Raw genomic sequence first — 72,089 nt, 5'->3', positions numbered from 1 at the left:
GAATGATTTAATATTTGAGCTGATTCGATTTTAAAAAGAGTTTTATTGTTAGAATTGGTTGATTTGAAAATAATTTGACATTGGAACTGGTTCAATTCTGGAAAACGTTTGAGATTTGGAAATGGTTGAGAAAAGGTTTGAGAAATGTTTGGATGGGGCCCGAAAAGGGTGGCAGTGTCCGAGTTTTAGAGGAGATGCTGCCGAAATTTTATAAAATTGAAAGTTTTATTTAAAGTAATTAATTAAAAAGATTTATTTTTAAGCATTATACGTTTTAAGATTGATTTGTCTATCAAAGAAAGAATTTTGTTTTGGAATTGAGATTGTTAATGGACAGAATGAAAAAGGGGATGATGAGGATTTTATTTGAAATATGGCTTTGAAATGAACTTGGAAATGAGATTTGGATTGATGAATAATTATAATGTTGAGAATGTTGAGATGTGAACTTTGAATTATTCACATGGCTTATGAATTTGAAATATCTGAGATACGAGGTTCCCTGGATTAAGTGCCGTGGCTTGCCACCACGTGTACCAGGTTGAAAACTCGATACTCTGTTGACCCTATGACGTAAGTGTGTGACCGGGCACTATATAAATTCCCGGGAATGTTACCCCCATTGAGTAATATTGATTATTTGAGAAAAAGCTATGCATAGACTCTTGGGGATGCACGTCGAGGGACAGTCTAATTACAATTCAAACTTGTCGGGTTGGCTGGATAACCGACAGATGAGCCTCATCAGCCATAGGACATGCATGCATCATATGCATTTGTATGCTTTGCTTGAGTTTGAACTTGTTTTGGTTTGCCTAATTGCTAAACTGTTCGTAACTGATACTTGAACTATTTGCTGTAACTGCTGCCTACTTGTGCTTTCCTTGTCTGCCTTGCCTGTGTTTGTCCTGGCATGCTACATTTGAGATTGAACTTTGGTGCTGAATTAATGACTATGTTGTTTGATTGCGTGGTTGGTTTTTTATTGAGATTTTCTTATAAGAAAGGAAAGGTTTCAGACTTCTGAAAGATTAAACATTGTTTCTTTGAAAAAGTTTCGAACGATTTCTTATTAGTTTTAAAAGATTCATAAGGCAATGATAATCACTGAGCTTGAAAATAGTTTTCTTATTAAATATCTTCTTATGACAACTTTGAAACTCCGTGGTGAGACCGTGTGTTTAGGTTCTCACCTTCTACAGCTTTACCTTTTCAGGAACCGGACGAAGAAGCATTAAGAAGAGTTATATTGCGTTTGGTTTATATGCTGTTGTATTAATTAGATTATTTTCTTCCCTCGTCTTTGTTATTACAAGTTTGTAAGAGGGACAGGAATTGTATGATTTATATGTATAATATATTGAATTATTATGTAAGGAGTCTTGTATATGAATCTATTCCTGTTTTGTATTTTTCTTAAGATAAAGTATTTATCTCTGGTTTTCAAAGAAATCAGTGATATAGTGTCGAATCACAGGCTCCTATTTTATTATTTAGTATGTAAAGTAGTCGTAATACTTCTTCCTATCAGAGTAGCGCAGCCGGAAGCGTGACTTCTGATAGTGAGGGTGTTACACTTGAGCGTTTTTCTGAAGTAAAGTTCTAACCCCTTCTTTATTGATCTTTCTTCTATTTATAAGAATTTTTGACTAATCAGATTCAAAAGTAACTCCCACGCATGCTAGTTTTCGAGTAACTGTTTCTGGTCCTTTTGCCTAACATGAGTAACCGCTAAAAATAACCTTCCAAAAACTTTAATTCTTAGACTAAGCACACCGAACAGCTCCTCGACTAAATACGTCAAATAGCTTCCGCTTCACATTCCTGACAAAATCGTTCTCGATACAAACTTTATTCTTTGAAATACAAACTCTTAAGATCTTGAATGTAGTATTTCTCGAAATTCAATACTTTCGATCAACAATTATTTTGTAAATTAATGCTATTAAAAAAATAACATAAAAATTCATTATACGTACAATCATGCATAAACAGGAGTTCTAATATGGTACACCACAAATATGCGCTAATACATGTTTCATCAATATATTTATGACACCTGGATTAATGAAAGAATTAATTTTAAGAGTAATACTCTAAATAGGTCCCCAAAGATTTGGCAATCCGACAGATTTGTCCCTCAAAAAAATTAACTAGGTCTTGAGTCCCCAAGATTATTAGATATATGCCATATAGGTTCCCAAGCCAGGTTGAACTGGTTAACACGACACTCTCTCTCCTACGTGGAGGTTGTAGGTGTGACGTGTTAGGTAAAGCAACGCACATGATGCTCAGGACACATTAGTCCCTGGACACATGGCTAAAACGACGTCGTTTTGGGACAACACCAAACGACGTCGTTTTGAGTGGACAGATACATCCCCACCTTTATTCTCTGATTCTCCAAACTTCGACGTTTTAAAGTAAAATAGGTTCCTTAAAAATTTTGTTATAAGTCAAAAAGGTCCCTGAATTTAAGTAAGTACCTTGTATTAAAAAAAAACTCCTCCTCTCTCTCTTTCTCTTTATAAAATTACAAGTATCACAAACCCTCACCTAGGTTTTACAAGCTAACCCTTCATATTCTTCACCCTCGTTAATGTTTATCCAATGAGATCTATTAGTCTTCCTCCAATGAAGACCATTATATATATTGATTTTTTCGGATTATTAATGTTCTTTTTAATAATCCTATAACTAAGAACAATTTAGATTAAATTATGAAAGATTCATCTCTCAATATTATAATCACTATCACAATGATAAATCTCTAAATTTAATCAAGGGATAAGTATGATTTCGGTCTCTAACGTAGAGGTCAAAAATCGATTTCGTCCCCAACCTTTTTTTCGCTCCAAAATGGTCCCCCAAGATTTCAATTTGTTTTAAAATCGTCCTTTGGACGAAATACCCTTCTCCCTTCACCCCAAAATCAACCAAAATCAACCACCACCACTACCACCACCAGAACAGAATCCACCACCACCACCAGTATCATCATGGTCATCATCATCATCAGAACTTTCTCCAAAATCAACCAAAAAGCCCAAGTTGAACAAGAAACCCACCACCACCACCACCACCACCACCATCATCATCATCATGAGAAGAACAACAAAACTCAAAACAGAACCCACCACCACCCCCACCATCATCATCAACACCAGAACCCTCCACCACCCCCACCTCAGAAAATTAGAACTCAAAAAATCAGACCAATCAAAACTCAGAACCATCAACAAAATTCAAAACTAAAATTCTTCTTCTTTTATTCTTGCTCTGCTTCTTCATCTTCTTTTAAAAAAATTCAAGCAACATGCACTTTCAACAATAATCAACAAATTTAGTAACAACAATATTCCAAATTCAAGCTAAATTCAGTAGCAACAATATTTCATAAAAAATTCAGAAATTCTACAAAAAATCCAGTTCACAAGAGAAGAAGAAGAAGCGGTGGGCGGTGAGGGCGAGGAGGAAGAGCAGTGGCGAAGAAGAAGAAGAAGAAGAAGAAGAAGAAGAAGAAGAAGAAGAAGCGGCCGGTGAGGGTGAGGAGGAGGAGTAGTGGTGGATCACAGGCGACAGGGCGGCGGTGCGACGGTGCGATGGTACGGCGATATGGCGGTGTGGAGAAGAAGAAGCGGCGGCCAGTGAGGGTGAGGAGGAGGAGCAGTGGCGGATCACAGGCGGCAGGGCGGCGGTGCAACGGTGCGATGGTGCGGCGGTATGACGGTGCGGCTTCCCTTCCCTCCCCCTCCCCCACCCCCACCACCCCTTTCTCGCGCCCAACCCCCCTCCCCTTTCTTTCTCTATATCCCTTTCTTTGCTTTCTTTTTTATTTTTTTTATATTTGTTTTATTTTATAATTTTTTTAATGAGGGGTAGTTTGGTAATAAAAAAAATAAAATTAGTAAAATGGACGATTTTAAAACAAACTGAAATCTTAGGGACCATTTTGTAGCGAAAAAAGGCCGGAGACGAAATCAATTTTTGGTCTCTACGTTGGGGACCAAAATCATACTTATCCCTTTAATCAAGGACTTTATTATATTAATATTTTAATATGATAACAATAACAAATTATTTGACACATGATTAATTGAATTGTGGTCATACTACTTATTCCCAACACATGTGATGTTAGGGTAGATCAAAGATAGTATGTTGTAGGTGTAGTTTAAGTGAGAGTTGTAAATTGGTTACGGATACGTATTTGATAATAACAAAAACAATATAAGTGTTTGAAATTTTTATTCTGTTGTGATGTTGTATTGTGTTTGTTGCTTGGTGACTTTTATTTCATTGACCTATAAAAAATTTTTTTGGACTTGGGTTACCATGACCAGTTGACCACAAGGCAACGTATTAGTATGATCTCACTTTTGCTAACTTGAAATTTGGTTTTCACTAAATTTATGGAGATAAAGAGATTAAAGTTTTGCAAAAGAACAAGATGCTAAATGAGGATACTAACGAATTCTAATTATTTGATTGTAATTGTACTTAAGATTTATCATTTCATGTGCTTGGAACTGCTTATTTTGACATACTTTGGGTAATTTTATCATGATTTCATTTTAATTCTAGTTCTAGTTGCTTAATTCGAGGAGACCAATTTGATATTTATACACTATAAATTCAGGGACCTTTTTGACTTGTAACAAAAATTTTAGGGGACCTATTTGACTTTAAAACGTCGAAGTTTGGAGAATCAGAAAACAAAGGTGGAAACGTATCTGTCCCCTTAAAACGACGTCGTTTGGTGTTATTCCAAAACGACGTCGTTTTAGCCATGTGCCCAAGGACTAAGGTGTCCTGAGCGCCACGCGTGTTACTTTACTTAACACGTCACACCTACAACCTCCACGTAGGAGAGAGAGTATTGTGTTAACCGGTTCAACCTGGTTTGGAGACCTATATGGCATATATCTAGTAATTTTGGGAATCCGAAACTTAGTTAATTTTTTTAAGGGACAAATCTGTTGGACCGCCAAATATTTAAAAATCTATTTGGGGTATTACTCTAATTTTAATTTGTCTAGCATGCACATGTTCAGAGCATAGTGAATTAAGCAAGAACGGAATCAACAAAAATCCTTTTAACTTAGTATCAGGATTGCCTTATTTACAGTACGTGAGTCTTGACATTGTCATTTTTGAAAATTGTGATACTACTTGTCTGTGGAATGCTATAAGTTGACGGGATTCGGCGTGTAACGAAGTAGAACAACCTTAGCTATGGCTCAGTGTTCCTAATTTGGTATGACCAAGTTATTTAGATTGGTTGAATTAACAAACAGATCTTCAATTCGAAATGGTTATGAATTTTGTGATATGCATACTGAATCATCGTTATATGCAGAGTTAGACACACACTATTCCATGCTACTTAACTGCTATGGGAGAATAAAAGACTGAGATATTCTAATCAGGCACTGCTTAACAGTAAGATTTTCTTATTTAATACCTTTAGGTACATTATTAATAAAGAATTTTCGTCAGTATTTTAATTTCAATTTGTTTGCATCCTTATGATTTAAGAGTCTTTTTATTGCGCGTTGCTTTAAACCTCATTTAGTATTGTCTTATTGATATCTATAGGTGGGTATTTAGCTTTCTGTTCTGGTATATTGACTCTGGTGCTTCATCCAATGAAGTATCGACAACATTTTGAGCCCCATAATTAGCACTAAGAAGTAAGAATTATTGTTAGTATTGGTTTTAGTTATTAAAGCACACAGAGTGCAAATGGGGCCTTCATGGGAAGCCTGCTCTGAAATACTTAATCAAAAAGCAAGTAGGACGGGACACCATTTTCTGCTTGACTGCTTCCTTCTCACCGGCTAATAATTGAGGATTAAATTGATTAAAATATAGTGTTATGTATGGGACTGTTGTCCGGGTAAATTTATGGGATTAATCTATTTTATCTATTTAAACGAGGAAGTTTTTGTCTATAAAATTAAATTTGTTTAAATTTCGGATTAGACCACAAAAATGGATAGTCCATTTAATATTTTTATATTTTTCAAAAAAAGAAAGTACTTCATCAATTAAAAATGATGTTTGTTTAAGTTTTTGAAGAAAAATAATTTTTTTATTAAAATATTTTTTAAAAAATAAAAAATATAAACAGATAGTCCGTTTAATCCATCAAACTAAATATAAACAGTTAAGACTAAAAAATTATGATTCATAAATAAAATAAATTTAAATGGGTCAACAAATTTAATCAATAAATTAGATTGAACCCGTCTGATCATCCTAACCAATATCTTTCTTTAAATTTTTTTAAAATTTATTTTTATGTATAATAAAACAGAAAACATATATGAAGTTTTGAGAAAATGAAATATATATTCCACTGAACTTTTCTTCTTTTTTCTTATTATGCTACACTCAAACTTGTTGCAATATATTTAGAGGGGATTATATTGAAAATCTGACATAAATTTTATTAACAATATTTTTATCACACACAAAAAAAAGATTATATATGACTTCAGTTTTTGTATAGAAATAGGACAATAGACACTAGCGGCTAGCCGTTGGCCCGTTGCACGGAATGAAAAGAAAAAAAAAAAATTGGGGTGGGGGCTCAATTTCAGTTCAGTCAATAAGCCGATTTAAAGGCAATTGCATGCATCAATACTATTGATCATATTGAATTACTCCTCCAATAAGAGAGATATTCTTATTAGGTGTTCTGAATTTTTATTTTCTTCGAATAATATTAATCAATTAGACAAGAATAATCTATATATTTACTACTTAATAAATAATAGAACAAATAAGATTCTTTGCAAATTAATATGGAATATTGAGTGTTTAGTTTTTCTGTTTTGTATGCAAATTCCAAGAGTGCGAATAAAGTAAAACTCGAGCATTCCAATAAAGAGAGACAATAATGAACCTTCACAGAGATTATTGGGTGATCCTAAAAATAATAATTTAAAAAATGTTTTGATAAATACTACTAGTGTTAGTGTGTGATTATATGCTGTTCTAGCTAGTTATTATTGGTTTAGTATGGTTTAATAGCTATTAGTATATTGTAGGGGATTGTCTTTTTCTTCAACCTAATGACTTTATGATACTGAAATCCATTGGATGCGATTTGAAAGATCGGGTTGGCTCCAACATGCTCCTGGCCGAAAGCTATTTAAATATAAAAAAGAATATAATGCTTGTAATAATACAACACCTAAGAGCAAATGTATAGAAAATTAAATAAACCTAACTATAACTTAATACTGTTTTCGATACTTTATTCGATATTATTTTATACAATTCTAAAACTTATATTATCTTTGTACTATTAAATTTTCTCACAAAATACCCGTTCTGTAAAAGAAATTGTACATGCTCACATATACTCTAATGATTCTGCACACTTTTTTTTTTCCTTTTGTTTTATCTCTATGCCTTTCAATTCGAGTGAACTATCAATCCAGCCCGCTGTTTATTTTTAAGAATGACCCTTCAAATAAAATTGATCTACTTCGGTTTATATTTTTTGATTTCGTCACATAACATGATTTTTATGGGTATTTTTCTGTCAATTCTGAACGAAAAATACTGACGTGTCAGATTCAAAAATAGACAAAGATCTAATTATTTTTAAATTTAAATTGGTTAGGAGTTTATTTGTCCTTATATTTTTTTAAACAATATTTTTTTAAATTATTTTTTATTCATTATATTAATATTCTTTTTTCAATAAATTATTAAATATATAGTATAATAATTACAAACTAATTAATAAATTATTCAAATTTAAAATATTATTTATTATGAAACTAAATAAATAATTCTCAAATATAATTTTTAAATATATAAATAATAAACATTAAAATTCAGTTAATACATTAATAATAATAACCCTATGATATACTATTAGTATTATGATCTAGATAATTTTTCACAATAAAGTAAAAACTAATGAACATATTATTTAATATATAGTAAAATATTTTTGAGTAATAACAAATTTAATTTTTTTATCTCTTTAAACTAAATTAATAATTCTTAGTAGCTATACTCATAGTGTATTTTAGTATAAAGATATCAAATAGAATTATTAATTTAGCTTAAAGAGATAAAAAATTAAATTTGTTATTACTCAAAAATATTTTATTATATATCAAATAATGTGTTCATTAGTTTTCACTTTATTGTGAAAATTATCTAGATCATAATACTAATAGTATATCATAGGGTTATTGTTATTAATGTATTAACCAAATTTTAATGTTTATATTTATATATTTAAAAATTATATTTGAAAATTATTTATTTAGTTTTATAATAAATAATATTTTAAATTTGAATAATTTATTAATTAATTTGTACTTATTATACTATATATATATTTAATAATTTATTGAAAAAAAATATAATGAATAAAAAAATAATTTAAAAAAATATTGTTTAAAGAATTATAAAGACAAATAAACTCCTAACTAATTTAAATTTAGAAACAATTAGACCTATGTTCATTTCTGAACTTGATACGTCAGTATTTTTTGTTCAGAGTTGACGAAAAAATATCCACAGAGACCACATTGTATGACAGAATCAGGAGATAAAGACCAAAGTGGATCAATTTTATTTTAAAGAATCACATTATCATTCCTAAAAATAGATAGAGATCAAATTGGTAGTTCACTCTTTCAATTCAAAACTAGTACTATTCTTCTTTCTACGTAATTATATTGTCTAAACTTCAATTTTGTTTTCTCTACAGAATTTTATTGTACATACATATATATTTAAATTAGTTACATACATATATATTTATTGTAGATACATACATATATATATCTTTTCAATGCAATATATATTCCAATATAAACCTACAATTCCATATCATCAACAAGAAGTTCGACTTAAATTTTCTTAATTAAAAAAATTAATTCATCCTCTTATAATATTATTGAAAGTCTCAATACTTGCTCTACGCTGTTTTTTTTTTTTTACTTCTTTATTTTTGTATTGCTTATTTGAGTTATCAGTAAAAGTATATTGTCATCAAAAGTTCATTACTCTTAATCTCTTTCCTAATCTTTTATTACTTAATTATTTTACACAACACCTAATTAAATCATTTGTCCTAGATGTATTATTGGTTAAGAAAGTATATTTTTTTATTAAAAAAAAAAGCATTACAGTAAATATACTTGAAGCTTAACATTTTATTCTTAGTTAATATCTTATAAAAAATGTTACTAGAAAAACTAAAAATAAAAAAAAGTAAATATTTTAGACCTTAAAATATCAAAGAGCTTCTTTTTTTTTTAATAAAAATTTCTTAATATTTTATTTAACTTTTTCTTTATTATATATGCATATCATGTTGTCAAACCTTTTTAATTGAAAACAGTTTAATTTATTTATTAAGAGATAATAATGAATACATTATAAATATTTAATATACTAAGAGTGAACACCCAATCTGGTCCCTGTCTTTTTTCTCGATAGACATCACGGCCTTTGTCCAAAAAAAAAAGGGACATATCGGTCCCTGTCCCATACTTTTGTGAGACTTCCAAGTCCTTTCGTCATCTCCCCTGACCAAAATAGACAAAACTTGCCTACGTGTCAGTTAAGGTTGCTGAGTTGAAGGTTAATAGTCTGTTAAGTTCCACGTGGCCATTAGAAAATGGACAAGGGTCGATTTGTCCCCCTTTGGTGACCTAAAACTACGTCGTTTTAGTGGTCTGAGACGTTACGTTTTGATTGAATAAGGGAACGTGATGTTGGGGTTTCCATATAAGCCCACTGTGTTGCTTTGATAATTACCAGAAAACCCTAGTAGAGCAAGAGTCTCTCCCTTGTAGTGATCGTTGACCTTCTTGAAGTTGGAGCGATGTGCTGACGGTGTTGAACCATAGTTGAGTATAGAGGAAGACCCATACTAACAATGATAGACGATCTGAGGTGTTATGTCATGAGGAAGATGGCCCTACACAAGAAGAAATAAAAAAATCATACTGAAAAACTAGCCCCAATTTAGCACAAGAGGTTGGAAGAATTGATCAAGCTTAAAGCAAGTAAGTGGAGAGCTATTTGGGCATGTGATAGTGATAGAGTCCTCTTTGAGGTTCATAGGTAAGGACACAAGGTTGGGGTTAATCCTACTCATGGCCAACTTCAAGAAGGTCAACGATCACTACAAGGGGGAGACTCTTGCTCTACTAGGATTTTCTGGTAATTATCAGAGCAACACAGTGGGCTTATATGGAAACCCCAACATCACGTTCCCTTATTCAATCAAAACGCAACGTCTCAGACCACTAAAACGACGTAGTTTTAGGTCATCAAAGGGGGACAAATCGACCCCTGTCTATTTTCTAATGGCCACGTGGAACTTAACAGACTATTAACCTCCAACTCAGCAACGTTAACTGACACGTAGGCAAGTTTCATCTGTTTTGGTCAGGGGAAATGACGGAAGGACTGGGAAGTCTCACAAAAGTATGGGACAGGGACCGATATGTCCCTTTTTTTTGGACAATGGCCGTGATGTCCATCGAGGAAAAGGACAGGGACCGGGTTGGGTGTTCACCCATATACTAAAATTGGATTTTTTTTTCTAACTAATGAAAGTGAGGTGTCAATTCCTTATGAGTTCATTTTTCCTCCAAAATAAAAATATTATTCTCTTTTCTAAATTTATTTTAGAAAAATATCTTTATTATAATTATATTACAATTAGTATTTAATGAATAATGTATGATTAAACTAATTTAAAAAATATTTTTATTATAATTATATAAAATCAATATTTAAAGCATTATCAACTAATGAAAGTGAGGTGTCAATTTCTCATGAATTCATTTTTTCTCCAAAATAAAAGCACTATTCTCTCTTCTAAATTTATTTTAGAAAAATATCGTTATTATAATTAGCATTTAATGAATAATGCATGATTATACTAATTTAGAAAATATTTTTATTATAATTATATAAAATTAATATCTAATATTAATGCATTATTAAAATAATTACCAATCAAAAATATTTTTAATCATTTTAATTATATTAATACAATTCTAATTCTCATTCATTATGCAATAATTTTATCAATAACAAATTGTTACGTTAATGGTGACTTATTTATAATAATAATAATAATAATAATAATAATAATAATAATAATAATAATAATAGATATCAATAATTAAATACTTAAATAATTGTCAAACATTATCTACCTAACTTCAACTAGTTAACAAATTTAATTTTATTAGTTGCTATATTTTATTTTCTACATAATTATGTTAATTGTCAATCATTATACAACAAATTAGCATTTAATACATAATTATGTTAATTGTCAATAATTTTTTTATAATTATACATCAAATAAGCATTTAATACATAATTATGTTAATTGTCAATAATTTTAATTTTCAATCATTATAATATAATTTTAAATTAATCGTAATTTTTGACAAGTTGATATTGATGTCTACCTTAAAAAATTAAAACAAAAAATCTATGATTCTAATAGTGATAAAAATGTATATAATATGATAATGGCTTATTCAATCACGGCAAATATATAATGTATAACGTAAATAATAAAAAATTAATTTAATAATAACTAATTTATATAATTATTTTTGTTCTAATAAAGGCTATATATATATATATATATATATATATATATATATATATATATATATATATATATTTTTTTTTTTTTTGTGGTTCGTGAGACTCGATCTGAGAGTCTACTCTTTTTTTTAATTTATTATTTTTCCTTGACTACTTTATAGAATAAGAATACATTCTTCGTTTTTCATCGAAATTGATCATTTTAAGGTACAATTTATAATTTTTTATAGTCTTTTTTATATACTCATTCTATTATATTATTTTTTTGATAATTTAATGATTATTCTTACTCCAACTTATTTTTTCGTCTAATGTTCCAGTGTGATTGTCTTTTGCTGCAATCGTTTACAATGCACTGCATCTATCAAATACAATCTCAAGTTGTATTCACTGATTCGAGTTCTAATTATATGGATGTAAGCGTCCAACGAAAAGGCAGTAAACTCTATTTTACCGAAGGATGGTTGGATCTACTTGTAACACTCTAACTTTTAGCACCTCATGACTGTACTAAAATTGATTCCGTACGAGGTAAGGGGTTTCATTTTAAAATTAATAGTTTTTAATTTAAGAATGTCTAAAAATTTATTGAGTAATTGCAAATAATTTATACGTATTTTGTATGCCTAATTGATGAGAATTGGTTGTGTTGTGATTGTAAATGTTGATAAATTTGACATTGCTTGTTAAATTGAAATATGAATTGAGATTGAATTAAGATTGTGATTGATGCTGGAATTTATAGTTGTGGAAGTGAATAATAATTGATTCTGGTGTTGGTATGATGGTGATTAAGGGTGATGAAAGGTTGATAAACTGCCGAGAAACTATAAAAGTGAGAGAATCCGTAAGGATGGTGAAATCAAATTTTAAGGGGAGGTTCTGTCCGTATTTTTGGCAAAACAAACGAAAAAGAGATTTTGTTTTGAAAACCTGATATATATATATATATATATATATATATATATATATATATATATATATATATATATTAAGAAATGATCTTGTATTGGAAATCCGATTTATAAACTTATTATGTTCGAAAAAGATTTGGTTTACATATTTACTCATATTGAGAATTACTCATATTGAGAAAAGGATTTTTGTATTAAGAATTTGATTTATTGGAAGTAATATTTGAGAATTGAAAATGGTTTAGTAGGGATCTTTGAAGGGTGACAAAGTCCGGACTTTAGAGAAAATGCTGTAAAATTTTTTATAAAACTCCGAGACTTGTTTAAAGCGTTATTTAAAAAGAAAATTTAATTTAAGAATAATAATATTCGATTTTTGATTTATCAAAAAAAGTATTATGTTTTAAGTTTAATCCATTGAAAAAGATTTTTATTAAGTTAGGAATTGAGTTCGGTTTATTAAGAAAGTGACTTTTATATTGATTGAAAGTTAAAGAAGTTTGGGTATTTGGAAATTAAAGGTTTTGATGCTAAAATTGAAAGTATATTTATGAGGTGATGTGGAGGTAAGAGTGATTAATTATTTGATGATGCATAGGTATGTGTAATTAAGCGGTGATGTGGAGGTACGTTTAATAATATAGGTGATGTGGAGGTGTGTGTGTATGTATTTGGTGTAGTCCTGAATTTTTCTCTCGCTATTTATTGTCTTTGAATTTCAAAGGGGTAGGACTTGTATTTGAGAATCTTGAAATAAGTCTCTCTCTCTCTCTCTCTCTCTCTCTCTCTCTCTCTCTCTCTCTCTCTCTCTCTCTCTCTCTCTCTCTCTCTCTCTCTCTCTCTCTCTCTCTCTCTCTCTCTCTCTCTCTCTCTCTCTCTCTATATATATATATATATATATATATATATATATATATTGTCATGTAAATAAACATATTTTGTGATTAAGAGGTTTCAAGTAAAAGACCTTTCATTTTCTTGATTAAAATTTCAGCTCGTATTTGTGAAGGCTCAATATTAAATAGAATTAGTATAAAATAAAAAGGTTTAGAGTTGAGTAGTGCTCGGACAAAAGTAATATCAATGCGTAAAGGAGAAGGATACAAATATATTTATCATATTAGATTTTTTATTAGAGTTACGAATTTTAAAAAATCAAACTTGAAAGCTTAGAGGTGCCATGGAATCACGTTATTCTCTCTCGGGTTCTCTCTCTTTTATTTTCTTTTAAAGCTCAACTTGGTAATGAATGAAAAGAAAAGAAAGATTAATTAGGAATTGATAGTGTTAAACAAAAATTTGTGGTGGTTAAAATTACATTAGGTGTCAAGGTTATATATATAGGCTCATTTTTTTTTTTTTAATTATTGGAGGCATGTATGTGATGTGCTGTCTTATGAGGGCATAGTGGTGCTAGACCAATTTGTGAGGCAGCTTTTTTTGACTTGTGCTATAGACAAATCGGACCATAGAGTTATGTTTAAAAGAAAATATCATGGATAAATCAGATGGTCCGATTTGGAAGAAAATTTGCAGGAGGAAAATTTTGAAATTTGGAAGAAGCAAATCGGATCGTCCGTGTTGTATGAAACTTTTTTTAATAAAACAAAAATCAAATTGGATGGTTCGAATTGATTATTATATATTTTTTTTGAAATCGGACCGTCCGATTTGTCTGAGAGCACTCACACCGTTCGATTAGTAGCTCTCTAATACCATGTACCTGTAAAGCACGCTGCCTCTCTATATCGCTGTCTTACACCATTACCTTATTCATAATAAAATTAAAAAACGTATATATATACCTATGTGTATTAAAGTCGCGTTTCCATTTTCTTTTCCCTTATATATATATATATATATATGCTTATAAACGTGTTTCAATTTCATAGATATATGTACATGTATATATAAGCCACGTTGTGGCTTTTCTTTTTTTTTTTAGTTTTCGAAAAAAATAAATAATAATATAATAAGAATAATATAGTAATAATAATGATAATAATAATAATATAATAACTATAATAACAATAATAATAATAATAATAATTTATATATATATATATATATATTTTAAATATCTTATTATAATAAAAATTATTTAAAAATTTTAATAAATTTTAAATTTATAAAATATTATAAAATTTAATTTAATTATTTTTAGAAAAAATAATTTTTTTTAAATAAAATAATAGATCATAATTAACTCATTATTTAATTTTCAAAAATTTAGAGTATTATACTATTCACATATTATGACCAACCTAATGGAATATGGGTAGAGTTAGTTTGATTGGAAGGAGCTATATTTTTTATTGAGGAATTGTTTCTACGGAGTTTTGTAGATCAAGTTCAAGTTCCATCCCCTTCATGCTTTCTACGTCTGCTTGGAAATATTCGAAGTAGAGCATATAATGAGATTGAATTTTCTCAATTTAAGTTCAGTTTTGGTAAATTCGTGTCAAATTCGGATATGCAATTTTAACGATTGATAATATATTCAAATTTTCTTATTTTATACTTTTTGTAATTAAAATAATTTTATAACATATTGTGATTTTTTTTCAGAAATTACCGGCCTTCTTTTGCATCAATGCAATGTCATTGAGGGAAATAAAGACCAGTTTAATTTTTCGATGTGGCAATTCTATACCTTGTCGCATTACATAGATAGCGGATGATGAAGCTTATTTAACAAGGGATGGTCTGAATTTGCACGAATTCTAAATGTTCAAACTTATGATGTTGTTTCAATTGGTTATCGTTACGAAAATGACTCTAATCTATACATGTCTAAAAATTAGAATAGATTAAATATTATTTAAATAATTTAGTTCTAATATTGGTATTTAATTAAATTAGTTTTAGATTAATTTAAATTTAAATTGTTGTCTCAATTTATATATTATAACTATTCTTCTTTAATATGTTATTTTTAAATTTTTGTATATGAAGTTTCTTTCTTTTTTCAATTTTTAAGTTATTTTTATTTTTATTTTTATTTTTATTTGCTCTCAGTATAACTAAGAAAAAAAAAGTTAAGTTAAAAAAATGGTAAATAATAAATATTATTTTTTATATGACAATTATTTTAATGAACTATGTAAAATTATTGTAAACAAATAATAAAATAATTAATAATTGGGGTTACGTATAAATCAACACTAATATTTATTAAAAATTTTACACGTCTAATAATATTTTTAGTTGTGTTTAAATTTTGATAATAAGTTTAACTTACTTATTTTATATAATGAATATATTGGAGATTATATCATTTTTTATAGAATACTAAATTTTTAAACTATATTATTTGACAATTATTTATTTATTTTGTATTATATTTTTTTCTCTTCTTTAACTATTTAAATAATATATATACTGAGAAAGTATTTTCATTAAAAATATTGCCTAATTATATATATATACTAAGTAATAGTAATGTTTTACAATTATTTATCATTTAGAGGATTCATAATTTAAACATATATAGTTCTTCTTTTGTTTAATTTTTCATATCTAATAGCTACTAGTTACAATTCTATCAATAGTATTAACTATGATAGATTATGTGATGAAAAAGTTTGGAAAATAAAGGCAAGAATTATAAGGTTATGAAAAGTTCCGTCTAAATTTGACAAGAGTAAGACGGCTTACATAAAAATGGTTCTAATGAATAATAAGGTTAATTGTTGATTATTTTTCATGATTCTTTTCAAGTAATGTTATGTCCAATTTATAAATATTTATAATAGCTTTATAAGTGCTAATAGCTTTTATATTTAATTTGTTTTACAATGTGAATAAATTCATTGTTCAATCAAGAGTTATTTGGCAAAGATGTTTGAGAATAAACTGATCGAGAGGAGGATCTATGTCTTCTCAAATTTTGTGATTGAGGAATCAACCGAAATTTATCTTCCATCTGCACATGTGTGTAGAATAACTTTTAAGAAGGAGTCACGTATAATAAATACGGTCGATGATCATAAATAAAATTTCTAACAATCATTTCAATTTTTCTGCTCATGCTGATATATTAAAACAAACAAATGAACAATCTAACTTATTAAGCACGTAGTTAATTTGTATCAATCTACACAAAATTATTATTTTTATTTTAAATTTTGCCAAGAAATTATATAATAGTATTATTTTACCGATAACATAAATTTTAACATATAATTTATGCAAATATTTGAAATTGTATTTTTTTAAAGTATATCCTTTTATTAATATATTATTAGTTTTATCATTTAATATAAAATAAATTGATAAAATTTTTTTAATATATAAGTAATTTATTATATTATTCATTTATTTGTCTTTAATTTGATACTTTTAATTTATTTTTTTTAATTAGATGTTATTATTGGACTCTTGATCGAAAAAAGAGAGGTTATATCATGGTCAAAAAAGGGAGAAGTGGCCATTACATTGTAGTTGATCTTCATGATTTGCAGTATGTGAAATTTTAATATTTCATAACGAGATTTTGTTTTGTAACAATTATTTATTCATATACAAATTTTTTTATCTTTTTTCATGATATATTACTATTTATTTCTCTTAATTTTTGCTTTTATTTAGAAATAAGGAAAAATAAGGTGCACAATATGGGATCAATTTGTAACCCAATTACTCAATTATCTACGAGATCACCAAACAACCGAATACATATTTATTCTCCAATTTGTAAAATTTAACAAATGCATTGGTAAGCATGTTGGTTTAACTTTTTATTTAATATATTTATTTATGTTATATCTATAATTATATTATATCTATTTTTACGTATATATCTTTTTAAAAAATACTCTTAATATTAACATATGGTATATTAAATAAATATTTTAAAATTAACTGTAACATATGATAAAAATAAAAATTAAACTAAATAGATATTACAAACACAAACACAGGCACAACCCATTTAACCCAATTCTAAACACAATCACAATAAAGAACTCCCTAACCCACCCATTTAACTGCCTCACCTACTTTCATAAATCTACCTAACAATTTCTCTCTTTTTTTGACCAGGATCATGAAACTTATCATAATTGGGGATCTAACTGTTACCTGTTACAATCAAACCCACAAACAACCCTAAACCCAAATAAGTAAACAAATCTAGCAGCCACTCAACGACATAAAGAACAAATCCGTCGCGCCATCATGTGCTCGCCATTGCCACCCATCCATCACGCTGTCACGTGCTCTCCATTAGAGTAGATTAATAAAAACGATTAATAACCACATTAGAGTTGATACACTTAACACCAGATTAAGAAAAAACGAACAACGCATGACATGTTACTTTTTTATTAATCAAATGATTATAATTCAAATTAATTTTAACAAACAACTTAAAATTATAATTTTAATTTTATCACGTGCATGACACGGATTATTACACTTGTATGTTAGATTATCAAGTGGAGAAATAGATAAATATGAGTAGTGGTGGCAAAACGGGCCGAACCATCGGAACAAGATTTTGAACCTGCTAATTTTTGAAAATCTGCCAAATTCGCACCGTCAAACTGGTGGGGCGGGTTGTAATTTTTCTTTAAAGGATGTTTTGGACTTTTGTTCACTCATAAATATTACATTATAGGATTAGGGTTTCTCTTTACACTCTTTCACACGGACAACACACGTAGAGCCAGAGCCAGAGCTAGAGCCTCCCTCCTCTTGCCCTCTTCAGTCTTTACGTTGACGAGTCGGCGACCTTCCCTTCTCCCCCCGGTGCTCTCTCTCTCTCTCTCTCTCTCTCTCTCTCTCTCTCTGAGTTAGCAACGCAGCGCCGTAGAGCCGCAGTAGCTCAGAGCACTGGTGGCACACTTGGCAACCCCCTCTCTCTCTTGGATCAAAGTCGCCCGGAGCCCAAAAAACACTAAAATTACCGCGGCAATGATGACTCGACTCTTTGTCTCGTAGCCTACTAGTGTCCTTGCATTTTTCTCTGTCACGGCCTCGCCTCTCTCTCCCCCTCACAAGTCACAGTCGCGAAGGCGAAGGCTCTTTCTCTCTCAGTCTAGCAAGTACCAATGGCGGCGATCCCCTCCGTCCAGTTGTCTCTCTCCTCTGCCGTCAACATGCAGTAGCAACCTTTATGTCTCAGTTCAGCCATTAATCATGGCCTAGCCGCAACAACGCTCTCCCAGCCGGCCAACTCCTCACTTAAGCAGTTTTTCTAGGCTCATCTGGTTGAAGCTTTTTTTTTTTTTTATCTTTTATTGTTAAAATGTTACCAAACTAGTTTTGTTGTGGAACGTTTGATTCCATTATAAATGCTAATTTGTCTTTATTTTTTATTTATCCTTAATTCTTTTAATTTCATTCTAGTTCATTTTTTATTTTGTTGTTCTCTGAATTACTGTTTTAATTTTAGATATTGGACTGTATTATATTTAATATAAATTATTTAAAAAAAAAAGAGAAGGCGGGCCAGCCAATCAACCTGCCACTCCATTCTTTAGCAGGGCGGGGTAGAAAGTTTAGCTGATATCACTTTGGCAGGCAGACCAGTCCATTCTATTTTTATAGCGGACTTTAATATGGTCGGGACAGACTTATTCACTTTACCATCCCTATAAAAAATATATAAATAAAATTTTCGATTAATCTGATATTAATAATAAAATAGATATATAAATAAAAAACAATTCTTTAAATATATAAATATTTTTTTATCAAACAAGTCAAGTCAACCCATAGCTTATCATCCGAGCTATTTACACCTTAGTGTATAATAAATAGATGAACTTGTTTCACTAAATCCAATTATAGTTGGTCAAGTGTGTTTAAGCTTTAAACATCTAAATCTTAGTTTTAATTAATCTAAATTATTAACAAGAATATGAAAGGGAAAGGGGGTGTTGTGAGTCCCTATTATATAAGTGTCCCCCACCATTAGTCTCTCCCCTTCAACCTCCATTGAAGGGACACCTCACCCACTCCCTCCATCCTTAGCTTCTTCAACCCCGTTCCTGTTCCCGTTCCCGTTCCGTTCTTCTCTCCACCACCTTCTTCTTTTTTTTCCGTTTTCTTTCGCCCTTTTTCCAATCCAATATAAATTAAATAAATTTCCCCAAATTTCCCTTTTCCTTTAAATAGAAATCTCAAAAACATAGAAGCTTTAACTTCCTCTCTTTCACAAGCACAAACCATGAAACTCAATTCAGAGATGGGTTCATCATCTCTGATCCCAACAGCACTCACCTCTACCCCATCACGTGACTCGCACGTGCACAACCACAACAAGAAGAAAAAGCCTCATTCCAAGAACCACAAACAGAAGAACAACCGCCAAGTCAACAAATGGAAATCCCAAACACAACAAAACCTCTACTCCACCAAACTCCGGCAAGCCCTCGCCGGATCCACCCTCTCGGGCAGCGGTAAGTCCATCCGCGAAACCGCCGACAGAGTTCTTGCCAGCGCCGCAAGAGGTAGAAGCCGGTGGAGCCGCGCCATACTCACGAACCGGCTCAAGCTGAGCTTCATGAAGAACAAGATAAAGAAGAAGAAGAAAAGAGTGGGACCGGTGGTCAGGTCGAGAAGAACAAGAACCCGGTTGAACGTGGTTCGATTGAAGGTAAAGACAGTTCCGGCGGTTCAGAAGAAAGTGAGGTTGTTGGGAAGGTTGGTTCCTGGTTGCAGGAAGGAACCTCTTCCGGTGATTCTAGAAGAAGCCATTGATTATATACCTGCTCTTGAGATGCAGGTTCGCGCCATGACTGCTCTCGCTAACTTGTTGTTAGCAAATTCTTCTTCTCCTTCTTCTTCTTCTTCTCCTTCTTCTTCTTCTTCTTCTTCCTCCGGTCATGCTCCTCCCACCTGAGATTCTCATGATCATCACACCCTCCCCCTTTCAGTTTGTAATTTTTTTTATTTAAAAAATTATTGGTTTCTGTGTCGTGTCGTGTGCGTGTGTGTTAATAACATGTATGTATGTATGTATGTATATGTCTTTTTTTTCTTAAAAAAAATGAAGTAAATGATTAATCTGATAATACTATTTGGCTTGAAATTAAACATGCTTATAAGAATGTTAAATGGGTGACATGAGGTGAGTTAACAACAATTAAAAAATTTGATATATTTAATTAAATTATTATCAGTTTTAATTATTATTTAAAAAAAGAACAACTTTTGCGAGTATTTATTACCATGTTATATGTGATCGTCTTTTCTCAACTTCCTAAACAAGGTGCATGGTAATTACTTTTTGGTTAATTACATAGGTATACATACAAGCTTTTCTGCAATAATAATATATCAATTTAAAAAAAAAAATTATTGAGGTGGGTATGTGTTGAATCTTGGTTATCGATATATCTTGTTATTATTTTGATCTTATTAATTTGTCCCCGTAAAATCTTGTTTTGGTTTTCAATCGCTTGCATCCCATTATTGATTTAGTCAAACACAAATTAAAATCCACTAAGGTGTATTATATTATCTTTTAATGTGATGATGAAGGAAATAAGCTGAGGATTAGTATCTACTAACTTAAATGCATGCTTATCAATTTTTTCCTTAAGCAAAATCAGTTGAAAATGCATGGGTGATGGTGTAAATAACAGTAGGGTTTCTGCTTCAAAATGGGTGCACGGCATCTTCTTAATTTCATGATTGGTCTGATCCTTTGTCGTATGATATATGGTCATAAATTCAATTAATGAGTTTCTGGAACTGAAACTCAAACTGAACAAAACACAAACTACACGCACATGCATGTGATGCGCTTTCTTAGGGAATGAGTGGATTCAATTCTAGCCATTATCATCATGGTACTTATTGGTCATTTTATTACCTCCACTAAATTGCATTCTAGTGTGGCACTGTAGAGGAAGCAAATAAATAGTGTGTGTCACCATAAAAAGATTTCATCATAAGAATGAAAAATACCTAACTCAACGATCTAGATGGAGTTTAATTTCCCATTAAAATTTTAAATTAAGTAAAATATGTCTTTTTTTTTTAATATTTATAATTTAAAAAAAATATTTTTAATATTTTAGACTCGATCAATATTTTGTTTCTAACATTTTTAATGTGTCAAAATTATTTATGTATTTTTTAATTTTGTCTTTAAATAATTTTGATACAAATCCAAAACGTTAGAGATAAATTTAAATAAAAAACGCTAAAAGTATTTTTTACAAAAACTACAAATATTAAAAATAAAAAGCATATTTTATCCTTTAAATTTTATGGATAATTCTTTAAACACCCTTACTAATTATTAATCATTCTTCTAATTCTTCAGTAATGATGCATTCACCGTGATTAGATGTTATAATAATTCTTTCATTCTAAAATTCATCCTCGCTCCTAATTCTTTAAATAAATAAAATTGAGATTTATCATATTTTTAAGACGTGAATTATTTTTTAAAAAAAATAAGAGAAAAATGATGAAATTCCACTAACGTTCTGCCGAAAGTGCCACAAACATCCTTATTGGACAAAATTCAATGGACCCATGTGGGTTTGTCGTCCCCCACCTTAGTTTTTGACCTACTCACTTTTAAGTTTTAACAATTAACATTATTCTATCTATCGGACATGACACTCGCATCTTTAATTTGAAGAGAAATACTGGATATATTAAATAACTAATTTTAACAAGTATACATAATAATTTATCAAAAATAAAATAGATAAATCTATCTTTTTTAAACTTATTGTATGTGATTTATAATATATATTTTTCTTACTTTTATATATATATATATATATATACTTTTTTGAACAATACTTATACAAAGCATTTTAATTTAATTTTAGGGTAAAGTATTAAATTGGTCCTCTACGTTTTGGACGTAATTCTTTTTTTATTCTTAAGGTTTAAAATGTTCTATTTAAATCAAAAATAGTTTTATTTAGCTTTATTGTAGTCCCACCGTGAGATGAAAGTTAAATAATTAACGAAATGTCCTACATGACAGCAGTACAAAAATAAAGTCGATAATTTAGAAAACAAGTACAAGATCCAGAGACACAAAATCAACCATGGATGCATCAATACATTTATTTATCATTTTTCTTACAATTTGAATGAAATATTTTTTGTAGAACTAAAGAGAATGATAAATAAATGTATTGATACATCTACAATTAATTTTGTACCTCTGGAGATTGTATTTATTCTCCAAATTATCGATCTTGTTCTTGCACTGCTGTTATATATGTAAGACATTTCATTAATTATTTAACTTTGACTTCATGGTGCGACTATATTGAAGCTAAATGAAATTTTTTTGGATTCAAATAAAACATTTTAAACCCTAAAGATCAAAACAGAATTACACCTAAACATAAGAACCAATTTAATACTTTACCCTTAATTTTAAGATCTCTTAACATTAAACACTCTCTTTTTTTTTTCTCGATATTTTATACACGCTTGACTCTAAAAGAGACAAACAAAGTTACACCATATGCACATATTACATTCTACAGACTTAAAACAGCAAAAACTAAACTAATTACTAAGACTTAAAATTAAAACTAACACTTAGAGAATATAAAAATAAATAAAAAAAGAAAACAATGAAATGCTCTATAGATTAAAACCGCCACAATAGACCATGAATATTTGTATTTGCCAAAGCCTCAATTACTCCATCATCATCCACTACCAGAAATACGGACATTACCAACGGGAAGATACCTACGAACTAAAAAGAGCGGCAAATTTATATGATCGTGGTAATCACTTGCAACGTCTTGTATTTCCGTGGCCAAATTTTGTAAAATTTTTCGACGATTTTGTTTGTTCGTGGCTAATTTGAGATGAGTTCTCTCAATGACCACAGACTCAATGATTACCGTCGCAAAATCGAACGATTTTCACTTTTAAATTCCGCGTTTAATTTGGTTTTGTCCTCCATCCCTCTCAAAATCTTTTTATGCAGTTTTTTCTTTTTCAAAATTTAAACCGTAACTTAAAGGTAAATTCGATTTATCATGTGCAGGCTTTTTCAATTCTTCAATTGTTGAATTCTTCTCCCTCCTTTTGAGTGCTGCCATGAAAAATTAATAAAGTATGCTAATGGTTTGATTTTAGATGTTGTTGATGATGTACAATTTTCTCACTTCGTATGATCCTTGAATTTGGCCATATCTCTGAATCATGTATTTTTTTACTTAGTATTAGCTATGCGTTGATTTGATTAATTTTTTCTTTTTGATTTAACTGTAGTTTTTTAACGTGGTTGTATTATTCATTACTTGTTACTAAATCAGATTGTAATGTAACAAAAAAGACTAAATTATATACATACAATTTCAATATTTATATTTTAGTTGTTACATTTTTTGTGCGTGTTCTTTTTGGTCAAATGCAGTTTTAGTGTCCAATTTTACCGTATGCATTATTTAGAGACTTTGGTGATAGAATAAAATGATTCAATTAAAAATAAATGTTAAAATTATAAAAAAGAGTACTTATAAAAAGAGTACATATTTATTTTTGATAAAATAGTTCTAACTAATTTTAGAAAGTAAAAGATACTAACTATGATTTTATTAAAATAATAACTAATTTAATTATTCATTATTTAATTACTCACTCTTAATTTATCGCAACATTAATAAACAGAATTTTAACTTTTAAAATTTAGAATATTAGTTTTATAACTATATTTTATTAATTTAATTTAAAAAATAAATTAAAATTATTTTTATGGGAGTTCATTTTTTAATTATGTACAAAAATTTTTTTTCTTCAATTTAAAGGTATCAAATTCTTAAGTTTTAAGTTTATTTATTTTAATTTTTACTGATGCCATTTTTTTTAAATTCAACGAGTAAAAATTTTAAATTCTAATTAATATGTGAAATTTTTGAATATAATTTAAAGTTGTAAATTTTACAATTTGATTTTTTTATTAAAATTAAATTTTACTCTAAATTAAAAAGTTATAGTTAGTTCACTAAACAAAATTCAAATTAACATCTATAATAAGATGAATGAAATTTTGAGCGGCAATGTTAAGCGCAACTTTTATTAAGTAGCCCACTCACCCAGTCTTAACAATAACTTCCTTTCACTATTTCCAAAATCCCTATTTGTTAGCTCCTGCAATTGATTCAAGTTTGATAACATGCAGCCAACCCTTTCGTTAATAACATTTTCTCTCGATCGTAATTTCTTAACTCCTGCACTCAGATCAATTCAGCTAACCTTCAAAGCAATTCGCTCAAGACATTCCTGTTTAGATTCCAGGTACGATCACACCGGACGTTCTGTGAAAGAGCAGGGACCATGATTTGCAGTTCGAGTACCGTCAGTTTGAGTCGCCGAAGAAGCAAGCAAAATCGGTGGAATCAGAATTCTATATGTAAACCCGAATCGCGAAGAAGATTTTCATGATATCATTTTGTTTTTTATATTTCTTTTAGTCAACAATGAAAGTTAATTTTAGACTTTTTTTTTTTTTTTTATTCCAACATGCATTCTTTCTTTTGTTACTGGTTGTAGATAGATTCTAAATCACCAATTGGCATTTTGAAAGATGTTATGCAACTGACAATTGAAGGCCGCAAAGCAGCTGCAAATTACATACTAAAAGTAAGTATTGTACCTTAATTTTTTATCATCTTCGAAGGAGTCAAATCATGACCTATTAATTTTTTAGCTTAATTCTTGATCTCTATTTTGCTTAACAGATTTTATTGGAGTACACAAAGCAACTGGAGTATCGACAGGGTGTATAATTCAGTGGTGTATAATTTAGTGGCAGAAGTTATGTGTATTTTTTACTATTTATCTGGAAATATTTTTACATGTGGATTGTCTGTGTAACAAGAAATGGAGAGCTTGATAAATTCATTATTTTGATACTTTCAAGATTTGTATCATTTTAGCAAAGTTTGATATTTATTTTGTAATAGTTTTATTTGAATATTTTTTTAACATTAAATCCATTAATCTAGGATATTTGCTTTTCAATACTAAGTATTTGTTAATTTTATATTTTTATACTATGGATAATACGTATAGGAATGTGATTAATTTTTTTAATATTATATGATGTAATTTTATATTAAAGAGCATTTTTATTATGATATTTTTTTTTAATTTAACTTCTATCATTAGCCATGGAAAAAAGTATGGCAAAAAAGCCCGGCCTGGTCAATTTTGTCACAGGTAAATGTTTTATTTTGCCACGGAAAAAAGTGTGTCTAAACGTGCTAAAGTTGTGGCTAACCAAATGTCTCAACGGGTGTTAAAGCCGTGGCTATTGGAGTAAAAAGCGTGGCTAACTAAAAACGCGTCTTCCTCCCTAGCCACGGATGTTCATTTGTTGCAAAAGCATAATTACCACAGTTTTTTTGGAGTTTAGCCACGGATTTTTCCATGGCTAAACCCCTTCTTTTTGGTAGTGATCGTTGGAAATACCAAGATCCCATGTTCTTTTAGTCCCACCCCCTTAGAGCCAAAATTGAGTTGTGAGAATTGGTGATGTCGTGATCAACTATACTATCATTGTTGTTAACTGTTAAGAGCTACATTGGAACTATAATATTTTCTTTTTCATTATTACTATTATCTAAATAGTTTTTAAAAAACCTCTTAAAATGATCATATCCTCTTTTTCTTTGTCTTAATTAAGTTCTTAACTAACACTCCTTTCATTCCCACCACATCTCACACCACATACACCATCCCTCAAACCTTCACTTCTATATGTTGATAAGGATGATAAAGAGAGATCTTAGTTATGAGTAATGATGAGCAATGATAATGATCGTATAAAAAAATATATATATTAAAAATAATATATATAGTTATAAGAGCAAAAATACTTTCAAAAACTTTAAAGGGGGTAGGTCATGTAATTTCATGTTCTGTCTCTTCCTTCTCTTTACAGCCCCATCATTTATAGTTTTATACTATATATTCTACATCTCTTCCAGAACTTGTTTGAAAAGATATACATTGCTTTAGGTTTATTCGCCAAAATTTAGGTATTAGTGGGAATAAAAGTGACGTATATGAAAGTAGTAAAGTTTAATCATATGATAGAACATAGAAGTATACGTATAATGATAAAGTGAAGTTCGTATAAAACTTTTTAAATTTCTTTCTTTGAAGGCCATCTCTCTTTATTATTATTTTAGTGAGAAAAAGATTAAAAAAAAAAAAAAATAGGTTCGTTCTTTTAATTAGTATTTTCTCCAAAAGTAAAACCTTAAGTTTTTTTTTTTTAAATATTAGAAGGTTATTAAGATTTATTATTTTTGGTCAATAATTAGTTTTTAATGTTTAAAAGTGTGGACTAAAATTATATTATTAGATCACTAGACTAAAAGAATTAAATTAATGACTAAAAGTGATGATAAAAAATAATAAATTTTGATAACTCTTTTTCTTTTTATTTAGAGAACTATAATGTGTTTTTATCCTATACTACATAGAAGAAGTATTTTTATTTGATATAAAAATTAAAATAATACTTTCATCTTTAATGACTATAATTTTTTAAAATATCTTTTACAATATAATTTTTTTATTACCTAATAATGTGTATATATATTGGTTTCATTATTTAATTAATTAATTTGTCTATATATATATCCTCTTTTTTTTTTCTTCCGATTAGATAGGCCACAAGAAGCCGGTATTAGAAAAGACAGACCATATAAATATAGAGTTTGATTAAAGAGAAAGAAAATGAAAGAATATGACATAATTAAAATTGAAAACTGAAATATTTGAATAGTTTTTAAAAGCTTAATATATATGCGGTTGATTTTATATAATTTATATTACGCTTTTTATTTTTAGTGTTGGGGTTGTAGCGATGTTTTTTAATAATGTAAAAATTTAGTGTTTTCTTTTATGAATACTATAAATTTAAGGATCAAATTTATGATCGTTAATTTTTTTTTTTTGGATACACAACTTAGATTTGTGGTTTTTATTTATTTATTTATTTTTAAAAAATATAAATCTGAGAATCAGATTTGTATTGTAATGTTAAAATTTTTTTAAAACATATAAATTAGATTTTTCGATTTGCTGGATAATAAAAGAAATGATCTCACCATAAATTAGACATTTCGATTTGTGCATTATAAAAATTACTTTCCAATTTTTTAAATTTGAGAATCTAATTTATTATTTAAAATAAAAAATTTTAAATGTATATAAAAAAATACACTAATTAGCCAACTCCAAATCAGCCAAAAATGAAACAACTTAATTAATTATAAATATAGTAATTTAATTTTATTTATTTATGATTTAAAATATTGGTTATTAAATGTTTCACCACATTTAAATTAGGAGGAGATACGTTCGGTGTCATTGCAACGTGAATCACGGAAACTGATTCAATTAGCTTCTGTCTCTTCACTCTCTTTCTCTCTCCAAATGTCTAAAACATGATAAATAAGAAAATAGATTCAGAACCATCCAATTTACAAAGAAAAGAAATATCCTAATGCCTAGTATAAACACCATCCACGTAAAACTTTTAGATTCACCCAGAGACATTTGGCTGGTTTTTTGCTGGAACCATGGTAGCATTATTGTTAACTATAATACTGAATTACACATAATTTTCTTTTATTTTTAAAAAAATTAGGTGGCCCTTTGAGGTAGGGCAATGGATCCTCTAATTGGATGGTAGGGTACACACTTTTATGTCCTCTCTGTTTTGGGACTGAGTCTTAGACAAGAAACAACCTCTCTCACTTTCGGTAGGCAGTACTGAGTTATACACACACGAGTGCCTCAGTTTCATCGCTTTCAATAGTAGTAACCTCTAAACTACTAACCCTCATTCCCAATCCCCATATATATTATGATCAAAAACTATATATATAATATGGCAACAATGTATATAATAGTTAAGGACTTAAGGGTATTGGGCTGCTAATTCAATTCACTAGCAAAAAAGCAATTCAATGATTGAAGTATAGGACTAGGACCACACATATATTTATATATAACGTTTGTACATTTGCCATATGTTATGTATGTATATGCTGCCTTTAAAGTTTTTCACATGGGATGGTGCTAGCATTAAACATTTATTTCAATTTTTTCAATGCATCTAGTGACCTGTTAAATATATAATTATTTATTAAATTTTTAGAAGAGATAATTTATGATATAATGTTAAAACTACTTTTATAAAATTATGATAAAAAAATCTAAAATTTGATCATTATTTTTATAAATTGTTGTATTATTCATAATTCAAATCAACAGAAATTTTGTGAAGAAATGTTTAGGATTTTATTTATAACTATTTAGTATTTATGTATTTCCATATCATTATTTAAATTTTGAGAAATTCTTCACATACAAGCGTTTTTTTATACAAGTCTTTATAAGTGTCCCTTCTTCTTCTTCTTGCGCACGTTCTTCTTCCTCTTCCTCTTCTTCTTCTTCTTTTCTTTCGTTTCTTGCTTCTCTTTCTCCTTCTTCAACCATTACTGCATGTTTTCACTGCATCTTCTTCTTCTTCTTGCTGCACGTTCTTCTTCCTCTTCCTCCTCTTCTTCTTCTTCTTTTCTTTCGTTTCTTGTCTTCTGATCTCTTTCTCCTTCTTCAACCGTTACTGCATGTTTTCACTGCACCTTCTTCTTCTTCTTGCTGCACATTCTCCTTCCTCTTTTCTTTCATTTCTTGCCTTCTCTTTCTCCTTCTTCATTTACGTGCTTTTCTCTTTGTTTTCTTTCTTCGTTATTCTCGATTTTCATTGTTTTTTGACATCAAGCTTTGAAATCGTTTTTGAAGAAGAAGAAGCAGCAGAAGATGAGGAGGAGAAAGAGAAAGAGTTCTAAATTATGCATAAGGTGTACTTCAACGAATTTTGGGTGTATTTCTTAAATTCTTTGGGTGTAGTTTTTGTAATCCTTTGGGTGTATTTCTGTAATCCTTTGGGTGTATTTCTATAATCGTTTGGGTGAATTCCTGTAATCGTTTGAGTGTATTTCTGTAATCCTTTGGGTGTATTTCTGAAATTCTATTATCTTCAAATTTGGCAAGAAACTCGTTTTCATGGAGGAAGAAGAAGAAGAGTCGTTTATAATGCATGGTGAGTAGCGCGCTTTGGAAACAGAAAGTGGTTGAATAACGTGCATTTATTTACTCTTGAATGTGGGAGTGTAATGCGTGTTTTTTGTTGGGCTTGTGCCAACTTGTAAGACTTATAAGCCAAAAAGACTTGTATGTGTAACAAGCCTCGTAAATTTTTAGAAGAGAGAATTTTATATATAGCAATTTCAATATACTCCTTGATATATCTCCTATCAGTTTACATTTATCGTATATAGGAACTAGGAGATAATTTTGATCAAATTAGAAATTTCTATGTTACTTATTATGGTAGGACGACTAATTCATTTAGCAAAAAGTCTCTTTTTATTAAAAAAAATCAAGCTGGTTATTTTATTTAGAAAGAATAAGAGCATAGACCACTTGATTTAATCCAATTAGATCTATGTGGAAATTGAGTTTCTCTTTAAATTTTTTAAGAAAAAATATCATGAAAGATGACCCAATTTGAGGATTATATATGCCAAACTCTAAAATACATACAAAAGAAGGAGGATCAAATGGGATTTTGATAAAGACTTAATAATTAAATAACTAAAATAGGTGGTCTTGGTTGTATTGGATCTGTCCATATATCACATATTACTATATATATAAGTATATTAAAATTAAAGAAGGACCATTTTCAAAATAAAAATTAAAAAAGACAATGGTCAATTTGGCCTTTAGCCTAATGAATGTGGTGTATCCAGCTCCGAACACAAATGTTACTATCACAGCAAAATCAGATTCATGAAAGGGAAAAGTGAATAAGAAATTAACAAAAAAAAAAAATAGTAATAATAAAAATATTATTATTCCCCCTTAATTTGTGTTTGTCCTCTAGTTTGTTGGTTCATGCGCTTCTCCCTAAAATGTTTGTTCTGACAAAGATAGATACTCTCGACTAGTTATCTAAGAATGGACCAATGGTAAATTCCCCATTGTCTTTCTGAGGCTATGTGTTATTCTCTTTTGGGGTTTCATAAATTGCTTTTCCATGATATTTCTAATTACACTGCTGTAAAGGAAAAGGACATTTCAGGGCTCTTGCCGTGTTGCAACTTGCAATACTGCTGATAAAGAAATTTTATTCCTATTTCGTTCATGCTAAAATAATATAATATGTTTGATTAACAAGAAAGAAACCTCACAAATTAGCAAACATCCTTTCAAGTATCAAAATAATGGCTTTCATAGTTTCATTTATACCAATTATTCGATCATCGTTTTACAAACTTATTATCAAATTATCCGTCTTTTCATCAAATTATTTATTTACAGATATACTACACGCCAAGCATTTTATTACCAAGTTTAATCAAATTTTATTATAAGCATCATCATCTTAGAAATTATTGAGTACAAAATCTTTGGAGCACAATACAAGAAGAGGAGTGTTAGGGCCAGTAATTTTTGTGTTTTGTAATTATCAATTGGCCATTAATAATGTTTTTAATGGTATGAGATTACATCCAATGGTGGAAAATCACTCACTTTTCTTTTGATGGTTAAATGTTGATCACAAAATACAAAAATTGCTGGCTCCCTAGACTTTCTCATACAAAAATTGTGATAATCAGCACAAATTTTTAAAAGATCACGTACTTAAAACATTAACTCATTCAAAAAAAAGAAAAAAGCAGAGAAATTAAAAAAAAAATCGTAGAAAAAAAAACCGTCAAAAGATAGTTACATATAGTAGTCTATTTAGTGGCACGTAAATGTCAATTAGATTATACCAACTTAGTTAAGTAATTAACTTGATTGTAGAGCATTATTATAAAATAATATATGATTCATGATTTGTAAATATGATATTTGTAAAAGGGTAGACTCATGCATACTTTATAAGTGGGTGGAAAGTCAGGTGAAGTTGATACCTAAGAGCCGTTAGATGATTTGACTAATTTGACTAAATTTTCATCCAACAGCTGTCAGATATCAACTTCACTTCACGTAAAGTCGACTTCACTCGAGTTTTCACTTTTCACCTTACAAGGGTGAAATCAAATCTCACTGCCTATGCAAGGCTCGTTGATAATGTATATTACTACTACTATATATTAAATGATTATCCACACCAATGTACTGTGTATATACTACTACTAACTAATCCGAAATTAACAGAAATTAATCTGGAAATTAAAGTGGTTGATCATTAAGCAAAGTGTCAAAGCAAACTGAAAGCACCAACTACTCTTGGAAACGTAATGATAATCAAGTAGGAATATACCGCACCACAAACCAAAGCATCAAATTATTATTATTGGTGTATGCTTATTGCTTATGGCATACAACGGTGTCTCAAAGCAATTGCATAGTAGTTAAATGAAATAAGTACCTTAGTTTTTCGCTTTATGACTGCGCTACTACACTAAGTCACTAACTACATTATAAAATAAAGGTGAGTGATGATAGCTTTAAGTAGAACATATCTATAGATTAAAGAATAGATTGCGTAACCATTTTGTTTTATCTTATAATTGTGTTTGTAAATTTAGGTATAAGTAAGGGTGGTGGTGATGAAGATGAGAAATCTTTGTCTCAGGTAACTGAAACATTAAGGTTCTTCATTGCTTTATATTGATGGTTATCTTTTACTTCTTTTCTTTTTATATATGTAGTATATATCTATAGGTAAGTTGTAAAAGTGCACATGAAAAGAAAAGAAGGATATAGAAAAATAGAAAGTGAAAGCTATTTTTTACCCTTAAAAAGGTTGTGTGAGAAACAAAAAAGAAATTTAAATGGAGAAAAAAGTGAATCCCTTTGATTCTCCATTCTAAAGTGGAGTATTACGTGAGAATGAGATCCAAAGAAAATCTACTATAAAAGAACTGAAAATCTGATGAAAGTGTAATTAATAAACATGAAGTTTTAGCAGAAATTATTTTTAATATGGAAATAGAAATGGTATTTTGGTTTAATATTGATATTTAAAGTGTATTACAGTATTGTGGAATTCATTCAACACGCTCCCACATGTTGGCTAATATGTTGCCACGTGTCTAACACGCCTCCACGTGTTGGCCAGGATGCTGCCACGTGTCCAACACGTCCCCCGTGGTGCAACACGTCCCCTGCGTGTTACCCTTCTACCTGACACCTCCATCCATACATAAATACACTAGGTTCACCCATTCCCAGTCAATACACTACCCTAAACCCCATAACTAAATTTTTGAGCCAAGTTTTAGGTCTATTTTACTAAAAATAATTTACTTTTGTTAATAAGTATTTCAAAGATAATCTACTATTACTGTAAGAATAATTAACCTTATTAATATTCTTTTCTAGAGGTTTATATTAGCTTGACTCGAATAATTTAATCTTAATTAATATAGTTATGAATGATATATGTGCAAAGAGTACTATTTAATTATTTCCCCTATTTGGCGGAGTAATCTAACAGGGAATGGGAATAATCCAATATATATACATTATACATACATACACACTTTAAATTCCATGTATGTAAAAAATACTCATCAATAATTACCATTATCTTTTGTTTTTCTCAAGTTTCATGGACCTGCTAGCTAATATCTTTGCAAGATTGTATTAGAATGATGAAAATACTCCTATTGCTGTTATAAAATGAAAGATACAAAAGAAAAAAGACAGGTCAGTCACAAATATTATAAAGTCGTATTTGCATGTGCTATGTTAAAGAGCAGAAGAGACATGACAAACAAAGTGGTAAAACCGGTCGAAGTTCATCGAATGACTCATTTAATTCGTCAAACAAAATTAGACATAAAAATTAAGATAGCCAAAAAAACCTGTCTTACTCGCACTTTTATTTACAAAAGAATAGTAATATTATATGATAAATAAATATTATTATTTTTTTTCAGTACTTAATTAATAATAATTTATATTTATATTTATAGATATTTTATACATAAAAAATATATAATTTATATTTATATTTTTAAAAATTTTGTATATATAAATTAATATTTTTTAAAATTTATACTCATAAATTAATAAAATTTATTTATTAAAAATAATTTAGTATTTATACTAATTAAATAATGACAAAAAATTACTACAAATTATTGATTCCCAAAAGTTTTTTTTATAAAATTCACCAGAGAAAATACTCAGTTTGGTTTCTGAAGTTATACTCAAATTTTAATTTAGTCTTTAAAATTTTAATTGTTTCAATTTAGTCTCTGAACTTTTCAAATTTTAATCATGTTAGTCCCTACAATAGCTTTCGTCAAAGAGTCAATTGAAAAGTTTAAAAATTAAATGGAGGCAATTGAAACTTTAAAGATTAAATTAAGGCTTGAGTGTAACTTTAGAAATCCAACTGAATATTTTCTCATTTTACAAAAAGAAAAAATCCAGACTAAGCTTGATTCAATCTATTCTCACTCACTTAATAATATATGGGATTTATTAGGTAGACAATGACTTTTGTGAACAATGTGAACAATGAGCTTTAAAATTGACCAAATAAAATAAAAAAATACTCCACTTTTAAATTACCTCATAAATTCTAACATTAGAATAACCATTCGAACACCTAGTAAATTGAACATCCGACGTATCCATTGTTTACATTATATTTCTCACTATTTCTTTGCTTCAATATCTAATCTCTCACGCTTTATCTCAGTCCTCAAATTTTCAAAGCTTTGTCTAATTTTAACACAACAAAATATAACAAATAATAAAAAAAATATAATAGAAAATAAAAAAAAAACAAAAAATAAAACAAATTATAACAGAAAAAAAATAAAAAATAAAAAATAAAATAACCCTAATTTATACAAAAGTTGCGACGATGAAGGTGCATAATGGCGGTGGAAGGCGATGGCAACAACAGAGTGGAAGGGAGGAGAGGATGAGAATGAGGGAAGAGAGGGGGTTTTGCGAACCTGGCCGAAAGGGGGGAAGAGAGGAAGGAGGATTTGGGCGGTTTGTGAGGAGTGAAGTGTTCTACGAATAGAAAGGAGAGGGTGGAGGCGGTAGGGGTGTGCATGGGCCAGGTAAAATGGGTTTGATGTGACCCAAATTCGACTCGAAATATATACCGGGCCTATTTGTTAGACCCGAATCCAACCCTAGACCTGATGAAACCTATACACTTTCGGGCCACGATTATACCGGGTAAAAACTGGGTGAAAACCGGGCCGTTAACATTATATTACCTTGATACCTTCTTGTAAGTTAGCATGTAAAAATATCCAAATTTTCAAGACTCCAACCATTATTTAACATGGTAAAATTCACTTAGAAAAATATAATAAGAACTAACTCTTCTCTAAAATTAAAGTATAACCATAATCAATACTAATATTGCCTAATAACACCAAATATTTAAATCAATACAAATAACACAAGATTATGCATTAGTCTAAAATCTTATGCATTTCAAACATAAAACATTAACTTATAGTCTTATATATAATGACTAATAACATAAAATATTAATTGTGTATGATGACCGGGTCACCGAACCGATTTTGGGTGACCCGAGCTATGGCTCGGACCCGACCCGAAATAATGACCGAGTCTACTTTTGAGACCCATACCTGGTCATAGACCCGATGAAATCACATCAAATTAGTCTCTAAAGTATTCGAGATCAGACCGGATCTTCGAGCCGGACCGGACCATACACACCCCTAGGAGGCGGTATTAGATTTGAGTTCTTGTTGGATTTGGTGTTCTATTAATCTAAATACTAAATGAAACACAACGTTTTTGCATTATCGTAGATATGATAAATGTTTATCATTTTTGTCAAAATAAATTTTCATTTATCGTCAAATTTGTCCACGGTAATTTTACCACCATTTTAAAAGTCTTTGTGGCACTATATTTAGTCAAATTTAGTAATGGATTTTTAAATTTAACGATAATGGACACCAAATTTGATTAAATTTCTATTAAATTTGATGGTAGTATCGATAGATAAATTTGATGATAAATACGATAATTTAAAATGTCACTACAAAAAAAACATTGAATCCTGTTAAATTTATCGTTAGATTTAATATCAAATTTACTAGCAGATTTGACAATAAATTTGTTGGATAAAAGTTATCGATAGATTCTATTTTTTGACAATAAATTTTTCTGTAATACTTAAAAAAAAGAGATAAATTGGCACGATCATTACCGTCAGAATTATCAGCGTATTTTATCCGCCAACAAAGTCTAATTAATGGAACGCTGTGTTTTGGTCACGCGCAATACATTACCGTCAGATTTATCTGCCGGTAAATCCAACTATAATTTTACCCTAAATTGGAATCGCGTCTCTCCCTTCATTTTGAAAGACCCACACTCTCTAGACATATCCCCCCCTCTCTCCCCCTCTCTGCATCTCTCTTTAGTCACACTCTCCACAACGCCAAAACACCCCCATTCCCACTCTCCCAGCGTCCGAATCTCTTTTCACTCTCTCAGCCTTTCATAGCGATGAAACTCCTCCCTCTTCTCCACTGTCGACGCCACCCTAGAGCACCCTGACTTGCACACCGCAACAAAGCGACAGTTTCCTCTTCCTCCCCCTTCTTTGAAGCGCTTCTCTCTCCGTCCTCCTCCATGACGCCATGCACCAGCAGCCATCGTCGTCCTTCACGCACCAACAGCCGTTATCGTTTTCTATATGCAGTCGCATAAGCTAGACGATATTCAATTTAGGATTTTTTAATTTTGTTTTGATTTAGGATTTTTTTTATTCTGTTTTGATTTAGATTTTTTTTATTTTGTTTTAATTTAGGATTTTTTTAGTTCTAGTTTGATTTAGGATTTTTTTTAAATTCTATTTTGATGATTTTGTGTTTGAAATTTTGTTTATGATTCTAATTTTAAGTTCTGTTTTGATGATTTTGTGTTTAAATTTTATGTTTATTATTCTGATTTTTAATTCTATTTTTAAGATTTTGTTTCAATAATTCTGTTTTGATTTAGGTTTTTTTTAATTCTCTTTTGCTTTAGGATTTTTTAATTCTGTTTTGATTTAAGTTTTTCTTTTAATTCTGTTTTGATGATTCTATGTTTAAAATTTTATTTATGATTCTAATTTTGAATTCTGTTTTGATGATTTTCTGTTTCAAATTTTGTGTTTATTATTTTGATTTTTAACTCTATTTTTATGATTTTGTTTCAATTATGTGATAATTATGCAGTTTGATATCAGTTTAAGTGAGAACATTGGCGATACAGAAGGAGCAATAAGACCTGGTATAGCTCATCGAATGAAACTACAAGTGTAAGATCCCTATTTAAATTGTTTTGATTTCTGTTTTGGTGTTGTTTGAGTTAATTATTTTTTGAGTTAATTAGTTGATTGTTGTTAATTATCTGAGTTAATATTAACTTATTTATTTTTTGAGTTAATTATTGACTTATTGTTTGTTGTTGTTAATTTTTTAAATTTATTTATCTGAGTTAATTATTTTTTGAGTGAACTAATGTTGTATTTTTTTACTTATTAGTTTAAAAATGATTGAATTTAAATATTTAAAATTATATATTAATTTTTTAAAAAATGTTAAAAATTTAAAATATAAGTTTATTGTTGAATTTATCATCGATTAAAACTACTAGTAGTTATTAATTTAATTATTAACTAATAATGTATTATCGTCGAATTTATCAAAAGAAGAAAAATCTAACGGTAAAAATTATAAGCAAAAATTTTTTAATAATAATTAATGACAAACAAAAATTCTGTCGATAAATAATTATCGACAAAATTTATTCGATGATAAATATATTACCGATAAATTTTTTAATATATTTGCTGATAAATTTATCGGTATTCCATAAATTTCTTATAGTGCATATTTTCGCGTGGAATATAACTTATCACTTTGATGTCATAATTTATGTGGTAGGTTGTAACTAACTACTAATCTTATCTTCATTGCCCTAGTCTTATTAGGTAATGAATTAGTTTGTATCTTTTATTATTAAAAATGATAATTTATATCTAATTCATACACAATAAGAATAGTTGATTTTATTTAGTGATAACATAAAAGTGAAAGTATGAGGAGTTAATGGAATATTTATACAATGTGTATAATGGAGGTTTAGGAAGTATTAGAGATATAATCATTAGTGTTACTTTTTTTCATCAGCTGAAGTTTTTGGGATGAGTGATATCATGACATAGTATTAGAACGCTAGATCCGAAAGGTCAAGAGTTCGATTTTTGGTGTCGATTCTTGGTGAACCCAAAATTAGTTTAAGCTTTTGGGAAGATGTTTATTATCGCTAGTACTCGGATGGTTATTCTAAATAGTATGGGAGATGTTCATTTTGTAACTCAATAACCCATTGTACACATTGTACAAATAGTCTATTGTCTCCCTAGGGAAATCCATACATAAAATATTGGTTCAGTGTTTATTATGTAACACAAATTATAGAAAACATTATATTTAATTTCTCTAGCTTCGCCATATAAGCAAATAAAACCAACCCTCCTACTTATTCTCCCCTCGCTCCTTTTTTTGAGTGTAAATCTTGCCTTTCATATGGTCTGCGCCATGTGAGTACAACAAAAGCTAAGGTAGAGAAAGCGACAGCCATTTGAAAATTCTATATAATTTATTTAAAGCATTATCTAAACCACATGGAGGGGTCCTTCTGCCTTGTTCATTAAACTCCAAGAAAAAGCAATAATAATAAACAATAATTAATAATAAGTGGGAAGCAAAAAATATAAAGAAAAAGGAAAAAAAAAAAAAAAAGGTTGTATAGATAGCAACCCCGTTATAGCGGAGATGGGGAGGGGAGGGGATGGGATGAGAGGAATATAATTAGTTTTCAAGTATAATCAATAATCCCTCGGTTCCTATTCTCCCTTAGCTTGCCGACAAAAAATTTGAAAAAAGTTTAGAAGAAATTAAATAAATAATATATTAGGGTTACGTTATTTATTTAGCTAGAAAGAAGAAGTAATAACCAAGAAATGTTCTAGAAAAATTTGTCTTCAATGGAATCCCATGAATGAGCACTTACACATTGGAAAGTTTAATAGCAAAATTATAAGTCTCAAAATTAACACTGAAATAGTAAATAAAGTTCTAACTAATAAATATGGTAACATATAAATTAATTATTAGATCAAATATATTTTTTCTCTTTAATATTTATAATTTAAAAAAATTAATGTTTAATTTTATTTAATTTTATTTTTAATATTTTTTATTTATATCAAAATTATCTACAAACTTTAATTTTATTACGGCCCAGCCCAGCTAGGCGTGGAGACCGACCCGGCCTGAAGACCTACCGACCTGGTTGGGCGGGTCATCACACCCGCCTGTCTACCGACCTGGCCACGCACCCTCTTTGCCAGCTGCATAACAACTGAAGAGAAGGAAACTTTCTGGAAGGAGGCCTTCTCTTATGGGGCCCACTTTTCTGACAAGGTATATAAGGGGAGGGTCCTACCCATCCCCCAAGGTACGTCACCTTACACCAAATTCTCACATCACTTATACACTCTATTGACTTGGGCGTCGGAGTGTCATTGCAGGTGACACCCCCTCTCCACACCAATATCTCGGGAAGTCGGCTACTCCAGCTCCAACCCCGCAACCCGGAACTAGGCGATACCCCACCTCACCAACCGAAGGATCTCCCCGAATCGTCTGGTACCCGAGCAACCGTACATTGGCGCCGTCTGTGGGGACTCGCCTAAATGGACGTCGTACTGGGTCCTGGAGAACCAGGCCGCGGGGCCGAGCCTAAAGGGGAAGCCTCCGTGGCTTCCTCCCGAGAGCGCACGAGGTCCCCTCCACGACGACCCGAGCCATCTTCGCGATCTCAAGAGAGACGCCCCTTTGGGGGAACAGGCAACAATAGCGCCAGAATAATGCAGAAATTGCATCACAGGATGCAGAACCTAGAACGCCAGTTGGCAGATCAGGAACATCATCAACGAACTCCCGAACCAAGCTATTCCCGTTCTCCTCCGAGAAGTCACTCCCGGCGAACACCTAGCCCACGATCTGAATCTGAAAGCGTCTGGGAGGAAGAAGGACGTCCAAGAAGACGTCGTGACCCCGTGATATACACCCGGCCTGAAAGGAGACGCGCCACAGAGCGGGACCGGGAAGACGGCGGAGAAAGGCCGAGAAGAACGCGGCGACCCGTGATAATGGGCGCAACCCCGTTTCATCGTTCCATCCTCGAGGTCCGGCTACCAAAGTACTTTGATAAGCCGATGGACATGAGGTACGACGGAACCCAAGACCCACAGGAGCATCTCACGACCTTCGAGGCCAGAATGAACCTGGAAGGAGTGGGAGACGAAGTGAGGTGCCGCGCTTTCCCGGTCACTCTGGCGGGACCTGCAATACGGTGGTTTAACAGCCTCCCACGGGGCTCGGTGGCCGGATTTTCGGACATTAGCCGCGCTTTCCTGGCCCAATTCACTACCAGAATCGCGAAGGCGAAACACCCGATCAACTTACTCAGGGTAACACAAAGGCCCGGCGAGCCGACCAGAAAATACTTGGACCGGTTCAACGATGAATGTTTGGAGATCGACGGGCTGACTGATTCGGTGGCCAGTCTGTGTTTGACGAATGGACTTCTGAACGAGAATTTCAGAAAGTATCTCACCACGAAGCCGGTATGGACAATGCAAGAGATCCAAAGCGTAGCCAGGGAATATATCAACGATGAAGAAGTCAGTCAAGTCGTGGCAGCTAACAAATGGCAGCCCGCCTACAATCAACATCGGCAGCACGGCGGCGGGGAAAGGCCGAAGGAGCACGCCAGAGATGTCGGGCCGAGCAAGACATCCAGGCCGTTTCCCCGAGTTGGAAAATTCACCAACTATACCCCCCTCACCGTTCCCATCGTAGAAGTTTATCAGCAGATAGCAGAGAAAGGAATTCTATCGAAGCCCCGACCTTTCAAGGACAGAACCGGGGGGAACAAGAGCCTCTATTGTGATTATCATAAGGGCTATGGACACAAGACACAAGACTGTTTCGACCTGAAGGATGCGCTAGAACAAGCAACCCGGGACGGAAAGCTGGCTGAATTTTCCCACCTCATCAAGGAGCCGAGGAGACGAGATCGCGACCGCGAGGGAGAGGACAAGACACGTGCAGTGAAGCGACGTCAGGAGCCAGAGGACACGAGCACGGCCTTACCATAGTAAACGTGGTAACAACAATAGACATGGCTCCAAGGTCGAAGTCGGTACACAAGAAGGACGCCAAAGTCCTGGCAGTCTCCTCCTCTTCCCCGCGAAGCTCCAAGAGGGTTCCACCCATCTCGTTCGGTCCGGAGGACCAATGGTTCGACGAGGTCACGGAAAACCCTCCTATGGTCATCATGGCCAGAGTAGGGACCGGCCTCGTCAAGCGGATCCTCGTGGACACCGGGGTTGACTCGAATATCATGTTCCATAATGTGTTCGATGCCTTGGGCCTCCGGGATGTCGACTTAAGGACTCACCAACACGGTGTAGTAGGCTTGGGCGACCACTTCATCAAGCCCGACGGGATAATCTCCCTGCCAGTATCCGTTGGACTAGGACAGGGAAGGAGATCGGTAATGGCTGAGTTCGTGGTTCTGCGAGACTCTACGGCCTACAATGTCATCCTAGGAAGAAAGACTATCAACGACCTCGGGGCAGTGATCAGCACAAAGATGTTGGTAATGAAGTTCATCGCTGACGACGGATCCGTCGGATCCATAAAGGGAGACTTGGAAACGGCAGTCGCTTGTGACAATGCCAGTCTCTCGTTAAGGAAGAAATCGAAAGAAGCATCGGAAGTATTCCTCGTCGACCTGGACGCTAGAGTCGGCGACAAACCCAGACCCGAACCGGAAGGGAACTTAGAAAGGTTCAGGGTCGGCGACATAGAGGAAAAGTTCACTTTTGTGAACAGGAATCTCCCACATGACCTGAAGGAACCTTTAATGGAAATGATCAGGGCTAACGGTGACCTATTTGCCTGGACGCCAGCCGACATGCCGGGGATAGACCCCCAGCTCATATCGCATCGATTGGCCGTCAGTGCGGAGGCCAAGGCGGTCGCTCATAGGAGAAGGAAAATGTCACAAGAAAGGGCAGAGGAGGTGGCCAGGCAGACGGCCAGCCTTCTCGAAGCGGGATTTATCCGAGAACTCGATTATTTGACTTTGCTGTCGAACATAGTTCTGGTTAGAAAGCACAATGGAAAATGGAGGATGTGCGTAGATTACTCTGATCCTAACAAAGCATGTCCCAAATACTCCTACCCCCTCCCCAATATAGACGCGCTCGTCGACGTGACGGCGGGATATCGGTATCTGAGCTTCATGGATGCTTATTCTGGTTACAATCAGATACCGATGCACCGACCAGACGAGGAGAAGACGGCGTTCATAACGCCAAGAGGAACATATTACTACAAGGTGATGCCGTTCGGGCTAAAGAATGCAGGGGCCACCTCCCAAAGGTTGATGAATAAGATATTCAACGACCTTATAGGAAAAACGGTGGAAGTATATGTAGACGATATCTTAGTAAAGACCACCCGACCTGATGATCTCGTAGGTGATCTGGAAAACGTATTTGCCTGCCTCTGACAACACGGCATGTGACTCAACCCACTTAACTGTGTCTTCGCCATGGAAGCAGGGAAATTCTTGGGGTTTATGATAACCCAGAGAGGGGTAGAGGCCAACCCGGAAAAGTGTGAAGCAGTACTCCAGATGAAGAGTCCGGGGTGCATCAAAGACGTTCAAAGGTTGACAGGGAGGCTCACCGCGCTATCACGGTTCCTTGGGGCGTCGGCTGCTGATGAGCGGATATTTTATACGCTTTTTTAGGTTAATTTCATGTAGTTTTTAGGATGTTTTAGTTAAGTTTTTAGTATATTTTCATTAGTTTTTAGGCAAAATTCATATTTATGGACTTTACTATGGGTTTGTGTATTTTTCTGTAATTTCAGGTATTTTCTGGCTGAAATTGAGGGAGCTGAGCAAAAATCTGATTCGGGCTGAAAAAGGACTGCTGATGCTGTTGGATTCTGACCTCTCTGCACTCGGAATGGATTTTCTGGAGCTACAGGAGCCAATTGGCGCGCTTCCAATTGCGCTGGAAAGTATACATCCAGGGCTTTCCAGCAATATATAATAGTCTATACTTTTCTCAAGGATAGACGACGTAAACTGGCGTTCAACGCCAGTTCCATGTTGCAGTTTGGCGTCCAGCGCCAGAAACAGGTTACAAGTTGGAGTTCAACACCAGAAACAGGTTACAACCTGGCGTTGAATGCCCAAAACAGCCCAAGCACGTGAGAAGCTTAAGTCTCAGCCCCAGCACACACCAAGTGGGCCCCAGAAGTGGATTTCTGCACTATCTATCATAGCTTATTCATTTTCTGTAAACCTAGGTTACTAGTTTAGTATTTAAACAACTTTTAGAGATTTATTTTGTATCTCATGACATTTTAGATCTGAACTTTGTACTCTTTGACGGCATGAGTCTCTAAACCCCATTGTTGGGGGTGAGGAGCTCTGCAGCGTCTCGATGAATTAATGCAAGTACTTTTATTTTCCATTCAAACATGCGTGTTCCTATCTAAGAGATTCATTAGCGCTTAATTATGGAGAAGGTGATGATCAGTGACACTCATCACCTTCCTCAACCCATGAACGTGTGCATGACAACCACTTCCGCTCTATATTAGATTGAATGAGTATCTCTTAGATTCCATAATCAGAATCTTCGTAGTATAAGTTAGAATTGATGGCGTTATTCATGAGAATCCGGAAAGTCTAAACCTTATCTGTGGTATTCCGAGTAGGATTCTGGGATAGGATGATTGTGACGGGCTTCAAACTCGCAAGTGCTGGGCGTAGTGACAGACGCAAAAGGATGGTAAATCCTATTCCGGTATGATCGAGAACCTCTAGATGATTAGCCGCGCTGTGACAGAGCATTTGGACCATTTTCACTGAGGAGATGGGAAGTAGCCATTGACAACAGTGACACCTTACATAGAGCTTGCCATGGAAGGAACTTTGCACTTTTGCATGCATGAGGGAAGAGGAATACAAGAGAAAAGCTAAAATTCAGAAGACAAAGCATCTCCAAAACCCCAACATATTCTCCATTACTGCATAATAAGTATTTATTTCATACTCTCTTATTTTTCGTAATTCAATTTGATAAGTGAATTGTTTTCCTGACTAAGAGTTACAAGATAACCATAGATTGCTTCAAGCCAACAATCTCCGTGGGATTCGACCCTTACTCACGTAAGGTATTACTTGGACGACCCAGTGCACTTGCTGGTTAGTTGTGCGGAATTACATAGTGTGAAGTAATTTTCGTGCACCAAGTTTTTGACGCCGTTGCCGGGGATTGTTCGAGTTTGAACAACTGACGGTGAATCTCGTTGCTTAGATTAGGAAAATTTTGTCTTTTGGGTCAGAGTCTTTTATATTCTTTTCAAAAAATTTTTTTTTTCAAAAATATTATTTTTCTTTAATAATTTATTTCGTGAGTTTAGTGTCATGTTCTAAGTTTGGTGTCAATTGCATGCTTGTCCTTGTCTTTTAATTTTTGAAATTTGTGTTCTTTATTCTTTCTTCATCTTCAAGTTGTTCTTGTTTATTTTTCTTGTTTGATCTTTAGTTTTTCTTGTTCTGTTTCTTTTTTTGTTTTTCTTGTGCCTTTTCAAAACATTAGTTTTCAAAAAAAATATTTCATTCTTAGTTATTTAAAAATACTTCTTCAAAACAAGTGTTACATTCATAACTCAGTTGGCTAGAGCGTTAGTCTGTGTTCTTGGTAATTGGGTATATTCTTTTCAAAATCCTCTTTTTCAAAAATAATTTTTCTATTAAATCTTGTGCCAAACTTTAAGTTTGGTGTTTTCTTGTTGATTTTTCTTTGGTTTTCGAAAATTTTATTTTGGTTTTCTAAAAATTTTAAGTTTGGTGTTCTACCTTCATGTTCTTGTTGTTCTTGTGATTCTTCAAAGTGTTCTTGAGTCTTCCTTGTGTTTTGATCTTAAAATTTTTAAATTTGGTGTTCCTTGGTGTTTTCGCTCCAAAATTTTCGAAAACAAGGAGCATTAGATCTAAAAATTTTAAGTTGTGTGTCTTTTGTGTGTTTTTCTCTTTCATTATAAAATTCAAAAGTCAAAAAATATCTTTTCTTTATTCTACTCATAATTTTCAAAAAAATTAGCATTAAATTAGTCATCAAATTTAAAAATCATATCTTTTTCTAATCATATCTTTTCCAATCAAATCCTTTCAATCATATCTTTTTTAAAACTTCCTAACCATTTTTTTCTTTCTCTCTCTCCATATTTCGAAAATCTTCACCCATTTTTATTTATTTTATTTTAATTTATTTTATTTTCGAAATAAATAAATAAATATATTTTTTTTCTATTTTACATCATCTCCCTTTCTCCATCATGGATCTAAGTGGAAATGAACAGTCTAGAAGGACTCTGGGGTCATATGCTAACCCCACCACTGCTTCATATGGGAGTAGTATCAGTATACCCTCCATTGGAGTCAGTAGCTTTGAGTTGAATCCTCAGCTCATTATCATGGTGCAGCAAAGTTGCCAGTATTCCGGTCTTCGACAAGAAGAACCTACAGAGTTTCTGGCACAGTTTTTACAAATTGCTGACACAGTACATGATAAGGAAGTAGATCAGGATGTCTACAGATTATTACTGTTCCCATTTGTTGTAAAAGACCAAGCTAAGAGGTGGTTAAATAACCAACCTAAGGCTAGCATAAAGACATGGAAACAGCTGACAGAAAAATTTCTGAATCAATACTTTCCTCCAAAACGGATGACACAGCTAAGGCTGGACATCCAGGGCTTTAAACAAGGAGATAATGAATCTCTTTATGATGTCTGGGATAGATACAGAGAGATGCTAAGAAAATGCCCCTCTGAAATGTTTTCAGAGTGGGTTCAGCTAGACATCTTCTATTATGGGCTTACAGAAAGAGCTCAGATGTCTCTAGACTACTCAGCTGGTGGATCTATCCATATGAGAAAGACAATTGAAGAAGCTCAAGAGCTCATTGATACAGTTGCCAGAAATCAGCATCTGTACTTAAGCAGCGAACCTTCCATGAAAGAAGAGGCTAAAACAGTAACTACTGAACCCAGTCCTGCTGAACAAGCTACTGAATTCAATCAGCAATTGGATTTTCTAACAAAATAGTTAGCCGAATTCAAGGAGAGACTACAAGAGACAAGGATGGCTAATATAAATATGGAAGAACAATTAAAGCAAACAAAGCAGCAGCTGTCAAAACAAATAACAGAAGAATGCCAAGCAGTTCAATTAAGAAGTGGAAAAACATTAAATACCCCACCTCAAGGCAGCAGGAAGCCAAGAAATGAGCAAACTACCCAAATTCCATCTGAGGACAGTAAGAGCCCGGGGAAAAATAATTCTGGCACTAAAACGCCAGAAATTGGGTGGAAGGCTGGCGCTGAACGCCCAAAGTATGCTCAGGACTGGCGTTCAACGCCAGAAACAAGCAAGGAACTGGCGTTGAACGCCCAAAGGAAGCACAGTTCTGGCGTTCAGATGCCAGGAACAGATGAGGAGTTGGCGTCTAACGTCACTCCAGCTTCCAACCCTGGCACTCAATTGCCAGTGAGGGATCAGACACACACAAGTGCTGATGACAACCCCTCTAAAAAGGCTTCTTCAACCACTTCTGTAGGAAATAAACCTGCAGCAACCAAAGTTGAGGAATATAAAGCCAAGATACCTTATCCTCAAAAACTCCGCCAAGAGGAGCAGGATAAGCAATTTGCTCGCTTTGCAGATTATCTCAGGACTCTTGAAATAAAGATTCCGTTTGCAGAGGCACTTGAGCAAATACCTTCTTATGCCAAGTTCATGAAAGAGATCTTGAGTCATAAGAAGGATTGGAAAGAAACTGAAAGAGTTCTCCTCACTGAAGAATGCAGTACAGTCATTCTGAAAAACTTTCCAGAAAAGCTTAAAGATCCCAGAAGCTTTCTGATACCATGCACATTAGAAGGTAATTGCACCAGGACAGCTCTATGCGATCTTGGGGCAAGCATCAACCTAATACCTGCATCCACCATCAGAAAGCTTGGTTTAACTGAAGAAGTTAAACCAACCCAGATATGTCTCCAACTTGCTGATGGCTCCATTAAATACCCATCAGGCGTGATTGAGGACATGATTGTCAGGGTTGGGCCATTCGTCTTTCCCACTGACTTTGTAGTACTGGAGATGGAGGAGCACAAGAGTGCTACTCTCATTCTAGGAAGACCTTTCCTAGCAACTGGACGAACTCTCATTGATGTCCAAAAAGGGAAAGTCACCCTGAGAGTCAATGAGGATGAGTTTAAGTTGAATGCTGTCAATGCCATGCTGCATCCAGACACACCAAAAGACTGTATGAAAGTTGATCTTATTGACTCTTTGGTGGAGGAGATCAACATGGCTGAGAGTCTCGAATCAGAGCTGGAAAACATCTTTAAAGATGTTCCACCTGATCTAGAGGATTCAGAGGAATTGAAAGAGTCTCTGAAATTTCCTCAGGAAGAGGAAAAACCTCCTAAATCCGAGCTCAAATCATTACCACCATCCCTGAAATATGCATTTCTGGGAGAAGATAATACTTTTCCAGTGATCATAAGCTCTGCTTTAAATCCACAGGAAGAGGAAGCACTAATTCAAGTGCTAAGGACACACAAGACAACTCTTGGGTGGTCCATAAGTGACCTTAAGGGCATAAGCCCAGCTAGATGCATGCACAAAATCCTATTAGAGGATGATGCTAAGCCAGTGGTTCAACCACAGAGGCGGCTAAATCCAGCCATGAAGGAAGTGGTGCAGAAAGAGGTCACCAAATTACTAGAGGCTGGGATTATTTATCCTATTTCTGATAGCCCCTGGGTGAGCCCTGTTCAAGTTGTCCCTAAAAAGGGCGGCATGACAGTGGTTCATAATGAAAAAATGAACTGGTTCCTACAAGAACAGTTATAGGGTGGCGCATGTGTATTGATTACAGAAGGCTCAATACAGCCACCAGAAAGGATCATTTTCCTTTACCATTCATAGACCAGATGCTAGAAAGACTAGCAGGTCATAATTATTACTGCTTTTTGGATGGCTATTCAGGCTACAACCAAATTGTAGTAGATCCACAGGATCAAGAGAAAACAGCATTCACATATTCATCTGGAGTATTTGCTTACAGAAGGATGCCTTTTGGGCTGTGTAATGCGCCTGCAACCTTTCAGAGATGCATGCTCTCTATTTTCTCTGATATGGTGGAAAAATTTCTGGAAGTCTTCATGGATGACTTCTCAGTATATGGAGACTCATTCAGCTCCTGTCTTGATCACCTAACACTGGTTCTGAAAAGATGCCAAGAGACCAACCTGGTTTTAAACTGGGAAAAATGTCACTTTATGGTGACTGAGGGGATTGTCCTTGGGCATAAAATTTCAAACAAAGGAATAGAGGTGGATCAAGCTAAAGTGGAAGTAATTGAAAAATTACCACCACCTGCTAATGTTAAGGTAATCAGAAGCTTTCTGGGACATGCAGGATTTTACAGGAGGTTTATAAAGGATTTCTCAAAAATCACAAAACCTCTGAGCAATCTGCTAGCTGCTGACACGCCATTTGTGTTTGACACAGAGTGTCTGCAGGCGTTTGAGACTCTGAAAGCCAAGCTGGTCACAGCACCAGTTATCTCTGCACCTGACTGGACATTACCATTCGAATTAATGTGTGATGCCAGTGATCACGCCATTGGTGCAGTACTGGGGCAGAGGCATGACAAACTTCTGCATGTCATTTACTATGCTAGCCGTGTTTTAAATGATGCCCAAAAAAATTACACAACCACAGAAAAGGAATTGCTTGCAGTGGTCTATGCCATTGACAAGTTTAGATCATACTTAGTAGGATCAAAAGTGATTGTGTACACTGACCATGCTGCTCTTAAATATCTACTTACAAAGCAGGATTCAAAACCTAGGCTTATAAGATGGGTATTGCTTCTGCAAGAGTTTGATATAGAAATAAGAGACAGAAAAGGGACAGAAAACCAAGTGGCTGATCATCTGTCCCGAATAGAGCCATTAGAAGGGGCGCCCTCTCCCTCTATTGAGATCTCTGAAACCTTTCCGGATGAGCATTTGTTCTCCATTCAGGAAACACCATGGTTTGCAGACATTGCAAACTATAAAGCTGCAAGGTTCATACCCAAGGCGTACAGCAGGCAACAAAAGAAAAAATTAATTTCTGATGCAAAGTACTACTTGTGGGATGAACCCTATCTCTTTAAGAGATGTGCAGACGGAATAATCCGTAGGTGTGTGCCTAGAGAAGAAGCACAGAGCATCTTATGGCATTGCCATGGGTCACAATATGGAGGTCATTTTGGAGGTGAGCGAACAGCCACCAAGGTCCTCCAATGTGGTTTCTGCTGGCCTACACTCTACAGAGATTTCCGAGAGTCTGTACGTAACTGTGACAGTTGCCAGAGAGCTGGTAATTTTCCTCATAGTTATGCCACGCCTCAACAAGAAATCTTGGAGATTGAGTTGTTTGATGTATGGGGAATTGATTTCATGGGGCCTTTCCCACCATCATACTCAAACACTTATATTCTGGTGGCAGTTGACTATGTATCAAAATGGGTAGAGGCTATTGCCACACCCACCAATGATACTAAAACAGTACTGAAGTTCCTCCAGAAACATATATTCAGCAGGTTTGGTGTCCCTAGGGTACTAATCAGTGATGGGGGCACTTACTTCTGCAATAAACAGCTTTACTCTGCCATGGTCCGGTATGGGATTCGCCATAAGGTGGCGACTCCATATCATCCACAAACAAATGGGCAAGCTGAAGTTTCTAACAGAGAACTAAAAAGAATCCTGGAACGGACTGTAAGTACCCGTAGAAAGGATTGGGCACGAAGCTTGGATGATGCTCTGTGGGCTTACAGAACAGCATTCAAGACTCCTATAGGGACCTCTCCATACCAACTTGTGTATGGTAAGGCTTGTCACCTGCCGGTGGAACTGGAACATAAGACCTACTGGGCAACCAGATTCCTAAACTTTGATGCCAAACTAGCTGGAGAAAAAAGATTGCTCCAGCTGAATGAGCTAGAGGAATTCAGATTCACTGCTTTCGAAAATGCCAAGCTTTATAAAGAGAAATAAAAAAGATGGCATGACAGAAAGCTGTCATCTAGAATCTTTGAACCAGGACAAAAGGTTCTGTTGTTTAACTCTAGGCTCAGGCTATTCCCCGGGAAACTGAAATCCCGGTGGAGGGGACCATATGTGATTACAAGTGTATCACCAAACGGTTATGTGGAGCTTCAAGACATTGACTCTGATAGGAAGTTCATTGTTAATGGACAGAGAATCAAGCACTATCTTGAAGGTAATGTTGAGCAAGAATGCTCAAGGCTGAGGCTAGATTAAAAAGCTTAGCAAGGTCCAGCTAAAGACAATAAAGAAGCGCTTGCTAGGAGGCAACCCAGCCATTGGCATCACTTTCTCTGGCATTTTGCCCTATTCTTGATTTTATTTATTTATATAAAGTTCATTGTTAATAAGGTAAAGAGTCCATTGCATAAGTTCACAGGGTTACAGAAGGATTCAGCACGCAAAACAGAGAGAAAAAGCTCACTGCCAAGAAAACGCCAGTAAGAGGCACAATTGGGCGTTCAACGCCCAAAAGAAGCATCCACTGGGCGTTGAACGCTAGTAAGGATAGCTATCTGGGCGTTAAACGCCAGAAAGAAGCTCCTTCTGGGCGTTTAACGCCAGATTTACAGCGTCCTGGGCATTCAGAAAAACGCCCAGTGACAAAGGAGTTCCTGGCGTTCAACGCCAGAAAGAAGCAACAGCTGGGCGTTGAACGCTCAGGAGAAGCAGCAATTGGGCGTTAAACGCCCAAAACATGCAGCGTTTGGGCGTTTAACTCCAGGATGGTGGGGAGGAGGTAAATTCATTTTTACTTCATATTTTTCATTTTAATTTTAATTTTCATGTTTCAATTCATGATTTCTTGCATAAACATGTTACAAACCCTGATTTCTAAAATCCCTAATTTCTAAAATCCCTACTTTAAAAATATCAAATGTATCTTAATCCATAAACACAAATTCTTTTTCAATCCAATCCAACTCTTTTTCAAATTTTCCAAAACAAATTTATCTCTTTTCCTTCTAAAATCTTTTCAACTCATCAATATCTTTTTCAAATCTCCACATTATCTTTTTTAAAATCCAAATTTATCTTTTTCAAATATCTTTCATATCTTTTAAATTTTAAATCACATCTTCTCATATCATACTTATTTTTTATAAATCATATCTTCTATCTTATCTTTTTTAAAATTTTCGAAAACCCACCCCCTCCCTTTTAAATCCACTTTCGGCCTCCCTCCTCTCATCCACCATTCGACACTAGCTCTCCTTCTATCCCTCTCCTTTCTTTTCTTTTGCTTGAGGACAAGCAAACCTCTAAGTTTGGTGTGTTTAACCGTGATCACTGAACTATACCCACTAAGATCATGGCTCCTAAAGGAAAATAACCCACTCCAAGAGGCAAGAAAGAGAGTATTCCAAAACCACTTTGGAATCAAGGGAAGTTCTTAACCAAAGAACATTCAGACCATTACCACAAAATAATGGGTCTAAGATCAATGATCCCGGAAGTCAAGTTTGATTTGAAAGAAGATGAATATCCGGAGATCCAAGAGCAGATTCGAAGCAGAAACTGGGAAGTCCTAGCTAATCCTGAAACAAAAGTGGGAAGGAATATGGTTCAGGAGTTCTACGCTAATCTGTGGCAAACAGACAGGCAGAGAATATCTGGAATTGCCCTCTATGACTATAGGACTATGGTCAGAGGAAAGATTGTTCACATCCACCCTGACAAAATCAGGGAGATCTTTAAGCTACCTCAGCTGAAAGATGACCCAGACTCCTTCAATAGGAGAATGATGAGAACAAACAAGGGCCTGGATAAGATTCTAGAGGATATATGCATCCCTGGAGCCAGGTGGACCACCAGCAGCAAGGGTGTCCCAAATCAACTCAAGAGAGAAGATCTCAAACCAGTCGCCAGAGGATAGCTGGACTTCATTGGGCGTTCTATATTGCCCACTAGCAACCGTTCTGAAGTCACTGTTAAAAGAGCAGTGATGATCCATTGCATTATGTTGGGAAAAAAGTGGAAGTTCATCAACTGATTCCATCTGAATTTTACATACTTGCAAACAAGAACTCCAAAGATGCCAGGTTGGCTTATCCAAGCCTAATCTCTATGCTCTACAAAGATGCTGGAGTGAGGATGGGAATAACAGAGTACATCTCAGTGGAGCAACCAATCACTAAAACCACAATAGAAAAACAACAAATACAGGATGACCCCATCAAGAGGAGGACGTAAGAATTCCTCCCGGAAGTCTCTCAATTTGAATATTGGGAACAACTTGAAGCATCTGTCACCAAGTTGTAAGAATCTATGGACCAAATAAAGGAAGAACAGCAAAATCAAAACAGTATGCTCTGCAAACTGCTCAGGGAACAAGAAGAGCAAGGGCGTGACTTAAAGGAACTGAAGCGTCAGAAGTTATCTCTTGAAGGACCAAGCACTCCACAGACTAGAGGAACATCCACATCCCAAACTCAAGGTTGTTGAGCTCTAATCTTAACCTTAACTCTGTGATGATTGTTCTTATTTGAGTTTTACCTTAGTAGTTATAGTAGTAATTAGTAGTTATTTTATCTCCAATTAAGCTATAATTTATTTCTCTCATCATCATTAAACATGAATAAAATAGAAGATTTTTTTTAGAATAAGGAGGCAATATTTTTCGAGTTTTTAATAAAAGAAATTCTAATTAATTACATGTGGTGGCAATGCTTTCTGCCTTCTGAATGAATGCCTGAACAGAGTATATGTCTGTGGAATTTGATGTTCTTGAATGTTAAATATGTTGGCTCTTGAAAGAATAATGAACATGAGACATGTTATTGATAATCTGAAAAATCATAAAAATGATTCTTGAAGCAAGAAAAAGCAGTGAATACAAAGCTTGCAAAAAAAAAGCAAAAAAAAAAAAAACAAGCAGAAAAAGCCAATAGCCCTTAAAACCAAAAGGCAAGGGTAATAAAAAGGATTCAAGGCTTTGAGCATCAGTAGATAAGAGGGACTAAAGGAATCAAATCCTGGCCTAAGCGGCTAAACCAAGCTGTCCCTAACCATGTGCTTGTGGCGTGAAGGTGTCAAGTGAAAACTTGAGACTGAGCGGTTAAAGTCAAGGTCCAAAGCAAAAAGAAGAGTGTGCTTAAGAACCCTGGACACCTCTAATTGGAGACTTTAGCAAAGCTGGGTCACAATCTGAAAAGGTTCACCCAATTATGTGTCTGTGGCATTTATGTATCCGGTGGTAATACTGAAAAACAAAGTGCTTAGGGCCACGGCCAAGACTCATAAAGTAGCTGTGTTCAAGAATCAACATACTGAACTAGGAGAATCAATAACATTATCTGAATTCTGAGTTCCTATAGATGCCAATCATTCTGAGCTTCAATGGATAAAGTGAGATGCCCAAACTGTTCGGAAGCAAAAAGCTACTAGTCCCGCTCATTTAATTAGAATCTGAGCTTCACTCAAGAACTCTGAGATATTATTGCTTCGTGACTTATTTGTATTCTATTTTATTTGTCTAGTTGCTTGGGGACAAGCAACAGTTTAAGTTTGGTGTTTTGATGAGCGGATATTTTATACGCTTTTTGGGATTAATTTCATGTAGTTTTTAGGATGTTTTAGTTAAGTTTTTAGTATATTTTCATTAGTTTTTAGGCAAAATTTATATTTATAGACTTTACTATGAGTTTGTGTATTTTTCTATAATTTCAGGTATTTTCTGGCTGAAATTGAGGGAGCTGAGCAAAAATCTGATTCGGGCTGAAAAAGGACTGCTGATGCTGTTGGATTCTGACCTCTCTGCACTCGGAATGGATTTTCTGGAGCTACAGAAGTCCAATTGGTGCACTTCTAATTGCGTTGGAAAGTAGACATCCAGGGCTTTCCAGAAATATATAATAGTTCATACTTTGCTCAAGGATAGACGACGTAAACTGGCATTCAACGCCAGAAACAGGTTACAACCTGGCGTTGAACGTCCAAAACAGCCCAGGCACGTGAGAAGCTTAAGTCTCAGCCCCAGCACACACCAAGTAGGCCCCAGAAGTGGATTTCTGCACTATCTATCATAGCTTACTCATTTTCTGTAAACCTAGGTTACTAGTTTAGTATTTAAACAACTTTTAGAGATTTATTTTGTATCTCATGACATTTTAGATCTGAACTTTGTACTCTTTGACGGCATGAGTCTCTAAACCCTATTGTTAGGGGTGAGGAGCTCTGCAGCGTCTCGATGAATTAATGCAAGTACTTTTATTTTCCATTCAAACATGCGTGTTCCTATCTAAGATATTCATTAGCGCTTAATTATAGAGAAGGTGATGATCCGTGACACTCATCACCTTCCTCAACCCATGAACGTGTGCATGACAACCACTTTCGTTCTATATTAGATTGAATGAGTATCTCTTAGATTCCATAATCAGAATCTTCGTGGTATAAGTTAGAATTGATGGCGTTATTCATGAGAATCCGAAAAGTCTAAACCTTGTCTGTGGTATTCTGAGTAGGATTCTGGGATAGGATGATTGTGACAGGCTTCAAACTCGTGAGTGCTGGGCGTAGTGACAGACGCAAAAGGATGGTAAATCCTATTCCGGTATGATCGAGAACCTCTAGATGATTAGCCGTGCTGTGACAGAGCATTTAGACCATTTTCACTGAGGAGATGGGAAGTAGCCATTGACAACGGTGACACCTTACATAGAGCTTGCCATGGAAGGAACTTTGCACTTTTGCATGCATGAGGGAAGAGGAATACAAGAGAAAAGCTGAAATTCAGAAGACAAAGCATCTCCAAAACCCCAACATATTCTCCATTACTGCATAATAAGTATTTATTTCATACTCTCTTATTTTTGGTAATTCAATTTGATAAGTGAATTGTTTTCCTGACTAAGAGTTACAAGATAACCATAGATTGCTTCAAGCCAACAATCTCCGTGGGATTCGACCCTTACTCATGTAAGGTATTACTTGGACGACCCAGTGCACTTGCTGGTTAGTTGTGCGGAATTAAATAGTGTGAAGTAATTTTCATGCACTAGCTGCCAGGGCGCTACCATTTTTTAACCTGATGAAAAAAGGAATAGCATTTGAATGGACCCCGGCGTGCGAAGAAGCATTCAAGCATTTCAAAGAGATTCTTACAACACCACCTGTTCTTGGGAAGCCTAAGGTCGGAGAACCACTATACCTGTACTTAGCCATAACAGATGAAGCGATGGCGGCAGTTTTAGTGCGAGAAGAAGGAAAGATCCAACAACCAATTTACTTTGTGAGCAAAGCGCTGCAAGGAGCAGAGTTGAGATACAGCAAATTAGAGAAGTTGGCACTTGCGCTCCTGACCTCTTCTTGTAGACTACGACAATACTTCCAGGGTCATCAAGTGGTCGTAAGAACGGACCAGGGAATCCGCCAGGTACTCCAGAAACCCGACTTAGCAGGAAGAATCATGACTTGGGCTATCGAGCTATCCAGTATGACTTGCAGTATGAGCCCAGTCATGCGATTAAGGCGCAGGCCATGGCCAATTTCTTGGTAGAAGTAACGGGAGACCCAAACGAGGAAATGAACATAAGGTGGAAGCTCCACGTGGACGGTGCCTCCAACCAAACGTTCAGATGTGCCGGGATCATCCTGGAAAGCCCAGCCGGAGTCATATATGAACAGTCGATCAAGTTCGAGTTTTCGGTGTCAAACAATCAAGTGGAGTACGAGGCCCTTCTGGGTGGCTTGATCCTGGCCAGGGAGGTCGGAGCCACAAGGCTAGAAGTGTGCAGTGACTCGCAGGTCGTTACCTCTCAAGTCAATGGAACTTACCAGGCCAGAGATTCACTCTTACAGAAGTATCTGGAGAAGGTCAAAGAGTTGAGCAATCAATTCGAGGAGGTCACGATCCAACACGTTCCGAGGGAAAGAAACACACGGGCAGACCTCCTGTCTAAGCTAGCAAGCACAAAACTAGGGGCCGACAACCGGTCTCTCATTCAAGGTTTGGTAAAAGAACCATCTGTGGTCCTACAGTTGACTCAATCAGAACCCTCTTGGATGGACCCGATCATTAATTTTCTGGAGAAGGCAAGGCTCCCCAGCGATGACAAGCTGGCCAAAATGATAAGGCTGGAAGCGGCCAAGGATGCCATCATACAGGGCCAGTTGTTTAAAAAAGAAATCAGCCAACCCTTGTTGAAATGCTTGCATCCCGACCAAACGGACTATGTGCTCAGAGAGGTCCATGAGGGGTGCTGTGGTCACCACATCGGGGGCAAAGCTTTAGCAAGAAAGCTCATCAGAGCAGGGTATTACTGGCCATCCATGATGAAGGACTCCAAAGAATTCGTAAGGAAATGCGTCTAGTGCCAAGAGAACGACAATTTCCACAAGGCGCCAGCAACCGAACTAAGCCTATTGACGTCTTCCTGACCTTTCTCACATTGGGGAATCGACCTCCTGGGACCTTTCCCGGTCGGTCCAAGGCAAGTCAAGTACCTTATAGTCGCTATCGATTACTATACCAAGTGGATAGAGGTTGAGCCACTGGCCAGCATATCCTCATCCAATTGTCGAAAGTTTATGTGGAGACAAGTGGTAACTCGATTCGGCATCTCTGAGGTCGTTATCTCAGATAACGGGACGCAATTCACTGATAAGAAGTTCGTGGAGTTCCTCACCAGTTTGGGCATAAAGCAAAAGTTCTCATCTGTGGAACACCCCCAGACAAACGGCCAAGTTGAGGCCGCAAATAAGGTCATTTTGTCAGGCCTCAAAAAGCGGCATGATAAGAAAAAAAAGGGGCATGGGCTGACGAACTCACCTCCGTCCTCTGGTCCTACCGCACAACCCAGAAATCGTCCACAGGGGAAACCCCATTCCACCTGACATACGGGGTGGATGCTATGATACCCATAGAGGTCGGCGAGCCGAGCCCACGATTGCTTCTGGGAGGAGTAGAGGAAGCTGTAGAGAAACACCTAGTAGACGAGGTGAGAGAGATGGCCCATTTGTCGGAAGTAGCGCTGAAGCAAAGAATGGCCCTGCACTACAACGCCAAAGTACTTAGGAGAGAATTCGAACAAAATGACCTGGTCCTGCGGCGCAACGACATCGGGATGCCGACTCAGGGGGAAGGTAAGCTGACGGCTAACTGGGAAGGCCCTTACAGGGTCAAAGAGGTGATCGGTAAGGGCGCCTACAAATTGGAAAGACTCGACGACAAGGAAGTCCCGAGAACGTGGAACGCGGGTAACTTAAGAAGATTTTATTCCTAGTCCCAACACGCCGAATAGGTGACCTGACCGGCTCAGTAAGACCCGTGTTTTTCGCTTTATCATCAAATAATTTACTTCTGTTAAATACCTATCATTGCAATAGATTTGTTCAGTTGCTGATTAATGTTCACTTGTTAAATTTACTTTTCCCCATTTATACATCCCACAACAACAAATTTCTTATGATACAGGTTAAATGAGGCAACGACACGGTACCCCGGGACTGATCACCCCGGAAACCAACTAAGTTAACGCCTTAACAAACGGCTGCAGCGTTAGTGAAGCCACGACTTGGCTTCATCAAATTACCAATGCAACGGTAAACCAACGCAAGCGACAAGCCAATACCAACAAAACGGTAATAAAATAGAACGAAAATGCACTACCGAGTAAGTGGGGAAAAACTGTAACCATAAGCCGACCAGGCGGCTACTTAAGCAGTTTAAAATTACAAGATCCAACATGCACAACAACGAAGTTCATCAAACTACACGACAAGATCCACAAAAAATAAAATTACATACAAGAGTACAGAGATCACTTCTTCGACTTATCGACAATCTTGCCGTCCTTAATGGTTTTAAAGACCCCGATCGCCGATGTGTCGAAGTTAGGTGCCATGATCTTCACCTGGGCTTTAAGGGCCTCTTCAGTCATCAGTATGGCAGTCTTTCCCTGTTTCACGGTCTCTTTGTACTTCTTCTTAAACTCTTCAGCTTCGGCTTGGGCAGTCTTAGCCGATGAGACGGTCTCATCGCATTCTTTCTCCAAAGCAGCCACCCGACCCTGCGCCGCATTAAGCTGGCTCTCCAAGGTCAGCTCCCGCTCGATTAGCCGGGAAATGGCTGCATCAGAAATGTTCAATTTCTCCTCAGCAACAGCGGCCTTCTCCTCGGCAGCTTTGAGCTTCTCCTCCGCTTTGGACAGTTGCTCCCGAAGTGTTTCAACTTGCACCTTAAATTGATTGTTGGCCTTAACAGAGGACTCAAGCCTCCTCTGCACCGACTGCATCCACGACAGCTCAAACTCGGCCTTCCTGGCTATGGCGGTGCCACAGATAAGAGAACGGTACATCCACCTCACTTGCCCAGGGAGATCCGAGCCATGGAAATACTCCTCCGTACCGGGAAGCAACTGGGAGTCTATAAAGTTCTCGGCATCAAAGTTCCTCTCCATCACAGTGAGGACTCCTTCAGGGATGGAGGAAGACTTTCTCCTCTTTGGGTTGTGGATAACCTTCACATCATCCTCCTCAAGTTGTGGGTTGAAGGTCGAGCCCTCGTCGGTACCATCCACCTCGTCATGAACGGGAGAGGCATGCGCCTCATCAGTATTTTGGTCCGGCATCTCGACGTCATGGGGTGGAGATACTGCCTAGTCCTCATTATTTTTAGGTGGGGCCTCCTGCTTCCCGTCAGCTGTTTTTCATCGCTGTCGCCAGCCAGAAAGGTGTTATATAAATTCTTAAGGCCTGTCACCTCGGCAGACATTTCCACTGCAACAAAATGGTGAAACAGGTTAGTCGTGAAATCGACATAACAAATCAAAGCCACAGTAGCGCAAGAAATGCAAGTTAAAGCTACTTACAAATATAATTTCTGGCGATCTCCCGGTCACCCATAAGGAGATAGGGATTCACATGGTTTTCCCCAAAAACAGCCAACAACACGTCGGCAATCTTTTTGTCCATAGTGGACATCCCTTTGTATGTCACCTTAATAAAGGTATTGGACCCCGCCCCAAAACTCCAATATGTCGGGATGAGGCGCTACTCCTCCAACGATAGCCAGAAGGGATGGCGACCTTTGACTGGGCGAACCTTGAAGTACTTGTCCTTGAACCGTGGTAAGAGTCCTCAAACAAGCCAAAAATTCTCCGACCCTGGGCAGATTGGAAAGACATGAATCCTTTCCTTGCTTTCCCTTCTTTGGAAGGATTCGTTAGGTTAAAAAGATAAAGAAAAACGTTGACGGACACCGACAGCTCTAAGTATTCACACACCATCTCAAAACAGCGGATGGAAGCCCAACTGTTCAGATGCAGCTGCGACGGCGCCACGGAGCATCGGTTAAGGAGCGCCATTTGGAAAGAAGAGAAAGGAATGCGAACCCCAATTGGGTAAATATTGCCTTGTAGAACCAGATCCAGTCGGCAACTCAAGGGGAGTGGAGGTTGAGTTCGTATAACCGTTCGTTAGGGGCGGGGACGAAAACATCATAGTTAGACTCCTCGTCGGTCCTGCCGCACAAGTACTCGGCTTGACGGAACTCGGTCAGCTCCTCCTCGCCCATTTGGTTTGGGGAGTCTTTCACGTCGGAGGTCACCCAAGCATATCGGTCGTAACCCGCGCTTGAGGAGGAAGCTCGTGAAACGTGACGAGGCATACCTACAGTGGGGGCACCACTCGGTTAGTCTACGAGGTCGAGAGTTCAAAAAAGGTCCAGAAATTACATTTAGCCTATTCAATAACTGAAACCAAGCATGGCCGAAGCAAATCCTAAGTAAAAGCCTAAAAACTAATGCCCTGGAATGGTAACCCCCCTAATGCACCTACCTAACACTAATGTCATCCAATATACAAGTCAAATCAGGAGAGCAGCATGCATACAGGAGCATAGACAATGAAGATAAAATGAACATGAAACAGAGAGCGAGGGATGAGTGCTTACCAGGATCGAATGCGATGGCTGGGAAGAAAGTAAGGGGGAACAAATGCGCAGGAATGCAAAGATTGTGGTGGAGGATTTGAAGATAAAGAAGATGAAAGCAGAACGAACAAGGAAATGAAGTGGAAGGGAAAAACGAAAACTGACTGAGGGATTAGAAAGATTAGAAACTGACTCAAGAAGTGCGAAGGGAAAGGGTAAAATAGTCTTTGCACGCAGGGTTTTGAAATAACCCATTATGAGCATTAAATGCTTGACGCGAAGAACGAGGCGACGAAAGGTTATCCCCAGCAACAAACAGACACGCGTACAAGAGGCACGCCCTCTTCACGAGCGGCCGACCTAGCAACAACGCACGAGAGAAAACATAACGCGCCACCAACGGTGCTCACGACCATTGCTGGCGCGTTGGGGGCACTGTTACGACCCAGCCCAGCTAGGTGTGGAGACCGACTGGCCCGAAGACCTACCAACCCGGTTGGGCGGGTCATCGCACCCGCCTGTCTACCGACCGGGCCACGCACCCTCCTTGCCAGCTGCATAACAGCTGGAGAGAAGGAAACTTCCTGGAAGGAGGCCTTCTCCTATGGGGCCCACTTTTCTGACAAGGTATATAAGGGGAGGGTCCTACCCCTCCCCCAAGATACGTCACCTTACACCAAATTCTCACATCACCTATACACTCTATTGACTTGGGCGTCAGAGTGTCATTGCAGGTGACACCCCCTCTCCACACCAAGATCTCGGGAAGTCGGCTACTCCAGCTCCAACTCCGCAACCCGGAACAAGGCGATACCCCACCTCACCAACCGAAGGATCTTCCCGAATCGTCCGGTACCCGAGCAACCGTACAAATTTTATCTAAAATAATACCAGAGATAAAATAAAAAACATCTAAAGATAATTCTAAAACAAATCGAAAATATTAAACGATAAAATTGAATGAATTAAAAATAAAACTAAATAAAATTAAATGTTAGAAGTATTTAAAAAAATCATAAAAAATAAAAATATAAAACATACTTTATTTTTATTAGAAATATAATTATTAATATTATCTTCTTCTATTAGTTTAAGTTTTTGGGATGAATAGTTTTATAATATGATATCAAAATTTTATGTCTAAAAATCTAGAATTTGATTTTTGGTAAATCTTAAAAATAAAAGAAATAATATAAAATAAAATAAAAAATTAAAAAAATTTATACAAAAAATCAAATAAACTTAAAAGAAGTTCATATTTAAAAAATATTAAAAATATAATTATTAATATTATATTTTTTATTGGTTTAAGTTTTTGAGACCGGTAGTTTTACCTTTACAACAATTCTTGATTATATATTTAATGCTATCCGGTCCCTTATATATCAGTGCTCTCTTGAAACCTTATTATAATAATTAATTAGTTATGTTTTTGTATTTGGTATGGGATAATACATAAAATTATATAAAAAATTTATTAAAAAATTAAATAAAATATATATTAATTATTATAAATATTTTATAAAGTTATAATTAAAATTAAACTTTTAAAATTTTTAATATTAAAATATTAAAAATAATTAGTATTCGTCTTAATCAATTTGAATTTGTTGAGTGATCATCCCACTCATCCGCTTAAACAACTATTAGGAATTAGAATCTCGCTTTGTGTGTGTAGCAATTCATTGGCTAATGATAAACCCTTAACAAATAGAGCATCAATACGTGATTAGACTTGGCAGGAGTACCCGAATACGCAGGTACCCAATCCGTTCATACTCGGTTAGGGAGGGTAATAACTTGACCCGAGTCGGGGCTAATTTTGCTTAGAACAGGGCATGGTTGGGTTTAGGGTGTACCCGCCCCAGATATATATATATAAATACTTTTTAGGAATAAGGATTTGTCTCACGTCACAGATTCAGTGATTCACAGCTTCAGTCCATACTCTATAGCCATGCAAGAGAAACCCAGTCATCCTCACCCAGAGTCTTCTTCTTCTCGACTTCTTCACAAAAATCCTCATAGCTCCCGTCATCGTTGTTGCTGAGTCCATCGCTGCCTACCCCTTCACAACTTTCATCTTCCTTCACAGCTCATGTCGCCATCGCTGCTTATCCCATTACCGTCGCTGTTGAGCTCGTTGCCACCTTTCTCCTGCCGAGGATAGGAGCCTGGGCATTGCCCTTGCAGTTTCATCTGTATAATTTTTATTTAAGTTGGACCAGTTGGAAATAGGCATGTATGAGATCATTTTTGCATGTAATTTCTGAATTTTCTCATCCAAATTTGATCTATGTGGTTGAGTATTTTAGTATGGCAATCATCGTGGTTTCGTTGCAATAATTTCATAACTTATATATGAGACAGACCAGATTATTAAAGTAATCAGGAAAATAACATTCATATGTGCACATAAAATTTATAAGATGTGATTATCTCAGAAAAATATATATGTATATCCCAAATGGAAGATTGTTAGAAAATTATTATTTCTTAATATATTTATGGATAATACATATATTAATTATAATCGCAAATTAGGTAATTTCACATTAAATGACTTATATAACGGTGATCTCATTTATTGTCATAAATATTGAATTAAATAAGTCATTATTACTTTTGACTTGGATAAATGAGATTAAAACTATATATACTATTTTATTTGAGTTTTAGGGTTTAATGAGTGTCACACTCAAATATAAATAATGACTTCAGAATTTTGGTCTCCAACACATCAAACTCACATCCATAGCTCTTTTTTCACAGTGGAGTTGTGATTCAGCCCTATCAGGGATACAGAAGATCAAAGAACCACAAGAACCAAGCTCTTTGATCTCAATCATTCTCTCGAATGAAGAGACGCTTCTGCGCTCTCAGTTATATTTTTTAATGATTTAACATGGATGATCTTGAGGTTGAGAAATCCTAAAATTTTTAGATAAAACAGAATTTTTATGCAATTTCAGGTATTTTCTAGCTGAAATTGAGGAGTTGGAGCAAAAGTCTGATTCAAAAACAGAGAAAGCACTATAAATGCTGTCCGGATCTGACCTTCTTGCATTCAAAAGAGCTTTTCTGGAGCTACAGAAGTCCAAACGGAGCGCTCTCAACGGTTATGAAAAGCTAGCATCTAGAGCTTTCCAGCAATGTATAATAGTTCATACTTTGCTTCAGAATTAAAGGCCTAAAACTGGCGTTCAACGCTAGCCTCCTGCCCTATTCTGGCGTCCAGCGTCCAATGCCCATAAAGGACCCCTAGCCAGCGTTTAACACCCTAGAGGCCTCCTAACACGTGGATCTCAATCAAGCTCAGCCCAAACACTCACCAAGTGGGGCCCAGAAGTGGATTTTAGCACTAAAAGACTGTTTTATCCTTTTTATGTAATCCTTAGTCATTAGTCTAGTATTTATTTGAGAACTTTTACATCTTTTGGGGACCTCTTTTGCCATATTTTTGACTTCCACATTGTATTTTCTATCAGTATGAGTTTCTAAACCTCCTAGGTTGAGGGGAAGAGCTCTGCTGAGTTTTATGAATTAATAAAGTGCTACTGTTCTATCTCAATACGTGTTTGATTCTCTATTCTAAGATGTATATCCGTTCTTCATCATTATGAATGTGTTGAACTGGCACAAGGTTATCTCATTCTACAGTGGTTTAGAGTGAGTCTTTTATCGGACAATGATGAACCACTAGTTTGATTATACATCTCCTAGACGGCTAATCCACAACTTTGTTGGGGACTTCTCGAGACACCAGTTCAGCCGTTGTATGGGGAGATTAGAGTCTTTGTGGTAGAGGCTAGAACCAAAGGCGATCATCCTCTGATCTGGAAGATTTGACCTTGTCTGTGGCATTTTGAGTAGGATCACAAAAGAGAATAAACTGCAAGAGCTTCACCTTCAATCAGACTGAATCCGCACTAACCCTAGGGTTCAGATCTGGAGGAGCATTGGCGATCCCTTAAGAAAGGCGTTGATCACATACAGCCTGCCATAGAAGAAATCATTCACAGTTGGAATAGACAGTAAGACCGGATTAATCTAGAAGAACAAAGCATCTCCAAGCCTTAACCATCTTCTTATCATTGTATTCATCATCAACTGAGTAACGTTTTATTTATTTTCTTTTCATGCGAATTAAACAAATAAACAACTCTTTTATCTGCCTGACTAAGATCTACAAGATAACCATAGCTTGCTTCAAATTACAATCCTTGTGGGATCGACCTTGACACACTCAGGTATTACTTGGACGACCCAATGTACTTGCTGGTTTAGTTGTACGAAGTGTGAGAATTCGTGCACCAAAGGGGTAGGTCCCTCCCATTTATTCATGCTTATTGGGTGGGCCCTTTTATTTGGGCCCCTGTGTCTGGAAGCTTCTGCCAGCTGTCCCAAACCACTAGTTGTCCAAATCTTCGCTGGGGGGTCTCATCACACAGGGAACACCTTGGCTTAGTCGGGTGAGTTTGCAAAGTGGTATTTGGTCTTAATTGGGTTGGGCCAGAACAGGAATCATAACTTTATAAAAAAGCTACGACAAGCAAATCTCATAGGAAAAGGTGACAAAACAGCAAAGATATGACCTAATGGATTATCGATTGAACTAAAAAGCAAAAGTAGTAGTGAGAACAAGGTTAAATTTTGAGGGATATGTCTAAAGACATAGGGTGAGAGCAATGAGGATAGCGCAATTGCGTTGAAGGGTGACAATGGAAGAGGAATACAATGGACAACTTTGAGCGAGAGAGTATGGATAGCAACTATGATCAGAAATATTCATCAAATTAAAAGTTAATTATAATTAGTAAAAGCATATTAGTTAGTATAGTAAGATATGGAATATTAATTAATTAGTATACTTTGTTATGGGGAAATCACATAAAGAAATGAATTGAGTAGAAAATTACATGGATCCCCTAAAATGGAAAACGTTACGTGGGTGCCATAATTTTATATAAATTGAAGCAATTTATTTCGATTTACCTTCAGTTAATATAAATCGAAACAACCTAATTCGATTTATTAAGTTTTCATGATATTCAAATCAACATTATTCGATTTATGTTGAAGAACTTAAATCCATGCAATTCGAAAAAGGGTGTTTCGATTTATGTTGGTGGACGTTCATCCATACAATTCAAATGATAGTGATTCGATTTACGATGGTGGGTTTAGAGTTATAATTCGAATCTACCTTATTCGATTTAATAGGGAACAAATGCATATCATTAAATCGAATTGGGTAAATTTGATTTACTTAGTATGCGTGTTCTATATAAGTAGGGTGAGAACGTGGAGTGTTCAATTGAGGGTAAATTGACAATGGCTAGTGAAGAGAGTTTTCTAGTTCTTGTGTACTACAAAGGGATTAAGAAAAAAATGCGACCGGGAATAAAATTCACTAATAAAGATCCGTTGAGTGACTTTCTCAAACCTTCTATGAGCCTTGTTGACAGGGATCTGTTGTTCGTAATGGGAAGAAGTATGACTCGTTTGTGATAGGCAATGACGAGGATTTGCAAGTTTTATTTCACCGTCGTCGACAGTTTTATTTCACCTTCCTCGCTTACGTCGTTAGAAAGGTGGCTAAATGTCTCCTGCATCCAAGTACACTTCACAGTGGACTTGTCGATGTAGTCCGCCGGAGGCAACACACCCAACAATTTCTAAAACCAATCCCATGCAGATCGCCCACCATCAATGAATTGCTCGAAGTCTGTCAGGTAACCACTGACATACTGTCCATCGATGGGAAGACCTAAATGGTATGCAACATCTTGAAGCGTAATCGTACACTCTCTGAACAGCATGTGGAAGGTATGAGTCTCGGGCCGCCACCGTTCGATAAATGCACTGACCAGTGACTCATCGAATCTAAACCAATGGTCGTTGATCCTCGCGAGATGGGCTAATTTGGCCATCTGCAGGTACAGTATGATCCTGTCGTCGAGGGCATACCGTGCTGCCTCCTCATGCTAGTGACACATCGATGTGGCTGCACAACAATGAAAAAAAATTCTTTTAGAACAGTCACAATTAACAAACCAATTCACCAAAAGACTATCACGGAATCCAGGCCCTTCTTAACAAAATCATATCCAACTTTAATCCCTAATGCCCTAAAGTGGACAACTCTACTAAAATTAAATTTTAATGTAAATTTTGTTGCATCCCTGAACATAGATAACCTAGATAACCTGACAATAAATAATTTAATTAAGTTGTATTAAACAAAATTAAATTAAATTCTAACAGTACATAATTAATCTAATATTCAATACATAAACTATAAAAACAAACTAAATTAAATTATATTAATTTAAACACTAACATTTAAGTATTAAATTACATTAACTTTAAATAAATTAAATTCACTAAGAATTTTTCTCAACCCAAACTAAATTAATTTTAACTAAAATAAGAATAAACTAAATTACTGCTCGTTAACCTAATCTTTAGGGATTAAATTAAATTTAAAAAATTAAGCTAATTTAAATTCTTGCCAAATTTCTGCTGCCCATTTAATCTAACATTCGAAACTTATATTAGTAAATCCTAAACTCCCAAAAAATCTCTAATATAATTAATTACTACTCTAACTAAGCATCGTTTAACACTATTTCACCTTGCATTTGTACTATTAAAATTCTAACAAATACTAAATTACTTGCAAAACTACCATCTGTAGTTTAAAAATCTCAATAGCGCACATAATGAAATTCTAAACGACTTAACATCACAAACCACTATTTATTTTTTAAAGATATTCAATTTTGGAAACTAACATCTTCATGGATAGAACCAGTAATATGGGCGACGCGTCTAACCGATAGATACGGTTTGGGTCGTCTTCTATTTCCGCAGTTAGAATCTCAGGGTGTTTTTGAGTGAAAATTTTTTCTGAAATGAGGTGAAATGTAATTTGAAGCATGTGACTTCGAATGCTTTATATAGGTATACACCGAATAAATCGAAACACCCTACTTCGATTTACCAATATCCATCGTTCCAAGTAAATCGAAACAGCCTATTTCGATTTACTAATGCCGAATTTGAATCCACCTAATTCAAATTACTATGAGCAAAAACTATGGATGTAATTCGAAATCTACAGATTCGATTTATCATGAGTACACTTCAAACTATATTATATCGATTCAAGCTCATTCGATTTAGTTAAAATCATAGTAGTTCAAATTCTATTAATTTGATTTACCACTAAAAGAATTAAATCGATTTAATCTAATTCGATTTATACGAATTTATGTATGAAAACATGCATGTAGCATTTTTTATTTTACGGGATCCATATAAATTTGATTTTCATTTTTTTTTTAGGTTATTTGCCCTATAAGTTGCACTAAATTTATGCATAACTAATACCACCTCTGCTTAAAAAAGGGCAAAAAAAAAAAAAAAGTGACGCTTTAATATAAGTTCTGCCATTAGACTCTTACATAATAAAATATGATTTTTTATTAATTTTGAATACAATGTAATGTACCACTACCACAAGTTTTCTCTTTTTTGGCCAGACCTTAACGAGTGTCAGCATTAACCATTGAGGTTTCATATTTTTGGTTGGAAGTGTCACCATTAAGGCTAATCATTAATCTCTACCGACCAAAAAGACAACTGAATCGCGTGCATTTTGTTTATTTATTTTTTTGGACGAGGTCCAATCCAAAAACATTGGCGGTCATAGTTGTGGGTTTGCATATTATAATGTGATAGCATTACAATGGGAACTGGGAAGAGCCCAAAAGGCCCATTAAAGCCAGCAAGTTTATGCTATCTATCTATGGGCCTTAGATAAATGGCCTTTTCACTTTCCTCTCCACCTTCTTTGCTTCATGAATCACACACCCGGGTTCAAATATTGGTAATGGCTAAATAATGGATAAAATCTTTAAATACGTGTGTAGTTGATGTGTGTAATTATGTGATGTAATACTTAAGATTAGAGACTATCTAATACATCCAACTAAAAAAAACAAACCATATACTTATTCATCACGTCAAATATAGGGCAATTTACGCATGTAAATTGTTTGATCTCCAATATTACGCAAATACATTGTTTCAGTTTTTAATACGCAAATGCATTGTTTCTATATTTTATGTAAACCGCTACTGCCAGTAGCGGTTTACGTGTGAGTGTGTGTGTGTATAAACCGCTACTGGCAGTAGCGGTTTACGTGTAAGTGAGTGTGTGTAAACCGCTGCTGGCAGCAGCGGTTTACGTGAGTGTGTGCGTGTGTGTAAACCGCTACTGGCAGTAGCGGTTTACGTGTGTGTGTGCGTGTGTGTAAACCGCTACTGGCAGTAGCGGTTTACGTGTAAGTGAGTGTGTGTAAACCGCTGCTGGCAGCAGCGGTTTACGTGAGTGTGTGTGAATGGGGCTGCCTATATAAACCAGAGAGGGACCAAATGTGAAGAAGTAGAGTGTTATTCACAAATGGAGGGAGAGGATAGTTTTGTGGCTCTGGTTCACTGCTCTGGAAAAATTCAAAAGAGCAAAAGGCATGGTGTAAAATTCACAGATAGAGAACCGCTTAGTGTTTTTATTCGATCTTCGAATACGTTGGCGGAGATTAAGCAAAGCATATTACGGAAGCTCGGTGTGTGTGGGACGAAGTGGGTAAAAAAATTATTTTACAAGATTCCCATTGATGTTGTCTCAACTGGTGTGAGATATGAGACCTTCGTGATCGGGTCGGATGAAGACTTGCATGTCTTGTTTCACTGCAGGCGTAGTTTTCCGGAGGTGAGGGTAACTGAGCTGTTTGCAAAGTTGGAAGATGGTGTGGATAGCTCAGGGGCATCGGCCCCAAATCCTCAGTCGATCCCAGCCGGTGGTGCCTCAACATCGATGCCTGTGGTAGCAGTGGCAGTTCCGAATTCGGAGCCCGAACGTGCTGGGGCTGTTCATGCATATGTTGGTCCTGTTGTTCCTGATTTTGAATGCGATGCCGGACCGGATCGGGTTGAGAATGCACTGTTTGACGATGATTTGGATGAGGAGCCTGTCGATATTGGTGGGGACAGTGATGATGATATTCCAAGAGGCGGACGTTCAGCCCATGGATGTTCCGGTTCTGCAACACAGGAGTACCCTCCCCACCTCTCTTCTTTGAACTTGGAAGCCATCGGCCAACAGCAGAATGCTGATGCAACATTCGAGGGGCAGGGGATGCATGATGGGACAAATATGTCTGAATTTCAGATTGGCCAATCCTTCCAGAGTAAAGAGGAAGCCGTGTTGAGTGTGAAGGATTACAGTATTCGGCGTGGAGTTGAGTACAAGGTTATGGAGTCCGACAACCTGAAATACCAAGGGAGATGCAAGGAGTTTGGTAACGGGTGCACGTGGTTGATTCGGATAGTCATGCGGAAAAGGAAGGGCACATGGGAGGTTAGGAGGTACAACGGTCCGCACACGTGTATGGCCACATCGATATCAAGCGACCACAAGCAGCTTGATTATCATGTTATCTGTGCGAGGATCTATCCATTGGTTCGAGCTGATGCGTCGGTGTCTATTAAGGTGTTGCAAGAGGCCACGGAGGCGACTTATGGATTCATGCCTAGTTATCGGAAGGTGTGGTTGGCGAAGCAGAAGGCAGTAGCGCAAATATATGGTGATTGGGAGGAGTCATATGCAGATCTGCCTCGGTGGATCCTTGGAGTCACATGCACGATGGAAGGTTCGATTGCTCTATTGAAGACGTCCCCGGTTAGGGTGGGTGACCAAGTTGACGAGGATAGAGTTTTCTTTCATCGGATGTTCTGGACGTTTCCTCCGTGTATTGAGGCTTTCCGCCACTGTAAGCCGCTGATAAGCATCGACGGCACACACCTGTATGGCAAATATGGCGGGACGTTGTTGTTGGCGATCGCACAGGATGGTAACTCAAACATTTTGCCTGTTGGGTTTGCACTCGTGGAGGGAGAGAACGCAGATTCTTGGTCGTACTTTCTATCGAACCTTAGAAGGCATGTCACTCCACAACAAGGTATTCTCGTGATCTCTGACAGACACAACGGCATCAAGGCTGCGTTAGAGAGCCCCGATAGTGGTTGGCTACCCCCGCATGCTTATCGGGCATTTTGTATTCGGCATGTTGCTGCAAATTTTGCCCTCACTTTCAAGGGGCAGGATGCGCGGAGGTGGTTGGTAAATGCCGCGTATGCGAAGACGGAAGCAGAATTTGACTATTGGTTTGATATAATGAGGACGGAGAACCCGGCTATGTGCGAATGGGCAAACAGAATGCCTTATGAGAGGTGGACACAGCATAAGGATGGTGGGAGAAGATACGGTCACATGACCACCAACATCTCTGAGTGTGTGAACTCTGTCTTGAAGGGCACAAGAAACCTCCCGGTGACGTCTTTGGTTAAGTCGACATATCTCCGGCTGGCCGAGTTGTTTGTTGTCCGTGGCCAGACGGCAGAGGCACAGTTAGGGTCCGGGCACCGGTTTTCACAGGCAGTAGTTAAGGCCATTGAGCGTAATCTGAAGGAATCGAGGTGCTTCACGGTGACAGTGTTTGATAGGCATCAGCTTGACTATACTGTGGCTGAGACGACTCCCACCGGGAAATTCTCTTTGGGTAGCTATCGGGTTTCTCTGAGGGATCGCACCTGCGATTGTGGATACTTCCAGGCGCTGCACTACCCCTGCTGCCATGCCCTCGCATGCTGTGCGCAGTCACGCCTAGATTGGGCAACTTATATTGATGAGGTGTACACCATGTCTGAGGTCTTTAAGGTGTATGAGATGTCCTTTTCACCATGTATTCCAGAGGGGCTTTGGCCACCATATGACGGGCCGACGGTTATACCCGATCCGGGCATGAGAAGGGCTAGAGAAGGACGACCACGGTCCACCCGCATCCGCAACAACATGGACGAAGCCGACACCAGCCGACCTAAGAGGTGTGGTCTGTGCAGGCAGCCCGGTCATACCCGACGGGTTTGCCCTCAGCGAGGTTCAACTAGTGGGATGTAGATTTATCTTTACTTATTTCGTTTATCAGTTATGAGTTTTTAGTCTTTTTGTTTTTTCTTGTGAATGATAGTATCGGTAGTTGTGTTTCACTTTTGTAGAGATATTGTGCTTAATTTCCATCTTAGCTAACAGATCGATAAAGAATATAAAAAACTAAATAAAAGTAAGGCCCAACATAATCATAAAGTAAAAAACTTAACAATATAAAAGTCCTTCCAACAAGACTAAAAACAAGGCCCAACGGGCATAAAACATAAAGTAACAAGTACCCAATATAACAGTCATACAAATATAAAAAACATAAAAGTCCTAAATCAGAAAATAAACTACATAGCGAGAAGTAAAAAACAACAACACATGGTGCTAACCATCGCGATCATCCCTCGCAACATCATGAAAGTCACCAAGGAGATGAGATCCTGTCCCACATCGAGCCGGACGTCTGACTCGAGTCGGTCGGGCTGCTTCCTGTCCAACATCATCACGTGGAGGGTCTAACCCGTAGGCGGACTGGGGGGTGCCCCCCATAGTGAACCAAGTATCCAACGGACTACCTGCAGGCACGTTCAGATCTACCCCATACTGACCCTGATAATCATGTGGCTGGGAATGCATCTCCGTCATATGTGGCTGGTAAGCTCCGGTCTCCATCTGCACATCCGGCATCTGCTGCTGGTAAGACTGGCCACCAAACTGCACATTCGACGTGCCAGCATCATTCCCAATCAACTCAGCAAAGTCTGCATAAAACCGTGGACTGACCAGCTGATCATCTAAATCCATAGTCATGGTCGGTGTGAACTCCGGCATCTGAGAATAAGCTCTGCTAGTGAATGTATCCCCTCCAGCCTCAGTCGCTGCGGTCCCACTAACTCCGCCTGCGTGCTGTGTATCATCCGGAGTTCTCCCACGTCTGGCATTAGCCCGACGAACACGGTGATCGACCTCAGCTCTAGCATCTCCGCCTGCGTCATCCTCCTGCATCGCATCATGTAACCACCTCCACTCTCGACCGGTGTCCCTAGTCCCAACACGACGGCGTCTCTCAACACGACGGTTGTCCGGCATATCAGGTAGCTGTGATCTGCGTGGAACCTGGGAGGATCCTCTCTGATATGCCTCCGGAGGTATCTGGGTGCCTCTAGGATCGGCAAATGCAGCCCCAGGGCTAAGGAATCGCTGAGCCTCTCGGTACCACCAATCTAGGTAATCTGCAGATGGGCCAGGATCTGCCACTCGCTCAATGGAAATGACGGCATCAAGTCGGTTCTCCCAATGCTCATGCCATTTCTGATAGTAGTGGGGAAACCACCTATCGCCACCCCTACCGTC

General features: G+C 35.5%; 2 protein-coding genes across 2 annotated transcripts; both read left to right on the top strand.

Annotated features, from left to right (window-relative positions):
- Window positions 1-18,869: 18,869 nt before the first annotated feature.
- LOC112741630 (transcription factor bHLH148) lies at window positions 18,870-20,554 on the top strand. The gene has a single exon (XM_025790662.3). The coding sequence runs from the start codon at window positions 19,708-19,710 to the stop codon at window positions 20,380-20,382; it is 675 nt and encodes a 224-aa protein (XP_025646447.1). The 5' UTR covers window positions 18,870-19,707; the 3' UTR covers window positions 20,383-20,554.
- A 20,224-nt stretch (window positions 20,555-40,778) lies between these two features.
- On the top strand, window positions 40,779-42,289 carry LOC140178491 (uncharacterized). The gene is made up of 2 exons (XM_072215586.1): window positions 40,779-41,893; window positions 42,229-42,289. The coding sequence occupies exons 1-2, from the start codon at window positions 40,779-40,781 to the stop codon at window positions 42,287-42,289; spliced, it is 1,176 nt and encodes a 391-aa protein (XP_072071687.1).
- Window positions 42,290-72,089: the final 29,800 nt, after the last annotated feature.

This window comes from Arachis hypogaea, chromosome 14 (assembly GCF_003086295.3).
Source record: "Arachis hypogaea cultivar Tifrunner chromosome 14, arahy.Tifrunner.gnm2.J5K5, whole genome shotgun sequence".
In the NCBI taxonomy this organism is placed as follows: Eukaryota; Viridiplantae; Streptophyta; class Magnoliopsida; order Fabales; family Fabaceae; genus Arachis; species Arachis hypogaea.
Note: the sequence above shows the minus strand (reverse complement) of the source record. Positions and strands in the feature narration are given on the sequence as shown.

Excerpts from the sequence above, each read along its gene's own strand:
- LOC112741630 (XM_025790662.3), top strand. The coding sequence starts at position 19,708 with ATGAAACTCAATTCAGAGATGGGTTCATCATCTCTGATCCCAACAGCA.
- LOC140178491 (XM_072215586.1), top strand. The coding sequence starts at position 40,779 with ATGGCTCCAAGGTCGAAGTCGGTACACAAGAAGGACGCCAAAGTCCTG. Across the intron at positions 41,894-42,228 it reads GACGTGACGGCGGGATATCG|GGAAATTCTTGGGGTTTATG; the intron begins GTATCTGAGCTT and ends CCATGGAAGCAG.